This window comes from Balaenoptera musculus, chromosome 8 (genome assembly GCF_009873245.2).
Source record: "Balaenoptera musculus isolate JJ_BM4_2016_0621 chromosome 8, mBalMus1.pri.v3, whole genome shotgun sequence".
NCBI lineage: Eukaryota > Metazoa > Chordata > Mammalia > Artiodactyla > Balaenopteridae > Balaenoptera > Balaenoptera musculus.
Genome location: NC_045792.1, coordinates 68,066,545 through 68,138,633, shown reverse-complemented (window position 1 = coordinate 68,138,633; position 72,089 = coordinate 68,066,545). Strand labels below are relative to the sequence as shown.

Sequence of the window (72,089 nt, the reverse complement as noted above, 5' to 3'; positions counted from 1 at the left end):
AATGTAAGATCAACACTATAAAACTCTTAGAGGAAAACATAGGCAGAACACTCTATGACATAAATCACAGCAAGATCCTTTTTTGACCCACCTCCTAGAGAAATGGAAATAAGAACAAAAATAAACAAATGGGACCTAATGAAACTTAAAAGCTTTTGCACAGCAAAGGAAACCATAAAGAAGACAAAAAGACAACCCTCAGAATGGGAGAAAATATTTGCAAACGAAGCAACTGACAAAGGATTAATCTCCAAAATATACAAGCAGCTCATGCAGCTTGATATCAAAAAAACAAACAACCCAATCCAAAAATGGGCAGAAGACCTAAATAGACAGTTCTCCAAAGAAGATATACAGATTGCTAACAAACACATGAAAGGATGCTCAACATCATCTAATCATTAGAGAAATGTAAACCAAAACTACAATGAGGTGTCACCTCACACCAGTCAGAATGGCCATCATCAAAAAATCTACAAACAATAAATGCTGGAGAGGGTGTGGAGCAAAGGGAACCCTATTGCACTGTTGGTGGGAATGTAAATTGATACAGGCACTATGGAGAACAGTATGGAGGTTCCTTAAAAAACAAAAAATAGCACTACCATATGACTCAGAACTGCCACTACTGGGCATATACCCTGAATAAACCATAATTCTATAAGAGTCATGTACCACAGTGTTCATTGCAGCACTATTTACAATTGCCAGGATACAGAAGCAACCTAAGTATCCATCAACAGATGAATGGATAAAGAAGATGTGGCACATATATACAATGGAATATTACTCAGCCATAAAAAGAAACGAATGTGAGTTATTTGTAGTGAGGTGGATGGACCTAGAGTCTGTCAAACAAAGTGAAGTAAGTCAGAAATAGAAAAACAAATACTGTATGCTAACACATATATATGGAATCAAAAAAAAAAAAAAACGTTCTGAAGAACCTAGGGGCAGGACAGGAATAAAGACGCAGACATAGAGAATGGACTTGAAGACACGGGGAAGGAGAATGGTAAACTGGGACGAAGTGAGAGTAGCATTGAGATATATACACTACCAAATGTAAAATAGATAGCTAGTGGGAAGCAGCTGCGTCGCATGGGGAGATCACCTCAGTGCTTTTTGACCACCTAGAGGAGTGGGATAGGGAGGGTGGGAGGGAGACGCAAGAGAGAGGGCATATGGGGATATATGTATACATATAGTTGATTCACTTTGTTGTACAGCAGAAACTAACACAACATTGTAAAGCAATTATACTCCAATAAAGATGTTAAAAAATAAGTAAATAAAAAATTTTAAAAACATAAAGAACTGTCTTCTACTTCAAGTGTGAAAGCAACAATGCAAAAACACAAGGAACATGAAAAATCAAGGAAGTATGTTATCCTCAAAAGATATCAATAATTCTCCAACAACTGAGCTCAAAGGTGTGAAACAGCGTGATCTAGCTGATAAAGAATTCAAAATAGCTATTTTGAAGAAACTCAGTGAGCTAAAAGAAAACTCAGTAAGACAATTCAATGAAATCTTAAAAAAAAAATATGATCAAACAGAGGTTTTTTTCAAAGAGATAGAAACCCATAAAAAAGAAACAAATAGAAATTCTCGGGCTGAATAATTCAAGAAATGAGATGAAGAATGCAATTGAGAGCATCTGTAGTAAAGTAGAGCAGATGGAAGACAGAAAAAGTAGCTTAGAGTTTGAAATAACACAGAGGAAAACAGAGAAAAAAAGAATTTTAAGGGTGAAGAAAGATTGCACCATCAGTGGGAATCCATCCAAAGGATAATTGTCAAAATAACCAGGGTCCCAGAAGAAAAGAGAGATAAGGGGAAGAAGGTTTATTTAAAGAAATAATAGCTGAGAACTTCCCAAACCTGGGGAAAGACTTGTACATCCAAGTTCACGAAGCTAATAGATCACCCTGTATTCTCAGTGCCAGAAGACCTTCTCCAAGACATATTATAATAAAACTGTGAAAAATCAAAGATAAAGAAAGAATCCTAAATGTAGCCAGGGGTAAAAAAAGAGTGTAACCTACAAAGGAACCCCCAATAGGCTATCCGCAGATTTCTCAGCAGAAACTCTATAGGCCAGGAGAGAGTGGAATGATATATTCAAAGAGCTTAAAGATAAAAATTGCCAACCAGAATACTCTATCCCCAAAGTTATCCTTCAGGTATAAAGAAGAAATACTTTCCCAGACAAACAAAAGCTGGGGAAGTTCATCATCACTAGACCTGCCTTGCAAGAAATGCTAAAAGGAGTTCTCAAAGCTGAAATGAAAAGACAAAAATCAGTGACATGAAAACATGAAAGTATACAGCACACTGGTATAGGTGAAAAAAATATGCAGTCAGACTTAGAAAACACTAATTCTATAATAGGATGGCGGGTTAACCACTTAATATAGCATAAAGTATAAAGAGTATTAAAATAACTGTAGTTACTATAATTTGTTAATGAGCGTACAATGTAAAGGAGGTAAATTGTGACATCAAAAATATAAAAGGGAGAAGTAAAAGGGTAGAGACTTTGAAGGAGGTCGAAGATAAGTTGCTATCAGCATAAAATGGACTGTTTTATCTATGAGATGTTTCACGTAAGCCTCACGGTAATGACAAAGCAAAAATCTAGAGTGGATTCACAAAAGGGGAAACAGAGCATCCCACTATGGAAAATCAACAATTTACAAAGGTAAGTAGAAACAGAGGGAAAAAAGAACAGTGCAAATATAAAACAACCAGAAAGCAATCAATAAGATGGCATTACTAAGTCCTTTCATAGCAATAATTGCCTAAATATAAAATGACTGAATTCACCAATCAAAAGGCAAAGAGTGGCTAAATGGATAAAAAAGAAGACCCAACAATATGCTGTCTACAAGAGACTCACTTAGGCATTAAGGACATACATAGGCTCAACGTGAAGAGATGGAAAAAGATATTTCATGCAAGTGGAAACCAAAAGAGTATCAGACAAAATAGACTTTAAGTGACTATGTAACAAGAGACAAAGAAGGTCATTATATAATGATAAAGGGGTCAATTCATCAAGAAGATATAACAATTGTAAATATATACTCACCCAATATCAGAGCACCTAAATATATTAAGCAAATACTAACAGATCTGAAGGCAGAAATAAATAATACAATAATAGTAGGGGACTTCAATAACTCACTTTCAGCAATAGATAGATTATCTAGACAAAATTAACAAGGTGACAATGGATTTGAACCATATGTTAGACCAAATGCGCCTAACAGATATCTTTAGAACATTCCATCCAACAGCAGCAGAATACACATTCTTCTCAAATGCACACAGAACTTTCTCCAGGATGTATCATATTATAGGACAGAAAACAAGTCTCAGTAAATTTAAGAAGATGAAAATCATACTAAGTATCTTTTCTGACCACAATGGTAAGAAACTAGAAATCAATACAAGAGGTAGCTGGAGAATCTGCAAATGCGTGGATACTAAAGAACACTCTCCTGAACAACCAGTGGGTCAAAGAAGACATCAAAAGGGAAATAAAAAAATATCTCGAAACAAATGAAAATGGAAACACAATGTACCAAAACCTATGAGATGCAGCAAAAGAAGTTCTGAAAAGCTTTATAGCAATAAATACATATATTAAAAAATGAGAAAGATCTCTAATAACAACCTAACTTTACATCTCAAGGAACTAGAAAAAGACTATATTAAGCCCAAATTTAGCAGAAAGAAGAAAATAGCACAGATCAGAGTGGAAATAAATGAAATAGAGAGCAGAAAAACTATTTAAAAAGATGAAAGAAACTAAGAGCTAATTTTTCAGAAAGATAAACAAAATTGACATACTTTTAGTGAGTCTATGAAAAAAGAGAGAAGACTCAAATAAAATCAGAAATGAAAAAGGAGATGTTACAACTAATACGACAGAAATGTATAGGATCACAAGAGACTACTATGAATAATTATATGGCAAAAAGTTATATAACCTAGAAGAAATGAATAAATTCCTAGAAACATATGGCCTACCAAGAATGAATCATGAAGAAATAGAAAATCTGAACAGATGAGTAAAAAGATTGAATCAGTAATCAGAAACCTCCCCAACACAGAAAACACCAGGACTAGATGTCATCACTGGCAAATTCTACCAAACATTTGAAGAAGAATTAATGCCAGTCCTTTGCAAACTTTTCCAATAAATTGAAGAGGAAGGAACATTCCCAAAATTATTGTACAAAACCAGCATTACCCTGATACCACAGCCAGATCAGGACACTACAAGAAAGAAAACTATAGACCAATATTCCTGATGAATATAGATGCAAAAATTCTCAAAAAATATTGGGTTGGCCAAAAGTTTCCTTCGGTTTTTAAAGTAAAAATAAAAGACACATTTTTCATTTTCACCAAGAACTTTATTGAACAACATATTCACCGTGTTGTCCCCCTACCTTCTGCCATTTTTCAGGCAGCTTCATAAGTCCATCTTTCCAAAACTTTTTATCTTTTTGATAAAATGTCTGGTGAATACGGCGGATGAATCAGAACTTTCCAGCCAAGCTGTAACGGTTTTTAACTGGTCGTCAAACAAACATGCGGTCTTGCGTTATCCTGATGGAAAATTGTGCATTTTCTGTTGACAAATTCTGGATGCTTTTCATCGAGTGCTGCTTTCAGTTGGTCTAATTGGAAGCAGTACTTGTTGGAATTAATCATTTGGTTTTCTGGAAAAAGCTCTTAATAGAGGATTCCCTTCCAATCCCACCATGTACACAACATCACCTTCCTTGGATGAAGACTGGCCTTTGGTGTGGTTGGTGGTGGTTCATTTTGCTTGCCCCACAATCTCTTCCATTCCACATTATTGTACAGTATCCACTGTTCATCTCACGTCACAATTTGTTTTTTAAATGGAACATTTTTGTTACGTTTAAGTAGAGAATTGCATGCAGAAATACTGTCGAGGTTTTTTTCGCTTAACTTATGTGGAACCCAAGCACCAAAGCGATTAACATAACCAAGCTGGTGCAAATGATTTTCGACGCTTGCTTTGGATATTTTGAGTATGTTGGCTATCTCCCGCATGGTATAACTTTGATTGTTCTCAATTAATATCTCGATTTGATCGCTATCAACTTCGACTGGTCTACCTGACTGTGGATCATCGTCCAGCGAGAAATCTCTAGCACAAAACTTCACAAACCACTTTTGACACGTTTGATCAGTCACAGCACCTTCTCCATACACTGCACAAATCTTTTTTTGCATTTCAGTTGCATTTTTACCTTTCTTGAAATAATAAAGCATAATATGCTGAAAATGTTGCTTTTTTCTTCCATCTTCAATATTAAAATGACTACACAAAAATTCACCAATTTTGATAAGTTTTTTTTTAAATGCACACTGATATGACAGCTGTCACAATACAATCTAACAAAATTGTTTCAAATGGAGTTAAAGACAACTAACTGCTACTGGAGCCATCTTATGGAAAAAAACAAATGAACTTTTTGGCCAACCCCATATTAGCAACACAAATTCAAGACCACATTAAAAGGATTATACACCATGACCAAGTGGGATTTATCCCTGGGATGCAAGGATGTTTCAATGTACACAAATCAATAAAGGCGATACAACACAGTAATAGAATGAAAGATAAAAATTACACAGTTATCTCAATAGATGCAGAAAAAGCATGTAACAAAATACAGCATCCTTTCACGATAAAAATCTACAACAGATTGGGTGTAGAAGGAACATGCCTCAACATAATAAAGGCCATATATGACAGACCCACAGCTAACATTATACTCAGTGGTGAAAAATTGAAATGTTTTCTTCTAAATCAAGAATAAGACAAGGGTGGCTACTCTCACCACTCAGATTCAATGTAGCACTAGAGTTCCTAGCCAGAGCAATTAGGGAATACAAAGAAGCAAAAAGCATCCAATTCAGAAAGAAGAATTGTCATTATCCACAAATGATATGAGCTCATATGTAGAAAATCCCAAAGACTCAACCAAAAAACCCTTGTCACTAATCAACGAATTCAGTAAAGTTGCAGGATATAAAATCAATATACAGAAATCAGTTGCATTTCTATACACTAACAGTGAAACATCTGAAATTTTACAAAACCTATCCCATTCACAATAACATTTAAAAAAATAAAATACCTAGGAATAAAATTTAACTAAGGAGGGGAAAGATCTATATAACAAAAACTACAAGATTTTGTTGAATGAAACCAAAGATGACAAACAAATAGAAAGACATCCTGTGCTCATGGATCAAAAGAATTAATATTATTAAAATGTCCATACTACCCAAAGCCATCTATATATTCAGTGCAATCCTTTTCAAAGTCCCAATGGCATTTTTCACAGAAATGTTTTTTAAAAACTTAAAATTTGTATGGAACCACAAAAGACTCCAAATAGCCAAAGCAATCATGAGAAAGAACAAAGCCAGAGGCATCATGCTTCCTGATATCAAACTACACTACAAAGCTCTAGTAATACTGGCATAAAAATAGAATGGAATGGAATACAGAGACCAGAATGCAACCCTCACATAAACAGAAAACTAATATTTGACAAGAGTGCTAAGAACACCCAATGTGGAAAGTCTCTTTAACAAATGGTGTTGGGAAAACTGGATAACCACATGCAGAAGAATGAAATTGGACCCCTATCTTATACCAATCACAAAAACTAACTTGAAATGGATAGAAGACTTAAACATAAGACCTGATACTGTAAAACAACTAGATGAAAACCTAGAGAAGAAGCTCCTCAACATTGGTCTTAGCAGTGATTTTTTGGATATGATGCCTAAAGCACAAACAACAAAAGCAAAAATTAACAAGTGGAACTACACCAATCTTAAAAGCTTCTGCACAGCAAAAGAAACAATCAGCAAAATCAAGAGACAACCTACAGAGTAGGAGAGAATACTTGCAAACCATCAATTGGAAGAGTTAATATTAATGATGTATAAAGAACTCATAAAATTCAATCACAAAACTCAAACAATCCGACTTAAAAAATGGGCAGAGTAACTAAATAGACATTTTTCCAAAGAAGGCATACAGATGGACATCAGGTACATGAAATGATGCTCAGCATCACTAATCATCAGGGAAATGCAAATCAAAATCATGAGATATCACCTCACACCATTCAGAAGACAAGAGATAACAAGTATTGGCAAGGATGTGGAGAAAAGGGAACCCTTGTGCAGTAGTTGATGGGAATGCAAATTAGTGAAACCACTATGGGAAACAGTACAAAGATTCCTCAAAAAATTAAATATATAACTATCATATGATCCCACTTCTGGATATTAATTCAAAGGAAAAGAACTCACTGTCTTGGAAAGGTATGTCGTCCCTATGTTCACTGCAGCATTATTTGCAATAGCCAAGACATAGAAACAACCTGAGTGTCCATCGATCAATGAATGGATACAGATAATATGAGATAGATAGATCTCACATTACTAAAATGTAAATATTATTGTCTTGAAAAAGAAGGAAATCCTGTGATCTTTGATAATAAAGCTGGACCTTGAGGACATTATGCAAAGTGAGGTAAGTCAGTCAAAGAAGAACAAATACTGTTGATATAACTTATATGTTGGAATCTTAAAAAGCCATACTCTTAAAAACAGAGAGTAAAATGGTGATTACCAGGGGCTGGGTTATGGAGGAATAGATGTTGTTTAAGGGTACAAACTTGCAACTAGTAGATAAATAAAACCTTGAGAGCTGATGCACAGTGTAGTGATTATAGACAACAATACTGTATTATAGACATCAACTTAACTAAGAGAGTAGATCTTAATTATTCCCACCACAAAAAAGAAATGATAATTATGTGATGTGGTAGAGATGTTAGCTAACACTACAATGCCAATCATGTTGCAATATATAAATGTATCAAATCAACATGTGTACACCTTAAACTTACACATGTTGCATGTCAGTTATATCTAAATAATAAAACAAGAAAGTTCTCAAATCAACAAACTAATTCTACAACTCCAAGAACTAAAAATAAAAACAAACTAGGGAATTCCCTGGTTGCCTAGTGCTTAGGATTCCAGGCTTTCAGTGCTGTGGCCTGGGTTCAATCCTTGGTCAGAGAACTGAGATCCCACAAGCCACACAGCACAGCAAAAAAAAAAAAAGAACAAACCAAATGCAAAGCTAGCAGAAAGAAAGAAATAATAAAGATTAAAGAAGAGGAAATGGAATTAAGAACACAAAACAATAGAGAAAACTAATAAAACCAAAAGGTGATTCTTTGAAAAGAGCAACATAATTGACAAACCACTAGCCAGATAGGCTAAGAAAAACAAGAGAAGACTCAAATTATTAAAATCAGAAATGAAAGTGGAGACACTACTACCAATTTTACAGAAATGAAAAAGATTGTAAGAGGGTACTATGAAGAGTTGTATGCCAACAGATTGGATAACATAGATGAAATGGACAAATTCCTAGAAACACAAAACCTACAAAGACTAAATCACAAAGAAATAGGAAATCTTCACATTCCTATAACTACTAAGGTGACTGAATCTTTTTTTAAATCTCTAAGAGATATTTGTACACCCATGTTCACAGCAGTATTACCCCCAATAGCTAAAATAACTCGTGTCCATTGACAGATGAATGGATAAACAAAATATGGTAAGAATTTCTTCACATGCAAAGAAATATTATTCAGCCTTAAAAAGGAAGGCAATTCTGACATACGCAACAAGGGATGAACCTTGAGGACATTATGCTAAGTGAATAAGCCAGTCACAAAAAGATGAATACTGTATGATTCCACATATATAAGGTAATTAGAATAGTCAAATTCATAGAGACAAAAAGCAGAATGATGTATTGTCAGGAGCTAGGCATAAGGGGGAAGGGGAATTTAGTGTTTAATGGGTATAGAATTTGAGCTTTGCAAGATGAAAATAGTTATGGAGATGGATGGAGGTTAGGGTAGCACAAAATTATGAATGTATATAATACCACTGAATGGTACAACTAAAAATAGTTGATAGTAAATTTTATGTGTATTTGACCACAATTTTTTTTAAGTTTTTTAAATGGAAGGAATCACCAGTGTTAGGTATTAAAGATAAGTTAGCACTGACCTGAGACTTTCTTTGGTATAAAAAGAAGGATCAAAACCTTTAGAATGCAGAACAAACAAATACAAAAAAGTAATTCTTGATCTGGGCTCTTTTCTAGATCTTCATCTTAAGAGACTGGTTTAAGGCTTCTTTTCCTGTTCCTTACCCCTTTTTGATTCCAAACCTTCTCTCTGCTCAATCTCAGTGTACAATTTCCAAACTTCTTCTCACTGTGCAGTCTCAAACAGGCACACTTACCTCTAACAGCTTGTATAAGGAATCTGTGCATCATTCTCTTTTTTTGTAAAATACAGGTATTAAGTTAATTAGCATCCTCTAAGTACTGAGTGCTATGTGAGGCACTCTGAAGGCTATAAAGGAAAAATAAACAACCCCTGCCCTTAAGATTCTTAGAATATATGAGAGGAGACATAAATGTCCACCAACTATACTATCATTAAATCAGAGCTATAATCATAATGTGGTTAAACCTTGCTGCTCTAAGTGTGGTCTTCAGTCTAGCAGCATTGGCATCATTAGAGTTTCCAGAATTGCAGAATCTCTGGCCCCAGCCTGCTCCAGGTTTGAGAATTCATGAGAATGATAACTTGGGCTCAAGTCCTTGGTTCCAGCTTCCTCTAACTTTGTGTTACTCCTGAGGCTGTGAATAAGAAATGCCAGAGGTATACAAGAGATAAGGATGTAAGTTGGGGGACTTAGCAGCCTATTACCTCTCTTGTTTTTGCACAAGGCTAGCTTGGTAGAGTGAAATGTCCAATAAGAGAAAGGAGCACTGAACTGTGGGCTCACAACATTTTTACCCTCAGCCACAACAGCAGATAGAAATCATTTATCTACTGTGTATGTCTATAATTTTACTATTTGGCAAGTCACATCACTCATGCCTAATGTCCAGACTTTGGGGCTTGCAACTCATGTCCTGGGATAATAGCCCCTTGTGATGTTTAGTTTTATGTGTCATCTGGGAAAGGATATAATGCACAGTTATTCAATCAAACATTAATTTAGGTTTTAGCTGGGAAGGTATATTTTGTAGTTCTATAATAGGATGACTTTAAGCAAAGATTATTCTCAATAATGTGGGTGAGCCTTACCCAGTCACTTGAAGGCCTTAAAAGTAAACACTGATATTTCCCTGAGGAAGAAGAAAGTCTTTCTCCAGACTTCAGCGCTGATGAGAGTAACATCACCAGGATGGTGACATAGGTCATTCCTGACTTCGTTACCCCCACAAGAAGAACAACTAACAACTATTTGTGAACAAAGACACCACTGAGAGAATCCTAGAACACGGGGGTGAGGCTGATGCACCCACACTGTGCCGCAGAGACCAGGACACATGGCATCAGAAGGGTAAGAGGAATGGCTACGTGCCAACTGCATTACCCCTCCCCCAGGCTGGGGCAGTACCATGCTGAGAGGTCTCCCCTGAGCCTGCAGTTCCTCCAGTGGAAAAGAGAGCCCACGGTGGCCATCCAGATCTCCCGGCATTAGGGGTCCCTTCCTGGGAGCCCCCACTCTGGTCTTGCCCACAGGGATTATGGGGGAATCTGTGGGGCTTGACTACTGGGAATCTGATTGTGATGAAGAAGGAAGAAGTCCAGATAGGGACTTAATAGTAAAGAAAATATGATTTCTTTAAAACCCCAACAATCAATACCTAGTCTTGGCTGCAGAAATGTGGTCTCACTCATAGCCAGTTCTCCCTGGAGAGTCAGCCCAAGTATGAATCTCTTGATCTCTTCTCTTCACCAGATGAATCAAGAGAGAAGAGAATGTGAATTCTACTCACACGTGGAAAAATTTTCTAAGAGTCAAAGTGATCCAAAGATAGACTGAGCTACGTCAGGAGATAGTGATATCCAATTTTCAAAAATAAGCTAGTAGACCACTCAAGGTGTTATAGAATAATTCAAGCATGAGGGTTGGTCTACATGATCTTAATGGTTTCTTCCCACCATAAGAATCTTAGAGGCAGAAAGAATGATGTGAAAGAGTAGCTATAGGATGGAGAGCATTGAGAACTCAGAGAGAGAAATAGGCTGCTGGTAAAAAGCATTCAATAATGAGGAGAAACAGAAGGACTTAATTTTGTTCGGAGTGGAAGCAGCTTATGCCGTTGCACCTAATATGATCTGGGCTTGGGAACCAGGGGAAAGAAGTCTGACAATGCATCCTTTCTGGGAACTGTGACTTCCAACTTGACTCAGGTCTGCTCATCTTGAAAGTGCTTTCCAGATTTTGCGACTGAACCAAAGTTATCAGGGTTTGGATGGATATTAGTTATCTATTGCTGTGGGGCAAATCACCTAAAAACTTAGCAGCTCAGGAGAACAAATATCTGTTATCTCACATAGTTTCTGAGGGCAGGTTATCTGGGAGAGGCTCAGCTGGGTGGGTCTAGCTCAGGGTCTCTCTTGAGGTTGCTGTCCAGCTGTCAGCTAGGTCTGCAGTCATCTCCAGCCTCAAATGGGGCTGAAGAATCCACTTACTTTATTTTTTCAATTTTTATTTTATACTGGAGTATAGTTTATTTACAGTGTTGTATTAGTTTCAGGATTATAGCAAAGTGATTCAGTTATACCTATACATATATCTATTCTTTTTCAGATTCTTTTCCCATATAGGCTATTATAGAATCTTGAGTAGAGTTCCCTGTGCTAAGCAGTAGGTCCTTGTTGGTTATCTATTTTATATATAGTAGTGTGTATATGTTAATCCCAAACTCCTAATTTATCCCTCTCCCTCACCATTTTCCTTTGGTAACCATAAGTTTATTTTCTATGTGTGTGGGTCCATTTCTGTTTGTAAGTAAGGTCCTTTGTAACTTTTTTTTTTTAGAGTCCATATATAAGCAATGTCATATGGTATTTGTCTTTCTCTGTCTGACTTCACTTAGTATGATAATCTCTAGGTCCATCCATGTTGCTGCAAATGGCATCATTTTATTATTTTTTATGGCTGAGTAATATTCCATTATATATGTACCACATCTTCTTTACCCATTCATCTGTTGATGGACATTTAGGTTGCTTCCATGTCTTGGCTATTGTAAATAGTGCTACAGTGAACATTGTAGCATGTATCTTTTCAAATTATGGTTTTAGAGAGTCCACTTCTAAATTCACTCATTTGATTGTTGACAGGACTCCATTCCTCGCTGGCTATTGGCCAGAGACCTTCATTCCTAGACACATAGACCCCTCCATAGCCTGCTTGAATGGCCTCATGACATGGCATCTGGCAGCCCACAGAGGAAGTAATCCAAGAGAGGGAAACGTGAGCAGGTGAGTGAAACGGCACCCGTAAAGGAAGCAGGACTATTACCTAGAATATAAAAGATTTCCTACAACTGAGTAAAACGAACAAAAGCTGCCCAATAAAATATGGGCAAAGTATTTGAACGAAAATTACACAAAAGAAGATAAACAAATGACCAATAAACAAATGAGAAGATATTTAATTTTCACTAGTCATTAAGGAAATAAAAAGTAAAACCTACAATGAGATGCTATTCCAGAGTCATAAGAATGGCTAAAATTAAAAGACTAAAAATACCAAGCATTGTCAAGGATGTGCAGAGCAAGCTGAATGATCATACATTATGATCAAGTAACTTATACCTTATGTAAGTTGATTTTAAAAATAAGAAAAAAGTTCAAAATATGTAAACTAACAATTTTTAGAATTGCAAGGGATAGGTCACAGAGATAGAATAATACTTGGAAACTTTATTGCCCTCAACCCAGACAAAAAAAATATATATGAATAACATAATCACTTTAATTACATATAAACAAAGATATATGTGTAGATAGTTACAGCTACCAAATTTTATACGTGAGGGAAAATACTTCATTTTCTGATATCTTTTAATCATTTATGGGAAAGGATCATATAATAAACCTCATAGAAAATCTCAATTAATTTCCCAAGTCAAAAATTAATAGATATTACTTTCTCAAACCTCAGTGCAAAACCTGGAACTGAATAAGTGAAGTATAGTTTTAAAAGTTATTTTAAATTTTAAAATACTCTTCCATATAACTTTTGAGTCAAAGTGAAAATCAAAACAAAAACTATAGACTATTTTAAATATGAGATATCATATCATATTTTACATGTATGACTGTGAGGACAGGAAGGCCCTTGAGCTGGAGAAGAAGCAGAAGACAGAGGGCTCCCCTCTGTCTGGATGAGCTGGATGAGGCAGGGAGCCTCACCTGGAGCCCTCTGTCTTCTTTACATATCATAACATGTCAATGGTTAAAGGTGAACTCAGAGAACTAAATTAGAGCATTACATAGTTTCATAATTTACTTATGAACTCAACAAATATTTATTGAGGGCCTATCATGTTCTATGGAATTTTCTAAGTTCCAGGGATATAGCCAAGGATACATGTAACTTCCCTCATAGAGTTACATGCTGGTGGAAGGACACAGACAAAAAAAGAAAAAATAATAAATATTAATATTTTAGATAGTGGTAAGTTCTATGAATAAAAAGTTAAGCTGAATAATCAGGTGATAGAGAGTAATCTGAGAAGGAATGTAATTTTGTATATGGTGGTCGGGAAAGTCTTCTCTGAGATGATTCATCAGATTTCTAAAGGAAGGGAGGGAATCAGGCATGCAGACTTTTGGGGAACAGCATTTTAAGCAAAAAAATAAATAAAAATAAGTAAATGCAAAGACCCTGAGGAAGCTGGGAGTGAAACAAGCAAATGGGTTATTTTGCAAGAGAGCAGAGACATGATATGGCTCAGATCATGTAATACCTCAGACACAGAAGGAACCAGAGAGTTGACTACAAACACAAAAGAGAAGAAGACTTAACTCCATTCATTCAAAAAATATTTATTGAGTACTGCCTTGTGCCAGGCATACTCTTCAGTGTGTAGGGGATTCAGCAATTAACAAAAGAGCCATATTCCTGCCCATATAGAACTTAACACTGTTTACAGGATGGGATACACATAACAAATTAAATAAAATATATATTATGATAGTAGCTAATAAGTGATAAAGAGGTGAAAAGAAAAAAACACAAAGAGGGACTTCCCTGGTGGTCCAGTGGTTAACACTCCGTGTTTCCACTGCAGGGGGCGAGGGTGACTCAATCCCTGGTCAGGGAACTAAGATCCTGCTTGCCATGGGGTGTGGCCAAAAGAAAAAAAAAAAGGAAAGAAAAGGTTAGATTGGGTTGGCAGGGTGAGGTACAATTTTAGAAAGGATAGCCAGGGTAGGTGACATTTGAATAAAGATCTGGAGGGGGAATTCCCTGGTGGTCCAGCAGTTAGGGCTCCACGCCTCCATTGCAGGGGGCACGGGTTCAATCCCTGGTCTGGAAACTAAGATCCCACATGCCACGTGGTACATGCCGCTTGGCAGGGCCAAAAAAAAAAAAAAAAAGATCTGGAGAACACGGGGCCATAGGATAACAATTCTTCAGAGAGGTACCAATACCCCTGAGCTGGATGAGGCAGGGAGCCTCACCTGGAGCCCTCTGTCTTCTGCTTCTTCTCCAGCTCAAGGGCCTTCCTGTCCTCACAGTCATACACCATTGCAGCCAGTAGGAGGCGGAACTCCTCCCCAGTAAATGTAGCAGGATCAAAACAACTATCAAAGGCTGACCTAGGGAGGGGAAGCAAGCCCAACACCAGTTCTGAGCCCCTACCTAACCCCTTCCCAGGATAAGCAGCCAGGTTTCCTGGTTTCTGCAACTTCCCCTGAGAATGTGGCTGCCCCAGCTCTCAATGGACAGGGCATGAGGCCAGTGTCCATCCAAAAATGCTGCTTCACCAGGTTTTAGGCTCTGGTGTGACCTAAAAGAAGTGGTTGGCTCCAAGTGGATCATATAGGCTTGTGAAAGCTGATGGTTAGATTTTCAGGAATTTTATGAGCTTAGTGTTAAATATAGCCATTATTAAAAACTAAGTGGTAATGATAGTTTGAATCTGAAAATCATTTCACTTTAATGTAATTTGAATGAGGGTGAGAAATTAGATGTATAGGTAACATATCAGATTTAATAACAAATTTATTGGCAAAGTAGTTAGCAGATAGGATGCAATCTATTTCTCAAATTGTGGTTAAATTAGTAAATAGGTTTGCTGAAGATACAAATATTTGGTAAAAAGCAATGTTATATGAAATTTACAATAACGAGTACTGTATATCTTATGTGTGTTTGTACACTGTGTGCTACACATCTTTGTCTCATAAACAGTTTATGATTAACTTATATACACGTTTACATTCATACATTACCACCACCCCCACCCACAACCCCACCAAGAGCCAGATTCAGCACAGCACAACTGAGAACATAGAATTTTATGATCCAGGGACAGATGGAGGTGGGAGCGCTCCTGGCAGGGCTGTCTCACCTGAATGGTGCTGAGTGGAGCATGCCTGCCTGGTACAAGACCAGGATGCTGAGGACCACGAAGCGGGGGAACTTCCAGAAACCCATGATGACTCTCTGCAAGGGAAGAATAACAGCACCTGGAGCAATAAATAACAAATTCCATGAGCCCACAGACCCAGGCTCTGCTCCTGCCTCTGCCCCTAATGCCCTGGCATCCTGGCTTCAGGCTGGACATGTCACTCTGCTTCACCATCGTTTCCTTCTCAGCCAAGTGGACTGTTGGAAGATCCAGTAAGGCTGCAGCATGCTTGGTTTAGCAAAGAAACCTAGTGGGACAACTGGGTGAGGAGGTCTTGGTCCATAGCCCCCACCCCATCACTCCACTCACTCTCACATACAACCTGTTGGCCAGGACTCCTGGAGGACAGAGTCCGAGTAGCTGTCACCACAGCTTTTCCCACTGTGCAACCCAGAGCTGTCCTCCTGGTGCCGGGCTTTTGCACATACATGGAGGGGGGAGGGGATTACCGAGGACAAATTTCTGCGGTTGGAATCCCTGAGAAACTGAAGAACCACATTCTACTGCTCAGCTGCTCCACACTTTGGTAAAGAGTACCCTGTAAGAATCAAGCTGGAAGGGTCTCAAATTGGGACCCAGGACTTAAACTGGGAAAAAAGTTCCCAGAACCCGCAACGGGGGCTTGCGTTTAATGGCTGCCTGCCCCTCAGTCACTGCACCTATTTGCCACCCGCTTGCGCTGGCCCAGGTTCCGAAGCATTTCCTGCGCTCTGCTGGGCCCAAGACGTGATCCGTGAGAGCACCATCTGCACAAAACTATTCCTGCGTCCAGATCTGCTTGCAGTGCCAGGGGAGCTCCAGCATCCCAAACTGACCTAAGCACGTGTGCTGCGGGAAAGGAAACTGGAGCCCGCCTCAGCGCTGGGAGAGTGAAGCAGGGAGTCCGTGAACTGAGACCATCAGTTCAGGAACTGAATCAGTGGAAGGAGTCTGGGATGCATTGCAGAGTAATGCAGGTTGTGTGAAATGACCTAGACAGAAGTGGACAGAGCCTTTGAGACTGGAAGAGATCAGCTAAGAAAAAGTAATGGAGAGAGAGAAGGAAGAGAGGGGAGAGAGAGAAAAACAGAATCCCAGCTAAGCAGGAATCTCCGGGCTTACCTGGCAGCAGGAACCAGGTGGCTTGGAGCAGAGGAGGGAGCACTGGCGGTAGCTTTGGCTTCAGGCGATGGCACTGTGGCAGAAGTGGCAGTGACACTCGAGCTGGGCAGTGCGTCTGATGCCTCCCAACACCAGCAGCTGGTCTTATTCCTGCTGCTCTGGGTCTGGGGTGGTCCAGGAGTTCTGGGCAACCAATGAGGGGAAGGATCTGAGCCCCAGAAGGATTGTATCATCACTTGCGTCCAGAACCTGGAGCATCCAGAAGGACCACCCCACTTGTATTTGCATTGAGGTCATTGATGGCGGGGGCGGGAGGGGGACGTGGGGGGGGTTGGTGAGGATCAACGAAAAACACACAAAAGGTGAGTAGGAATTTGAGGACAGGTTGACGTCATGGTTAACTTCAGCTGTTCGGTTTCGCGGGTTTTGAACACGCACGTGTCCCACTCCATCCCCACCTGTGCGATCTTGTCGGGCAGAGTCCAGCATTACAAGGAACCCTGTCTCCCCTAGGTCTGACCGCAGACCTCCGTGCAAGTGCAGCTTCGAGGGTTAATGCACAGTAGAGTTGATGATTCTGTGCCCAAGGAGGGGTCTGATTCAGGCAGCTGGAATCACGCACAGGAGGGCAGGGCTTGTGGGTATCAGACACAGGGGATCAAGAACTTTGTCACACTGGAACTCTGTTGCAGCTGTGCCTTTTCCAGGTGGAAACATCGTGGGCTAGTAACTTCTAGTGCCTCAGTATACTTATCTTTGAAATGGGGATCATATTCTCATCTTGAAGGAGTGTTATCAGTAGTAAGTATGTACCTGTTCTCTGCCCAGGTGGGGATCCAGAAGTGCTTACCAGGGAAGTTCATAGGGGATTCCGTGGGATCGCAACCCATCTTCCCAATCAGCACCCTGTGCAGCTACCTGGAGTCATGCTGGTTGGTCCATCATGTGGGTTAAGGAGGGGCTGGATGCCCTACTGGGCCTGAGCAGGGAAGTGCAAGGCTAAAAGCTTCCAAGCGGACCTCTAGCCCCACGCCTCCTCTCCCGCCATTCATCAGCTAACGTTCAGCCTCCTTCTCCAACCATTTGCCCAGCTGCCCCTTGCTTCCGGCTGCTGTTTGCCAAGATGTTCCAGTGACCTGTGATTCCAGCCCTGCACCCACGTCTACTGCAATTCAGTCCTCTGCTAGAAAGCCCGCCAAGCTTGATGGTGCTAAAGAGTCCAGCGGAGTGCAATCCTCGCTCTCACTTCAGTCATACTCTTACACACACACAAACTCAGTACGTTCTCCAGACATGTGCGCACTCCCAAAGCAGAGGCACTCACAAAATGACACTGGCGCTCAGGGGCCTCCAGGTGATGCTCACAGTACCGCCCTAAGTATGCTCAGAGCGGCATGATTAGGACCTGCGTCCACGAAACCTGCACCGACTCTCAGTAAGTGTGCTCTGTAAAGCCCGATTACCCAGCACCTCGACCCGCCTACACCCTGCCCAGCACGTTTCTGGATCTCTCTGTCGGAGCTCCTGCTCTAAGCCTTCCAGGAAGGTCTGAGGTGCTGACTTGCTGTCCTCAGCAGATAGAATGCAGAAAACGAAGCTTCTCACTGTCCGCAGTATCGCTGGGTCTGAGCACATAGCGCAAGATCCAAGCAGCCTGTACAGACCCTCCAGCGCGGCAAGCACTGCGGCGGCATCGCGGGGCGGTGGAATAAAACACGAATCCCAGGTAGCTGGTTTTCTCAGGCGGAACCGAAACTAGCCGAAACGAGCCGCGAGTGACCCGAGCCACAGGTCCACGCCCCAGACGTCAGTGTCAAGAAGCTTCAGTGTTTTGTTCGACACGGCGGCTGCCTCGCGGCACATCTCTTCCCCTTGCAGGTTGGTGGTCTTCGGGCTCAGGACACCTAACTTCCAAGAGGCCCTTATTCCAATTTTCTGCTTCTTAACCGCAGCGGTGGCACTGTTGCAAGGGAATAAAACCTTGGGGCAGGGGAACTGGATATCTGAAACTGGCTCTCCTCAGGCAGGGCGGTGGGGGATCCGGGGAATGGAATAACCGGTTGGAAGCGCGCAAGTGCGCTTGGGCGCAGAGCCGGGAAAGGCAAGATGTGCAAGGGAAAGATTCAGGATGGCGGATCGCGGGTTCAGTGGCAGAAATCGGGGGCTGAGACCCAGACCGGGGTTAGGAACTCAGCAGCAAGACTAAATTGGCGAACGCGGCAAGGCAGATACTGTGCGGCATGTAAATTGGGCTCTGCCACTTAAGACTGTAGGCGAGGCTTTAAAACTCAGGTGCAAAACACTTTTGCCGACATGACTTCCAAGACCTGAGGTTTCTGATGTATCAATCTTCTGAAATCATTTGTAAGTACGTGTGCCGGGGAATTGCCTTTTCCTATTGAGAGAACCATTGCTCTCACCAGTGCAATGGTGATGACAAAATGGTTAAGAAAGGACTACTTTAGAAGCCGAATTTGTAACCGTGTCACTTTGTGGGCTCAGAACTCTACCCCTGGCTGCCACGTGTGCCTTCAACCTTCAAAGCCTACATTCATTCCCCCCTCTGAAATCTTTGGTGGCTATGAAGGGCTAGCGGTGTGAGGCAGGATACAGGGTCTGTACGCAGAGGGTGCTAACGTAGCCTCCAGCAATTTCAGCTTTTCTTGAAAAAGTCGCCCCAGATAGCGAGGGACTGACATGAACTCATCCATCAAGTCCTCTGAATTTCTAATGAGTCCTGGTGCTGAGCTGGGGGCAAGGTAAAAAAAAAATCTTTGGCACTTAGCAGCATGTGTTGCATACCAGGTGGCACTCACCCGATGTTTGTTAAATAATGGAAAATAATTTACTGTGGCAGATTTACCAGCCATTCCTACCGCTGTTACAAGACTCTAATCTAATCCCAGCCAGCAGAGAATCCGGACCTAGCAAGGTAGCGCAGCTTTTCAATAGGATTTCAAAATTGTGAGCTCAAACATTTGAGACACTCCTCTCAATTTATTTGACATGCAGAATTGGTTTCCCCATGGCAGTTTCCAGGAACAAGACAGAGAAAGGAAGGTTAACCCTAGGGTTCTTTCGAAAGTCTAAAGTCTCCTAGTATGAGACACAAAATCATTCTCCTCTGAACCCATCCCTGAGTTACCAAGCTTCCCTGGTGGTGCAGTGGTTGAGAATCTGCCTGCCAATGCAGGGGACACGGGTTCGAGCCCTGGTCTGGGAAGATCCCGCATGCCGCGGAGCAACTGGGCCCGTGAGCCACAACTACTGAGCCTGCACGTCTGGAGCCTGTGCTCCACAAAGAGAGAGGCCGGGACGGTGAGAGGCCCGCGCACCACGATGAAGAGTGGCCCCCGCTCGCCACAACTAGAGCAAGCCCTTGCACAGAAACGAAGACCCAACACAGCCAAAAATAAATTAATTAATTAATTAATTTTTTAAAAAGATGTTTTGACCTTACCATGTGCACATTGCTTATGTTGCATCCAGCCCTACCTGAGGCTTCTTTTAGCTGAAGCACTAAATAGAAATCAATCTTGAGAAAGTTGGCAAGGAAAATACTGATTTAAAAATAGTTACCTAATTATTTGGCATTTCATTTTTCAGTCTTATTTCATAACTTTTAAACCTGGAAATCAGATTTAAAAGTTTAAAAGGTTTAAAGGGTGGAAATAATCTAGTTTGGAAAAAACATTTTTTACAACATTCTGATAAACTAATTGCAGTGTTTATCTCCATACTTTTAAATTAGATTCCTTGGGAGATTGGGATTGACATATATACACTAATAAGTATAAAATAGATAACTAATAAGAACCTGCTGTATAAAAAAATAAAATTTAAAAAAAGAAAAGAACTAAATAAATAAATTAGATTCCTGTGCTATTTTTCAAAACTTTTTTCAATTGAATTATACTTGATTTACAATGTTGTGTTCGTTTCTGCAGGCAGCAGTGTGATTCAGTTATCTATATAAATACATATAAATATATATGTATATGTATACATTCTTTTTTATTTTCTTTTCATTATAGTTTATCTCAGGATATTGAATATAGTTCTCTCTGCTATACAGTAAGACCTTGTTGTTTATCCATTCTATATATAATCCTTGCATCTGCTAACCCCAAATTCCTAGTCCATCCCTCCCCACCACCTTGGCAACCACAAGTCTGTTCCCTGTGTCTGTGAGTCTGTTTCTGTTTCATAGATAGGTTCACTTGTGTCATATTTTAGATTCCATGTATAAATGATATAATACGGTATTTCTCTTTCTCTTCTTGACTTCACTTAGTATGATAAACTCTAGGTCCATTCATGTTGCTATAAATGGCATTATTTCAGTTTTGTTTTTTTTTTTTTTTTGGCTGAGTATCCTGTGCTTTTTTATGAAAAAATTTTTAGATAGATGATTTAGCAGAGTGTGCCAGAGACCCATATCTGGTTGAAATTCTGTTTTTTTTCCCAAACTTTTTCCAGTTTTATTGAAATATAATTAACACATACAGCACTGTATAAGTGTATGTGTCCAGCATAATGATTGGACTTACATATCATGAAATGATTATCACAATAAGTCTAGTGAACGTCTATCACCTCGTATAGATGGTTGAGAATTCTGTGAGTTTCCATGCATTTAAAAGACTTATACCTTTAATTCTATACAATTTGTGTATGAAATACACTGAACAACAACAAAATCACAACAGTAACAACTTCAGCAGCAGTAACAAAAACAGCTACAATAATTCATTCTCCTCAGACTACGGGAAGTTCAGAGCCGTCCAATTAACAGGAGAATTTCAAATGAAAATTCATTGGACTGGGTTCTGCGTGTAAGGAACTTGGAAGTCACCACTTTTTCATAACAAGTAAAAAGCTGAAGAGACTGGAAAAGAAACAACTTGTCTAGGATCCTTAAGAGAGGGAACAGAAAGCAAACCTTTGCCCCCAAGACTGGGGAGACAGGCAGTGGGTGATGGCTTACTGGAGCAGAGATCACAAGGGGAAACCTCAGTGGGAACAAGTGCTGGAGCCAATGCTATGGTAGGAAAACCTGAACTGTAACTGAAGAACTGCTGGAGACACAGCGTGGACAACTCTGAGAGTTAAAAACTCCGGGGGCACGCAGTCATAAGGGGTCCCCTACAACTGTGTGAATTTTAAGTCCTGATGCTCAACAGGTTCTCACAGTACATAGGAGAGAAATATACCCTGGTGGGATTTGCCTCTACAAGCTGCACTTGGTTCTCACAGTAGGTAACAGAAAAATCCCCTTGTGCATCCAGAGAAGGAGGGGAAAAGAACTGTTTTGAAATACACCAAAACAGTTTGTTCCTACAAAGGCCTGCCCTCAGGAGACACCACTTAACCAGAGCCTAACCTGAAGGCATATTATCATGGCCAACCGACCAGGGGAAGGGAAATCCCCAACTACAGGCAGCTCTAGCCTTCCAACTGCCATTAAGAGCCTAGAACCAGGGAGACAACTTCAGCAGATTTTAAGTTAGACAAGGAAGCAGAAAGACATTCATGGCAGAATGAAGGAAGGGATATCGTGTCTGTGGAGTTTTCCTGGCTTGTCATTCTTGGAAAATGAGAGGGCCTAACTTTCCTACAGAGCTGAGTTGACTTGCCCTTGGGGTGCTCCTCCCAACCACACAGGGACCTTCTTTGCGGCAGGTACCAGGAGAGTTTCCTTCCCAAATCCAGAGGCCATTTCTAGGGTGACTTCAGCTGCCAGGGAAAATGCTGAGTGTGGTAAACCAGGGCCAGGCTGGTCACTCTGAGGGGTGGACAGGCTCAGCAGGTAACACCAAGGAATTACTCTGGGTGGGTTCCTCTGAGATGACTAAAATTCTCCCTTGGTTCAGAGGCATCCAGAATGGCTCTCCTCTCCCTGAGTAAGAACAGTGTTCCATGGAGAAGAGGGCTAGAAACAGGAACCTTCCCTCTGTACGAGAAGTTCCTTACACAGACAGCTCCTTTATGGGCTCTGTTGGCGAAACATACCGTGCACATGAGGGGACTTCCTCTATAACTGGAGTCTCCTGGGATTGAGAAGAGTAAGGCTTTGGGGTATTAAACAACTGAATTTGGGTCATGCCTTTGTGACTCACTTACGTCCTTGAGCAGATAACAATCTCTCTGAGCCACAGTTTCTCAACATGTAAAATGGGGAATAACAATATTTTATGTTAAAATATTTTATGTTAAACACCAGACACATTGCTTGGCATGAAGGAGGTACTTAAGAGTGGTGGCTATTATTATATAACAAAAGCTTATCTGACTGTATCAGCTCAATTAGATAAATTAAGTAAAATCAATACACATTCCTCTGCCTTCTTAAGAGGAAGGCAATCTGTAAGTGTTTCATTCTCAAAATAAGTCCAAATTGCCAAAGCCACAGCACAATGAATCTGCCTTCCCCAAACCTCTTACATACCTGCCTGGCCATGATGCAGGCTCATTGCCTAGCAGGGCTAATGACAATTTATAATGAATATTTGCCACACTGCCTGGCATGGAGCAGGCACTCAAGAGTGGTGGCTACTATCATCATTATAACAAAACTTTATCCCTGCTCCTGCAAGTGCAAAATCATATCAACTTGTATGGAAAACTAGTAAAATGCAGTGCATACTCCTCTACTTTCTTAGAACGAATAAACTGAATACAATTTAAATCCTTTTTGTGACCACCTAGAGGGGTGGGATAGGGAGGGTGGAGGGAGACGCAAGAGGGAGGAGATATGGAGATGTATGTATATGTATAGCTGATTCACTTTGTTATATAGCAGAAACTAACACACCATTGTAAAGCAATTATACTCCAATAAAGATGTTAAATAAATAAATAAATCCTTTCTTGAGGATCTATTGACACTATCATAAAATTATTATTTAGTGCGCTAGCATGAAGACAGTGCCACTGACAGGGCTATAAGATATGTAGGGCCAATATCCCCAAACTAGACATAATCAAACTGTCAGTTCTTTTTGATGTCTAATATCTATATAATTTTATGGTTATTCTCTTTCATTACTTCCCATCAGGTTGTCAACTATCCCTTCTTGCTGGTGTCATTGTGACTGCATTTAGCAACAACCTACCCACTTGCATTTTCATTTGCTGTGTGGTAAAACTAACAACAAAGTAAAAGCAACAAAAGAAAAACTTAATATACTAGTATGGAAACAAAGAGCCTATAGGGATTAAGTGAGACCTGGTAAATACTGGTCAAGCAATATAAAAAGGGTCTCTGTGGTCATCTGCTCAGTTAATCTGTACTCAAGAGAACAGAAATAAAGCTTGTCAGAATCATGTGTAAACACAGAGCAAACAGATCTTGAGTAAGCATTTAGGAGTGCTTTTCATCCTGTATTAAGTCTTTTCACTTTGTATAACTGTAACTCTATACCCATTAAACTATAATTCCCCATTCCTAGCAACCACCATCCTACTTTCTGTCTCAAAAGGCAGAAAAGGAGTGGAAGATAAAAATAGCAACCAAGAACAATGCAACAAATAAGAAACAGTCACAAATGTAGTAAATATTTATCCAGCTATATCAATAAACACTTTGAATGTCAGTGGTCTGAATGCACCAATTAGCAGACAGAAACTGTCAGAGTGTATCAAAAATCGGGACCCAGCTATATGTTGTCTGCAAGAAACTGACTTTAAATATAAATACAGACACAGATTGAAAGTAAGTGGGTAGAGAAAATATACCATGCTAACATAAGAAACAGGAGTAGCTGTTAATTTCAGACAGAGCAGACTTCAAGGAAAGGTATCAGGGATAAAGAAGGGGATTACATAATAAAAAGGGGGTCACTCTCCAAGAAGACATAATACTCCTTAACATGTTTGTGCCTAAAAAAAAGCAACAAAATATGCGAGGGAAAAACTGATAGAACTGCAAGGAGAAATTGATGAACCCACTACACAGCTGGAGACTTCAACACCCTTCTATCAGAAATGGACAGATACAGCAGGCAGAAAAATCAGTAAGACCATTTATGATAAAAACCCTCTAGAAAGTAGGCAAGGAGGGAACTTACCTCAACATAATAAAGGCCATATATGACAAACCCACAGCCAACATCGTCCTCAATGGTGAAAAACTGAAACCATTTCCACTAAGATCAGGAAGAAGACAAGGTTGCCCACTCTCACCACTATTATTCAACACAGTTTTGGAAGTCTTAGCCACAGCAATCAGAAGAAAAAGAAACAAAAGGAATCCAAATTGGAAAAGAAGAAGTAAAGCTGTCACTGTTTGCAGATGACATGATACTATACATAGAGAATCCTAAAGATGCTACCAGAAAACTAATAGAGCTAATCAATGAACTTCGTAAAGTAGCAGTGTACAAAATTAATGCACAGAAATCCCTTGCATTCCTATACACTAATGATGAAAAACCTGAAAGTGAAATTAAGAAAACACTCCCATTTACCACTGCAACAAAAAGAATAAAACACCTAGGAATAAACCTACCTAAGGAGACAAAAGACCTGTATGCAGAAAATTATAAGAGACTGATGAAAGAAATTAAAGATGCTACAAATAGATGGAGAGATATACCATGTTCTTGGATTGGAAGAATCACCATTGTGAAAATGACTGTACTACCCAAAGCAATCTACAGATTCAATGCAATCCCTATCAAATTACCAATGGCATTTTTCACAGAACTAGAACAAAAAATTTCACAATTTGTATGGAAACACAAAAGACCCCCAAATAGCCAAAGCAATCTTGAGAAAGAAAAACGGAGCTGGAGGAATCAGGCTCCCAGACTTCAGACTATACTACAATGCTACAGTAATCAAGACAGTATGGTACTGGCACAAGAACAGAAATATAGATCAATGGACCAGGATAGAAAGCCCAGAGGTAAGCCCACACACATATGGTCACCTTATCTTTGATAAAAGAGGCAAGAATATACAATGGAGAAAAGACAGCCTCTTCAACAAGTGGTGCTGGGAAAACTGGACAGCTACATGTGAAAGAATGAAATTAGAACACTCTCTAACACCCTACACAAAAATAAACTCAAAATGGATTAAAGTCCTAAATGTAAGGCCAGACACTATAAAACTCTTAGAGGAAAACATAAGCAGAACTCTTGCAGAACACAGCAAGATCCTTTTTGACCCACCTCCTAGACAAATGGAAATAACAACAAAAATTTTAAAATGGAACCTAATGAAACATAAAAGCTTTTGCACAGCAAAGGAAACCATAAACAAGATGAAAAGACAACCCTCAGAATGGGAGAAAATATTTGCAAATGAAGCAACTGACAAAGGATTAATCTCCAAAATTTACAAACAGCTCACGCAGCTCAAGATCAAAAAAGCAAACAACCTAATCCAAAAATGGGCCGAAGACCTGAATAGACAGTTCTCCAAGGAAGATATACAGATTGCCAACAAATACATGAAAGAATACTCAACATCATTAATCATTAGAGAAATTCAAATCAAAACTACAGTGAGATATCATCTCACACTGGTCAGAATGGCCATCATCAAAAAATCTACAAACAATAAATGCTGGAGAGGGTGTGGAGAAAAGGGAACCCTCTTGCACTGTTGGTGGGAATGTAAATTGATACAGCCACTATGGAGAACAGTATGGAGGTTCCTTAAAAATCTAAAAATAGAACTACCATACGACCCAGCAATCCCACTACTGGGCATATACCCTGAGAAAACCATAATTCAAAAAGAGTCATGTACCACAATGTTCATTGCAGCTCTATTTACAATAGCCAGGATATGGAAGCAACCTAAGTGTCCATCGACAGATGAACGGATAAAGAAGATGTGGCACATATATACAATGGAATATTACTCAGCCATAAAAAGAAACGAAATTGAGTTATTTGTAGTGAGGTGGATGGACCTAGAGTCTGTCATACAGCATGAAGTAAGTCAGAAAGAGAAAAACAAATACTGTATACTAACACATATATATGGAATCTAAAAAAAAAAAAAAAAAAAGGTCATGAAGAACCTAGTGGCAAGATGGGAATAAAGACACAGACCTACTAGAGAAAGGACTTGAGGACACAGGGAGGGGGAAGGGTAAGCTGGGACAAAGTGAGAGAGTGGCATGGACATATATACACTACCAAATGTAAAATAGATAGCTTGTGGGAAGCAGCCGCATAGCACAGGGAGATCAGCTCGGTGCTTTGTGACCACCTAGAGGGGTGGGATAGGGAGGGTGGGAGGGAGGGAGACACAAGAGGGAAGAGATATGGGGATATATGTATATGTATAACTGATTCACTTTGTTATAAAGCAGAAACTAACACACCATTGTAAAGCAATTATACTCCAATAAAGGTGTTAAAAAAATTAAATTAATTAATTTTTTTAAAGATGTTAAAAAATAATCTAATTAAAAAAACAAGAAAAATCAGTAAGGACATAGTTGAACTAGGCAACAACATCATCAACTGTATATAATCAACCTCTATAGACTACTTTCACAATAGCAGAACACACAGTTTTCTCCAGCTCACATGGAATGTTCACCAAGATAGATCACACTCTGGGCCACACAACAAACCTTAACAAATTTAAGAGAAAAGAAATCATACAATCTTTGCTCTCAGACCACAGTGGATTTAAACTAAAAATCATTCACAGAAAGCTACTGGTAACAAATGTACCACTCAGGTGGGGGATGTTAATAATGGGGGAGGCTGTGCATGTGTGGGCACAGGAGCTATGTGGGAAATCTCTGTACCTTCCTCCCAATTTTGCTGTGAATCTAAGACTGCACTAAAAACATAAAGTGATTTTTTTTAATTGTTTGTACTGTGTAAAGAAGGGGAGAAGCCCAAGCTTTCCATCAGTGATTTATGCAGGTGGATCTATGCAAGATTGGAGGAGGGGAACATCAATGTTTAATTATGCTAGAGATAAAATTGTCTGAAAAATGTTGCATGTACTGTGAGTATGAAAATTATATAAAAATCATATTGAAATAGAACAAAGCAAAAAGTTATTAATATTAAAACTATGAACAATTGAGGTCCAGCTGTGTGTCAAGCACTACGTATATGTTCTCTCTTATACTCTCAACACTTTAATAAGATGGATATCATTATCTTTGTTTTATAGGTGAGGAAATAACAAGAGAATTTGGCTTGACTTGATTGTATTTTCAAGGTGCCATTGAGGCTCTGAGATGCTGGAACATGGTTAATCTGCTGCAACATCAGGTAAGAGGTCTGGTCCTCTGGCCATGATGTTGAGTCAGAGGAGGACATAGGCATGTCTTCCTGCTTCAGGGCTAATGTGATTTGTAGTACTAGGCATGAATTATTTACAGTTCCTGTACCAACATTTGGGAGATTGACAACTTTGCAGCAGGAAAATGTCAGTGCTGCCACTTAAGTAAATTGCTAAAAAATAAAACCAAATCAGACCCATAACAAAATTCATAAAATAACAATTTTAAATGCCTCAAAGTTCAAAGAAACAAGATTCTAATAACTTCTTAGAATTAATTATAATAACTTCTTAAGTTGGTATTTTGCATTGTTTCACCTTGTCTGAAATTGTGGTTGTTTCAGTAGAGTGTTTTGTTTTGCCAGTGGATGCAGTGGAGGAAAGGGGAAGAGGAAGAGTGCTGGGATTCAGGAGATAAGGTTCTAATTCCTACCTGTAACCCTAAATGATGTGACTTTGAGAAAATCGTTTGGACCTCGATTTCCACATTTGTCAAACAAATCTCTTGGATTGAGAGGTTTTGAAGTTTCTTTCTAATTCTGACATTCTACAAATTTGCTGTAAACTTCATGCTATCTTTAACAGTATCTTTATTTAACACCAAGATACTCACTATTTGGCTTCCTCCATTTGCCCTGGAAGGTACCATGTCTACTGAAAGAACAGCTGAAGGGGTCAACATGAAGGAGTAAGGAAAGTCATTCTATTTAAGTGATGCAGTTAGAAAAGGCTCCTCCCACCACCAGCTGCTCAATATGAGGAGGGGAGGATTTTAAAAACAGATAGGAGGAAGAGGGGGACAGATACCTTGTCCTTGTATCCCTGACACTAAAGGATGTAATAGTGCCCTCTGAGAGGGGAGAGAAAGCTTGCTGCCTGGACTGGCAGCACGATATTTTTCTCTTTGTCATGAAAATGGATCTACAACTGACTCCTAGTCCTTGCATGGATGCCATGCTTTCTCCAAGTTGTCAGCAGATGCTTTGTAATGGGTCTGCTTGGTGAGTTCACCTATAGCCTAAAGCATGTATCTAATCGAGCCTGAAAAAGAAAGAAGAAATGAATAAGACCAATTTCCTAAGAGTGATTATGGTCTCTTAGGGAGGTAAGACTCACACAAATGAAATAATTAACCAACAAGGACCCACTGTATAGCACAGGGAACTATCCTCAATATTTTATAATAACCTATAAGGGAAAAATCTGAAAAAAAAAGAAAAAAAATATATATATATGTATAATTGAATCACTTTGCTGTACACCTGAAACTAACACAACATTGTAAATCAACTATACTTCAATTTAAAAATAAATAAATAAAAATAAAGAACAATAAAAGAGAATAAGCATTGTTTTCCTATTGCTGCCATAGCAAATTATCACTACTTTAGTGGCGTAAAACAATACAAATTTATTAACTTACACTTCTGTGGCTAGAAGTCCCATGTCCAACATGGCTCTCACTGTTCTAAAATCTTGGCAGGCTTGTGTCCATTCTGGAAGTTCTAGAGGAGAATCCATTTCCTTCCCGTTTCCTGTTTCTAGTGGCCACCCGTGTTCCTTGGCTCATGGCCCCTTCCTCCATTTTCAGAACCAGTAATAACGACTTGAGTCCTTCTCACATCACCTCACTCCAACCTCTGCTTCCCTCTTCTACTTGGAAGGAGCCTTGTGATTTTACTGGGCTCACCTGGATAATCCAGGCTAGTCTCCCCATCTGCAAGTCCTCAATTTAATCGCATCTTTAAAGTCTCTTTTGCCGTGTAAAGTAGCAAATTTGCATTTCCAAGGATTAGGACGTGGATGTCTGGGGGCGGGGGTCCTTATTGTACCTACCATAATAAGTAAATGTTGGGCTGACTGGCAAGGACAGTGAATGCTGGGGCTTGGAGGAAGAGGCTGCCGTGGGCTGGAGCACTGAGGAAGTCGCCCAGAGCAAGTGGGCCAGAGCCAGAAAGTGGCTAAATAGAGGGGAAGTAACAGAGTGCCTGAAAAGAGAGTGCATCTAGTGGGGTGTGGGGCAGGGGGTGAGGAGACCACTCTTTATTTCAGGTGCCATCCTCTGTCCCTCTTCTTGAGAATGGTGCCTCCCTGAATCTACGACCTGTATGGCTGGCTGCATTGAAATCTCAAGTATCAGATGTTCCTCCTCTAGCAACTTCCAGTTTGTGTTCTTCAATATTCCTGTTCATATGTGCTACAGAGCAAGGGGGGCTATTGAGTGAACTGTTGTCACATTTGGTGAAACTCCAGTAGAGGTGGGAAACGGACTGCTTTGCATCACATAGCTCCAGGCCTTGACAGGTTATTGGTTAGGATGCAGTTAAATCCTGAAATTGGTGCTTGGACTTTGAGCCCCATCCCTTAGATACTTCTACTAGATCCCTTTGACAATAACCAAACAACAAGGCTTTTAATTAAGTGAGGATTGTATTAAAGCCCACCTGAAAAAACCCACTTTATTTTTTTAACCTGTATCCACTATTTAATGATGCATGCAGGTTGGGCAGGCAATAGGGAATTGTTAACACATGGAAGGTGCATGTGAGCCCCGGGACTTGTCACTGCTCGAACTTGGAGAAACTTTCTAATGTGTCTGTGCTCCCAAGAGACATGTGATCATTATTTAGGCGTCAGGCTTCTGGAGCTTTGATGTATGATTCCCTGATCCCTTGGTGGGACTGCCAACTGCCATTAGAGCCTAGAACCAGGGACACAACATCAGTGGATTTTTAGGTTAGGCAAGGAATGAGAAAGGCATTTATGGCAGAAAGAAGGAATGGGATATCATGTCCGTGGGGTTTTCCTGGCCTCTCATTCTTGGAAAATAAAGGGCCTAGCTTATTTTCCTGTAGCATGGAGGTGACTTGACCTGGAAGGCTGCTTTTAATCTTTTTTAATCTCTTAATCATTTATGGGAAAGTATCATATAATAAACCTCATAGAAAAATCTCAATTAATTTCCCAAGTCAAAAGTTAATAGATACTACTTTCTCAAACCTCAGTGCAAAACCTGGAACTGAATAAGTGAAGCATAGTTTTAAAAGTTATTCTAAATTTTAAAATACTCTTTTATATAACTTTTGAGTCACAGTGAAAATCAAAACAAAAACTATATACTATTTTAAATATGCAATCTTTATATCTTGTAAACATGTCAGTGGTTACAGATGAACTCAGAGAACAAATTCCGAGCATTACATAGTTTCATTATTTACTTATTAACTCAACAAATATTTATTGAGCACCTATCATGTTCTATGGAATTTTCTAAGTTCCAGGGATACAGCCAAGGATACATGTAACTTCCCTCATAGAGTTACATGCTGGTGGAATGACATAGACAAAAAAAGAAAAAATAATAAATATATAATATTTTAGATAGTGGTAAGCTCTATGAATAAAAAATTAAGCTGAATAATCAGGTGATAGAGAGTAATCTGAGAAGGAATGTACTTTTGTATATGGTGGTCAGGAAAGTCTTCTCTGAGGTGGTTCATCAGAGTTCTAAAGGAAGGGAGGGAATCAGGCATGCAGACTTTTGGGGAATAGCATTTTAAGCAAAAAAATAATTAAAAATAAATAAGTGCAAAGACCCTGAGGAAGCTGGGAGTGAAACAAGCGATGGGTTATTTTGCAAGAGAGCAGAGACATGATATGGCTCAGAACATGTAGTATCTCAGACCCAGAGGGAACCAGAGAGTTGACTACAAACACAAAAGAGAAGAAGACTTAACTCCTCATTTAGTAAATATTTACTGAATGCTGCCTTGTGCCAGGCATACTGTTCAGTGTGTAGGGGATTCAGCAATGAACTAAATAGCCATATTCCTATCTATGTGGAACTTAACATTGTTTACATAGGATGGGATACACATGATAAATTAACTAAAATATGTGCTATGATAGTAGGTAGTAAGTAGCAAAGAGGTAAAAAGAAAAAAGCAAAGAAGGGTTAGGGTGGGTTGGCAGGTGAGGGACAGTATCAGAAAGGTCAGCCAGGGTAGGTGATATTTGAATAAATATCTGGAGGAGACGGGGCCATGGGATAAGAGCATTCTGCAGAGAGGTACCAGCAGGTGCAAACACTTGAGGGGGTGGGTGCTGGTGGATACAGAATGAGGGGTAGTAAGAAGGCCAGTGTGAGGTGGTGAGAGGAGAGGAAGGGAAGATGAACTTGGACCTTGTAAGCTATTGCAATGCCCCAGGTGTTTACTCTGTGAGATGGGGGCTCAGTGGAGTATTCTGTACCTAAGGGAGATATGGTCTGATCTACCTTTGCAACTAAGGTTGGGCTACTGTGTTGAGTACAGACTGAATGGAAGCAAGGGTCATAATTCTGTGTGCTTCTGAGGAAATAATAAAGTCAGTGAGTAGAAGGGGATGACTTTTCCAATTAAAGAATCCCACTTAACTGACTGTCCACCAGTAAAACTGGCTGCCCAGTAACCTTGGAAGTTATAGTCAGCAGTTGGTCACCGGCATTTCCAACAGATGCCAAGGATGTTGATGCTGTGAAATTCCTATATCGAATAAGCCTTTACATCCTATGATATCCCAGATTCCTTCTAAAACTAAGCATCTCCGATTCTACAGCATGTATCACCTCAATCTCCCCCAGTTAGAATATAAGCTCCATGAATGCAGGGGGTTTTGTCTGTCCTGTTCATTGCTCTGGTCCTGGAGCTCAAATAGGGTCAAGCATATAGCAGACACTCAATGATTATTTGTTAAATATAGGAATGTCTCTGTTAAACTTATTGCAGGACCTGAGCAACGCACTTTTCTTCTCTGCACAACAGAGAATAAAAAGTTGGATTAGATGGCATCTGATTATCTTTCCAGGTCTGCCAGTGTGTGATCCCCTTTCAAACTGTGAGCCGTTGTTCTAAAGGGCTTTGCAGGCTATGGGGTGTATGAAGGGGTGCTGTTGGGAGGAAAGGCAGGGATGGGTAAGGGCAAACCTGAGTCAAGGAGAAGAGAACAGATAACTTCTGGGGCTGGGGACCAGGGCACTCTCTGAAAATAAATGTGAATGTCTCTTTGAGATGCACAGGGTTCTAATTCCAGTAAAGGTGTTTCACTAGACACTGAGGATACAGGATAATGAGGGCCCACCCCAAACATGGTATCATTGCCTCATTTGAGCCAGCCTGGTCAACAAAGTGTCACAGATCCCTGACGTTCTCATGGGAAAAACAGCATAAATAGCAGCAACACTCCTTTTAAGTGTATTGAAAATACATTTTTTATCTTGGTGAAGTGCACAAATGAGAACATTTCTTTAAAGAGAGAGTTCCATTGAGGCTCAGCATTACTAGGCATCTCCAGACACCCACAAGGCAGCGATTTCATGTACCCCTGAGGTTTAGCAGAGCAGCCAACAGGTTGGCTGACAGGGTCCAGATTTGCTACCAGATAAGCCAGTGAGATATGTGTCATATTTATTGAATACAGAATCAAATATATTGATAAAAAAAGATGCACAGTAGGTAGCTGCATTGATTTTATTCTGCATTTAGTTTATTTCAAACAAAAAAAAAGAGTGGTTTCAATGTCAAGAAGCATGCATACATGGGTGTCTTCCAGGCTACTTTTTTTGTTAAGTTGCTTGCATTGCAAATTAAAAGAAGTAGAGTTCAGCTTCATAGGGACCTAGGAGAAAAAAAAGTAACAGCTATTACTTACTAGTTAAGAGGCTCTTGTCATGTATTATCCCAATTACTTTTTATATTGATGATACTATTGTTGCCTTCAAGTTAGATGTGGAAGCTGAGGCTCAGAGAGGGTCTAGCCCATGTCGTATAATTAGTAGAGGACAGGCACAGGATTTGAACCCAAGTCTATACTCTGAATTCAGATGTATATGACACTGTAGGGTATGCTCCAAAAGGATAGGGTAATTACCTTTCAAACTCAAATGCTAGGATAATCACAGTTATAACCCAGGGAACTGTGTTTTAAATAAATAGGATCTATATTTCCTGGAGGATCTCAGTGGCACAGGGAGAAACTGGAAAAACAGAGAGAAATGAATCCAAGTTCTAGGGGTTTCAGCTGTTGGGACTCTATGTTCTTTCTCCAGACACTGGTGTAGGTGCCTTCCCCTGTGGATTTTTCACCCATATGAACCCACGGAGGGTTAGAGTGTGGACTGCACCCCTGCAATACCCAGTCATTTATCCTCCCACCTGACAGAACAAAGGGCGGTCACCTTCTTCCTAGAATCATTTCGCTGCTCAGATCCAAAAGTTCCTGCGACGCCCACCAAAGATTTTGAAGCCCATCTTGGTGGGCAACAAGTTGCTCTTCACCATGCTCCCAGATCTGCTCAGCAAGCCTGCCAGCCGATGGGTCATGCAGGTTGCAGTGTTGCAGGCTCTCTTCTGGGCAGTGATGCTGATTTGCAGGATGGAGAAAAAGAAAAGGCCTGTTAGTGAGAGCTTGAGTGCAGGTGCTGCCCCACAGGATCATCATGGAAAATTACTGCTCTCAGAGGCACCAATAAACCTTAAGTATTTCTGCTAGAAACGGTCATCAGAGCAGAAAATCATAGGCCATTAGGGAAAATGCCACAATCACTCCCCATACACATTTCCAGGGGTGTCAGAAAACCCAAAGGTGGCTCTGGGATATGCCTTCCTGGGCATGAAGGAGGGAGCGGATGCCCTGTGCTGGGTGGGGCAGGGAGCCTCACCTGGAGCCCTCTGTCTTCTGCTCCTTCTCCAGCTCACGGGCCCTCATCTGCTCATAGTCGTTCACCATTGCAGCCAGTAGGAGGCGCAATTCCTCCTCATTGAGTGTAGCAGGATCAAAACGACTATCAAAAGCCGACCTGGGGAGGGGAAGCAAGCCCAATACAGGCTTTGAACCCCTGACTACCCCTTCCCCAGGATAAGCAGCCAGGTTTCCTGGTTTCTGCAACTTCCCCTGAGGATGTGGCTGCCCCAGCTCTCAATGGACAGGGCATGAGGCCAGTGTCCATCCAAAAATGCTGCTTCACCAGGATTTAGGCTCTGGTGTGACCTAAAAGAAATGGTTTGCTCCAAGTGGATCATATAGGCTTGTGAAAGCTGATGGTTAGATTTTCAGGAATTTTATGAGCTTAGTATTAAATACAGCCATTATTAAAAATTAAATGATAATGATAGTTTGAATCTGAAAATCATTTCACTTTAATGTAATTTGAGTGAGGGTGAGAAATTAGATGTATAGGTAACATCAGATTTAATAACAAATTTATTGGCAAAGTAGTTAGCAGATAGGATGCAATCTATTTCTCAAATTGTGGTTAAATTAGTAAATAGGTTTGCTAAAGATACAAATATTTGGTAAAAAGCAATGTTATATGAAATTTACAATAACGAGTACTGTATATCTTATGTATGTTTGTACACTGTGTGCTACACATCTTTGTCTCATAAACAGTTTATGATAAGCTTATATACACGTTTACATTCATACATTACCACCCCCCCACACACAACCCCACCAAGAGCCAGATTCAGCACAGCACAACTGAGAACATAGAATTTTATGATCCAGGGACAGATGGAGGTGGGAGCGCTCCTGGCAGGGCTGTCTCACCTGAATGGTGCTGAGTGGAGCATGCCTGCCTGGTACAAGACCAGGATGCTGAGGACCAGGAACGGGGGGAACTTCCAGAAGCCCATGACGACTCTCTGCAAGGGAAGAATAACAGCACCTGGAGCAATAAATAACAAATTCCATGAGCCCACAGACCCAGGCTCTGCTCCTGCCTCTGCCTCTAACTCCCTGGCGTCCTGGTTTCATGCTAGTCATGTCACTCTGATTCACCATCGTTTCCTGCTCAGCCGAGTGGACTGCTGGAAGATTCAGTAAGGCTGCAGCATGCTTGGCTTAGCAAAGAAACCTAGTGGGACAACTGGGTGAGGAGGTCTTGGTCCATAGCCCCCGCCCCATCACTCCACTCACTCTCACATACAACCTGTTGGCCAGGACTCCTGGAGGACAGAGTCCGAGTACCTGTCACCACAGCTTTTCCCACTGTGCAACCCAGAGCTGTCCTCCTGGTGCCGGGCTTTTGCACATACATGGAGGGGGGAGGGGATTACCGAGGACAAATTTCTGCGGTTGGAATCCCTGAGAAACTGAAGAACCACATTCTACTGCTCAGCTGCTCCACACTTTGGTAAAGAGTACCCTGTAAGAATCAAGCTGGAAGGGTCTCAAATTGGGACCCAGGACTTAAACTGGGAAAAAAGTTCCCAGAACCCGCAACGGGGGCTTGCGTTTAATGGCTGCCTGCCCCTCAGTCACTGCACCTATTTGCCACCCGCTTGCGCTGGCCCAGGTTCCGAAGCATTTCCCGCGGTCCACTAGGCACAAGACGTGATCCGTGAGAGCACCATCTGCACAAAAATCTTTCTGCGTCCAGATCTGCTTGCAGTGCCAGGGGAGCTCCAGCATCCCAAACTGACCTAAGCACGTGTGCTTCGGGAAAGGAAACTGGAGCCCGCCTCAGCGCTGGGAGAGTGAAGCAGGGAGTGCGTGAACTGAGACCATCCAGTGTTACCTGTGGAAGGAGCCTGGGATGCATTGCAGAGTAATGCAGGTTGTATGAAATGACCTAGACAGAAGTGGACAGAGCATTTTGAGACTGGAAGAGATCAGCTAAGAAAAAGTAATGGAGAGAGAGAAGGAAGAGAGGGGAGAGAGAGAAAAACAGAATCCCAGCTAAGCAGGAATCTCCGGGCTTACCTGGCAGCAGGAACCAGGTGGCTTGGAGCAGAGGAGGGAGCAGTGGCAGTAGCTTTGGCTTCAGGCGATGGCACTGTGGCAGAAGTGGCAGTGACACTCGAGCTGGGCAGTGCATCTGATGCCTCCCAACACCAGCAGCTGCTCTTATTCCTGCTGCTCTGGGTCTGGGGTGGTCCAGGAGCTCTGGGCAACCAATGAGGGGAAGGATCTGAGCCCCAGAAGGATTGTGTCATCACTTGCGTCCAGAACCTGGAGCATCCAGAAGGACCACCCCACTTGTATTTGCATTGAGGTCATTGATGGCGGGGGCGGGAGGGGGACGTGGGGGGGGTTGGTGAGGACCAACGAAAAACACACAAAAAGTGAGTAGGAATTTGAGGACAGTTTGACGTCATGGTTAACTTCAGCTGTTCGGTTTCGCGGGTTTTGAACACGCACGTGTCCCACTCCATCCCCACCTGTGCGATCTTGTCGGGCAGAGTCCAGCATTACAAGGAACCCTGTCTCCCCTAGGTCTGACCGCAGACCTCCGTGCAAGTGCAGCTTCGAGGGTTAATGCACAGTAGAGTTGATGATTCTGTGCCCAAGGAGGGGGTCTGATTCAGGCAGCTGGAATCACGCACAGGAGGGCAGGGCTTGTGGGTATCAGACACAGGGGATCAAGAACTTTGTCACACTGGAACTCTGTTGCAGCTGTGCCTTTTCCAGGTGGAAACATCGTGGGCTAGTAACTTCTAGTGCCTCAGTATACTTATCTTTGAAATGGGGATCATATTCTCATCTTGAAGGAATGTTATCAGTAGTAAGTATGTACCTGTTATCTGCCCAGGTGGGGATCTAGAAGTGCTTACCAGGGAAGTTCATAGGGGATTCCGTGGGATCGCAACCCATCTTCCCAATCAGCACCCTGTGCAGCTGCCTGGAGTCATGCTGGTTGGTCCATCATGTGGGTTAAGGAGGGGCTGGATGCCCTACTGGGCCTGAGCAGGGAAGTGCAAGGCTAAAAGCTTCCAAGCGGACCTCTAGCCCCACGCCTCCTCTCCCGCCATTCATCAGCTAACGTTCAGCCTCCTTCTCCAACCATTTGCCCAGCTGCCCCTTGCTTCCGGCTGCTGTTTGCCAAGATGTTCCAGTGACCTGTGATTCCAGCCCTGCACCCACGTCTACTGCAATTCAGTCCTCTGCTAGAAAGCCCGCCAAGCTTGATGGTGCTAAAGAGTCCAGCGGAGTGCAATCCTCGCTCTCACTTCAGTCATACTCTTACACACACACAAACTCAGTACGTTCTCCAGACATGTGCGCACTCCCAAAGCAGAGGCACTCACAAAATGACACTGGCGCTCAGGGGCCTCCAGGTGATGCTCACAGTACCGCCCTAAGTATGCTCAGAGCGGCATGATTAGGACCTGCGTCCACGAAACCTGCACCGACTCTCAGTAAGTGTGCTCTGTAAAGCCCGATTACCCAGCACCTCGACCCGCCTACACCCTGCCCAGCACGTTTCTGGATCTCTCTGTCGGAGCTCCTGCTCTAAGCCTTCCAGGAAGGTCTGAGGTGCTGACTTGCTGTCCTCAGCAGATAGAATGCAGAAAACGAAGCTTCTCACTGTCCGCAGTATCGCTGGGTCTGAGCACATAGCGCAAGATCCAAGCAGCCTGTACAGACCCTCCAGCGCGGCAAGCACTGCGGCGGCATCGCGGGGCGGTGGAATAAAACACGAATCCCAGGTAGCTGGTTTTCTCAGGCGGAACCGAAACTAGCCGAAACGAGCCACGAGTGACCCGAGCCACAGGTCCACGCCCCAGACGTCAGTGTCAAGAAGCTTCAGTGTTTTGTTCGACACGGCGGCTGCCTCGCGGCACATCTCTTCCCCTTGCAGGTTGGTGGTCTTCGGGCTCAGGACACCTAACTTCCAAGAGGCCCTTATTCCAATTTTCTGCTTCTTAACCGCAGCGGTGGCACCGTTGCAAGGGAATAAAACCTTGGGGCAGGGGAACTGGATATCTGAAACTGGCTCTTCTCAGGCAGGGTGGTGGGGGATCCGGGGAATGGAATAACCGGTTGGAAGCGCGCAAGTGCGCTTGGGCGCAGAGCCGGGAAAGGCAAGATGTGCAAGGGAAGGATTCAGGATGGCGGATCGCGGGTTCAGTACATCTTGGAGTCTGGAGGCAGAAATCGGGGGCTGAGACCCAGACCGGGGTTAGGAACTCAGCAGCAAGACTAAATTGGCGAACGCGGCAAGGCAGATACTGTGCGGCATGTAAATTGGGCTCTGCCACTTAAGACTGTAGGCGAGGCTTTAAAACTCAGGTGCAAAACACTTTTGCCGACATGACTTCCAAGACCTGAGGTTTCTGACGTATCAATCTTCTGAAATCATTTGTAAGTACGTGTGCCGGGGAATTGCCTTTTCCTATTGAGAGAACCATTGCTCTCACCAGTGCAATGGTGATGACAAAATGGTTAAGAAAGGACTACTTTAGAAGCCGAATTTGTAACCGTGTCACTTTGTGGGCTCAGAACTCTACCCCTGGCTGCCACGTGTGCCTTCAACCTTCAAAGCCTACATTCATTCCCCCTTCTGAAATCTTTGGTGGCTACAAAGGGCTAGCGGTGTGAGGCAGGATACAGGGTCTGTACCCAGAGGGTGCTAACGTAGCCTCCAGCAATTTCCGCTTTTCTTGAAAAGTCAATCTCTCAAGATAGGGAGGGACTGACATTAACTCATCCATCAAGTACTCTGAATTTCTAATGAGTCCTGGTGCTGAGCTGGGGGCAAGGTAAAAAAAAAAATCTTTGGCACTTAGCAGCATGTGTTGCACACCAGGTGGCACTCACCCAATGTTTGTTAAATAATGGAAAATAATTTACTGTGGCAGATTTACCAGCCAGTCTCACCGCTGTTATAGGACTCTAATCTAATCCCAGCCAGCAGAGAATCCGGACCTAGCTAGGTAGCGCAGCTTTTCAATAGGATTTCGAAATTGTGAGCTCAAACATTTGAAACACTCCTCTCATGTTATTTGACACGCAGAGTTGGTTACCCCATGGAAGTTTCCAGGAACAAGACAGGGAAAGAAAGGTTAACCCTAGGGTTCTTTCAGAAGTCTAGAGTCTCCTAGTGTGAGATACAAAACCATTCTCCTCTGAGCCCGTCCCTGATTTACCAAGTGAATTCAAAGTTTAGACCTTACCATGTGCACCTTGCTTATGTTGCATCCAGCCCTACCTGAGACTTCTTTTAACTGAAGCACTTAACAGAAATTGAACTTGAGAAATTCGCCAAGGAAAATACTGATTTAAAAATAGTTACCTGATTATTTGGCACTTGATCGTACAGTCTTATTTCATTACCTTTTTTTTAAATAAATTTATTTATTTATTTTTGGTTGCATTGGGTCTTCGTTGCTGCGCGTGGGCTTTCTCTAGTTGTGGCGAGTGGGGCTACTCTTCCTTGCCGTGCACGGGCTTCTAATTGCAGTGGCTTCTGTTGTTGCGGAGCACGGGCTCTAGGCACACAGACTTCAGTAGTTGTTGTACGCGGGCTCAGTAGTTGTGGCTCGTGGGCTCTAGAGTGCAGGCTCAGTAGTGTGGCGCATGGTCTTAGTTGCTCCACGGCGTGTGGGATCTTCCCGGACCAGGGCTTGAACCTGTGTCCCCTGCATTGGCAGGCGTATTCTTAACCACTGCGCCACCAGGGAAGTCCCTCATAACTTTTCAACCTGGAAATCAGGTTTTAAAGTTTAAAATGTTTAAAAGGTGGAAACAATCTAGTTTGGAAAAAACATTTTTTACAACATTCTGACAAACTCTAACTGCAGTGTTTATTTCCATACTTTTAGCTTAGATTCCTGTGCTTTGTTTCAAAATTTTTTTCAGTTGAGGTATAGTTGATTTACAATGCTGTGTTCATTTATTCTGTGCAGCAGTGATTCAGTTTTATATATATATATATATGTGTGTGTGTGTGTGTATATATATATATATATATATATGTACATATTCTTTTAAATTTTCTTTTCCATTACGGTTTATCTCAGGTAATTGAATAATCTATAGGTCCATCCATGTGACTGCAAATGGCATTATTTCATTCTTTTTTATAGGTGAGTAGTTTTCCACTATATATACATCTTTTTAAAAAATTTATTTTAATTGAAGTATAGTTGATTTACAATGTTGTGTTAATTTCTACTGTATAGCACAGTTATTCAGTTATACATATTAATACATTCTTTGTCATATTCTTTTCTGTTATTGGTTTATCACAGGATATTGAATATAGTTCCATGTGCTATACAGTAGGACCTTGTTGTTTATCCATTCTGTATATAATAGTTTGTATCTACTAATCCCAAACTCCCAATCCATCCCATCCCCACTCCACCTCCCCCTTGGCAACCACAAGTCTGTTCTCTTTGTCTGTGAGTCTGTTTCTGTTTCATAGATAGGTTCACTTGTGTCATATTTTAGATTCCACGTATAAGTGATATCATATGGTATTTGTCTTTCTCTTTTTAACTTACTTCACTTAGTATGATAACCTCTAGGTCCATCCATGTTGCTATGAGTAGCATTATTTCGTTGTTTTTTCAGCTGAGTATCTTGTGCTTTTTTATTGAAAAGTTTTTAGAAGATGATTTATCAGAGTGTGCCAGAGACCCGTATCTGGTTGAAATTCTGGGGTTTTTTTCAAATTTTTTCCAGTTTTATTGAAATATAATTAACATAGAGCTCTGTTGAAGTTTATGGTGTCCAGCATAATGATTTGACTTACATGTCATGAAATGATTATCACAACAATTTTAGTGAACATCTGTCACCTCATATACATTGGTTGAGAATTCTGTGAGTTTCCATGCATTTAAAAGTGTTACACCTAAAGCCTTACTCCTTTAATTCTGTACAATTTGTGTATGAAATAGACTCAACAACAGCAAAATCACAACAGTAACAACCTCAGCAGCAGTAGCAACAGCAGCTACAATAATTCATTCTTCTCAGACTAGGGGAAGTTCAGAGCCGTCCAATTAACAGAATTTCAAATGAAAATTCATTGGACTGGGTTCTGCGTGTAAAGAACTTGGAAGTCACCACTTTGTCATAACAAGTAAAAAGCTGAAGAGACTGGAAAAGAAACAACTTGTCTAGGATCCTTAAGAGAGGGAACAGAAAGCAAACCTTTGCCCCCAAGACTGGGGAGACAGGCAGTGGGTGATGGCTTACTGGAGCAGAGATCACAAGGGGAAACCTCAGTGGGAACAAGTGCTGGAGCCAATGCTATGGTAGAAAAACCTGAACTGTAACTGAAGAACTGCTGGAGACACAGCGTGGACAACTCTGAGAGTTAAAAACTCCGGGGGCACCCAGTCATAAGGGGTCCCCTACAACTGTGTGAATTTTAAGTCCTGATGCTCAACAGGTTCTCACAGTACATAGGAGAGAAATATACCCTGGTGGGATTTGCCTCTACAAGCTGCACTTGGTTCTCACAGTAGGTAACAGAAAAATCCCCTGTGCATCCAGAGAAGGAGGGGAAAAGAACTGTTTTGAAATACACCAAAACAGTTTGTTCCTACAAAGGCCTGCCCTCAGGAGACACCACTTAACCAGAGCCTAACCTGAAGGCATATTATCATGGCCAACCGACCAGGGGAAGGGAAATCCCCAACTACAGGCAGCTCTAGCCTTCCAACTGCCATTAAGAGCCTAGAACCAGGGAGACAACTTCAGTAGATTTTAAGTTAGACAAGGAAGCAGAAAGACATTCATGGCAGAATGAAGGAAGGGATATCGTGTCTGTGGAGTTTTCCTGGCTTGTCATTCTTGGAAAATGAGAGGGCCTAACTTTCCTACAGAGCTGAGTTGACTTGCCCTTGGGGTGCTCCTCCCAACCACACAGGGACCTTCTTTGCGGCAGGTACCAGGAGAGTTTCCTTCCCAAATCCAGAGGCCATTTCTAGGGTGACTTCAGCTGCCAGGGAAAATGCTTAGTGTGGTAAACCAGGGCCAGGCTGGTCACTCTGAGGGGTGGACAGGTTCAGCAGGTAACACCAAGGAATTACTCTGGGTGGGTTCCTCTGAGATGACTAAAATTCTCCCTTGGTTCAGAGCCATCCAGAATGGCTCTCCTCTCCCTGAGTAAGAATAGTGTTCCATGGAGAAGAGGGCTAGAAACAGGAACCTTCCCACTGTACGAGAAGTTCCTTACAGAGACAGCTCCTTTATGGGCTCTGTTGGCGAAACATACCGTGCACATGAGGGGACTTCCTCTATAACTGGAGTCTCCTGGGATTGGGAAGAGTAAGGCTTTGGGGTATTAAACAACTGAATTTGAGTCCTGCCTTTGTGACTCACTTATGTCCTTGAGCAGATAACAATCTCTCTGAGCCACAGTTTCTCAACATGTAAAATGGGGAGTAACAATATTTTATGTTAAAATATTTTATGTTAAACACCAAACACATTGCTTGGCATGAAGGAGGTACTTAAGAGTGGCGTCTATTATTATATAACAAAAGCTTATCTGACTGTATCAGCTCAATTAGATAAATTAAGTAAAATCAATACACACTCCTCTACCTTCTTAAGAGGAAAGCAATCTGTAAGTGTTTCATTCTCAAAATAAAACCAATTGCCTAAGCCACAGCAGAATGAATCTGCCTTCCCCAAACCTGGAAGATACCTGCCTGGTCATGTTGCAGGCTCATTGCCCAGCAGGACTAATGACAATTTATATCAAACATCTGGCACGTTGCCTGGCAGGGAGCAGGCACTTAGGAATCATCATTATAACAAAAGCTTACCCCTACCCCTCAAGTGCCAAATCACATCAGCTTGTTTGAAAAGCTAGTAAAATGCTTTGTATACTCCTCTACTTTCTTAGAAAGAATAAACTGAATATAATTTAAATCCTTTCTTGAGGATCTATTGACACTATCATAAAATTATTACTTAATGTGCTAGCATAAAGACAGTGCTGCTCTCGGGGTTATAAGATGTGTAGGGCCAATAGCCCCAGACTAGATATAATCAAGATGTCAGTTCTTTTTGATGTCTAATATCTATATAATTTTATGGTTATTCTCTTTCATTTCTTCCCATCAGGTTGTCAACTATCCCTTCTTGCTGGTGTCATTGTGACTGTATTTAGCAACAATCTACCCACGTGCATTTTCATTTGGTGTGCAGTAAAACTAACAACACAGCAAAAAAACCCAAAAACTGAACTAAGTATACTGGTATAGGACAAAGAGCCTATAGGGATTAAGTGAGACCTGGTAAATACTGGTCAAGCAACATAATAAGAGTCTCTGTGGTCATCTGCTCAGTTAATCTGTACTCAAGAGAACAGAAATAAAGCTTGTCAGAATTATATGTAAACACAGAGCAAACAAGTGCTGAGTAAGCATTTAGGAGTGCTTTTCATCCTGTATAGGTCTTTTCACTTTGTATAACTGTAACTCTATACCCATTAAACTATAACTCTCCATTCCTGGCAACCACCATTCTACTTTCTGTCCCTATGACTATGAGTACTTTAAGTACCTCATATAAGTAGAATCATACAGTATTTGCCTTGTTTTATTGACCTCTTTCACCTAACATGAGGTCCTCAAGGTTCATCCCTCTTGTAGCATATGACAGAATTTCTTTCCTTTTTAAGGCTGAATAATATTCCACTGTATGTATATACATTTTGCTTATCCATTCATCAATTGATGGACACGGGTAGCTTCCATGTTTTAGCTATTGTGAATAGTACTGCTATATATATGAGTGTACAAATATCTCTTTGAGACCTTGTTTTCAATTCTTTTGGGTATATACCCAGAAGTAGAAAAGCTGGACCAAATGATAATTCTATTTTTAATTTTTTTTATGAACTGGCCTACTGTTTTCCACAATGACTGTACCTTTTTACATTCAAGCTATACATATACAGTGGCTGTACATTCATTAACATTTACATTGTGCACCAAAAGTGTACAAGGGTTACAATTTCTCCATATTCTTGCCAAAGTTTGTTATAGTCTGTTTTTGTTTTTGTTTTTGGCCACACCGCACGGCTTGTAGGATCTCAATTCCCTGACCAGGGATTGAAACTGGGCCACAGCAGTGAAAACGCTGAATCATAACCATTAGACCACCAGGGAACTCCCAGTTATTGTCTGATTTTTTAATAGTAGCCATCCTAATAGGTGTTAAGTGGTATCTCCTTATACTTCTGTTTGCATTTCCTTAATGATTAGTGACACTGTACATTTTTTCATGTGCTTATTTGCCACTTCTGTATCTACTTTGGAGAAATGTCTACTCACGTCCTTTGGCCATTATTTTATTATTTATTTATTTATTTATTTGGCTGCACCGGGTCTTAGTTGCGGCACACAGGATCTTTAGTTGTGGCTTGTGGGCTCTAGTTCCCTGACCAGGGATCGAACCCGGGCCTCCTGCATTGGGAGCACAGAGTCTTAAATGCTGGACCACCAGGGAAGTCCCTCCTTTGGCCATTATTAATGTTTGGTTTTTGGTTGTGGATGTTTAGGAATTCTCCATATATTGTGAATAATATTCCCTTATCAGATACATGATTTACAAATATTTTTTCCATTCTGTGGATTGCCAGTTCACCCTGATGATTGTTTCTGTTGATGAAAAAAATTTCTAAATTTTCATGAATTCAAATTTGTCCTTTTTTTCTTTTAGTACCTGTGCCTTTTGTATCATATCCAAGAAATAACTGCCAATCTTGCAAAACTTTTGTATTATGTTTTCTTCTAAGAGATAGATCACTTTAGGTCTTACATTTAGGTCTTTGATCCATTTGAATTAATTTTTTGCACAGGGTTAATTAAAGGCTCCAACTTCATTCTTTTGCCTGTGGACATCCAGTTTTCTCAGCACCGTTTGTTGAAAACACTGTCCTTTTCCCATTGAATGGTCTTCACGTCTTTGTCAAAAATCATTTGGCCATTCATGTACAAAGGTTTATTTCTGGGCTCTACTATTCTAAATGATTGCTCTATATGACTGGCCTTATGCCACTACCACACTGTTTTGATAACTGTAAATTTGTAGGAGGTTTTTTTTTTAAGTGATGTTTTAAGGATTTTTTTTTTTCATTCAGGTATAGTTGACATACAACATTAGCTTAGTTTCTTTCTTTTTTTTTTTTGCGCCATGCCACGTGGCATGCAGGATCTTAGTTCCCCGACCAGGGATTGAACGTGTGCCCCCTGCATTGGAAGCACAGAGTCTTAACCACTAGACCTCCAGGGAAGTCCCAACTTTAGCTTAGTTTCTGGTGTACAAGATAATGATTTTGATATTTGTATATATTGCAAAATGATCACAACAATAAATCTAATTAACTTTCATCACAATACAACGTTACAAAAAACTGGGGTGTGGGGGATGACAACTTTTAAAATCCACTCCCTTAGCTACTATCAAATATACAATACAATATTATTAACTATAGTCGCCATGCTGTATATTACATTCCCATAACTTGTTTATTTCATAAATGGAAGTTTGGACCTTTGACCTCCTTTATCCACTTTGCCCACCCTTCACCTCCCACCTCTGGCAACCACCAATATGTTCTCTGTATCTGTGAGCTGTCTGATTTATTGCACTTAATATTTTCCTTAACATAATACCCTCGAGGTTCATCCATATAGTCACAAATGGCAAGATTTCATTCCTTTTTATGGCTGAATAATATTTCATTATATATGTGTGTGTGTGTGATAAATATATAAATATTTTTATATATGGTAAATATGTATATATTTATTTATATGTTTATAAATACAAAAATATATATCTTATATATATATCACATTTTCTTTATCCATTCATCTATCAATAGACACTTAGGTTTTTTCCACATCTTGGCTATTGTAAATAATGCTGCAATGAACAAAGGGATGCATATATGTTTTCAAGTTAGTGTTTTTGTTTTCTTTGGATAAATACCCAGAAGTGGTATTGCTGGTAGTTCTATTATCGATTTTTTGAGGAATCTTCATACTGTATTCCATAGCGGCTGCAACAATTTACATCCCCACCAACAGTGTACAAGGGTTCCCTTTTCTCCACATCCTGCCCAACACTTGTTACCTCTTGTCTTCTTGTAATAGGCATTCTAACAAGTGTGAGGTGATATCCCATTGTGGTTTTGATTTGCATCTCCCTGATTAGAGATATTGAGCACCTTTTCATGTACTTATTAGCCATCTATATGTCTTCTTTGGAAAAATATATTCAGATCTTCTGTCCATTTTTTAATTGAATTGTTTTTTTGTTTGTTTTTGTTGTTGTTTTTTGCTATTGAGGTGCATGAGCCTTTATAGATTTTGGATATTAACCCCTATCAGATATATGATTTGCAAATATTTTCTTTCTTTCAGTAGGTTGTCCCTTCATTTTATTCATGATTTACCTTGCTGTGCAGAAGCTTTTTAGTTTAATGTAGTCCAATTTGTTTATTTTTGCTTTTGTTTCCCTAACCTGGTAATATCTAGAAAGATACTGCTAAGACCAATATCAAAGAGTTTACCGAGTATGTTTCCTTCTAGGAGTTTCATAGTTTCAGGTGGGAAGTCTCATCTTATTCCAAATCTTGGAGGAAAAGCTTTCAGTTTTTTGTCCTTGAGTATGGTGTTACTGTTGGTTTTTCATATATAGCTTTTATTATATTGAGTCAGTTTCCTTCTATTCCTATGAGAGTTTTTATCATGAAAGGGTGTTCAAATTTCCCAGATACATTTTCTGTATCGTTGGAGATAATCATGTGTGGTTTTTTTTCCCCTTTATTCTGTTATTGTGGAGTAACACATTGATATATTTTCATATTTTGAATCATTCATTCCAGGAATTAATCTCATTTGGTTATGTTATAGAATCCTTTTAATATGCTGCTGAATTCAATTTCATGGTATTTTGTTGAGGGTTTCTATATCCATGTTCATAAGGGATATTGGATGGGAGGGTTTTTGTTTTACTTTGTTTTGTTTTCCTTTCAAAATCTTTCTCTGACTTTGGTACCAGAACTTGTAGGATAGGTTAGGATGTGGTGCTTTCTCTTCAAGTTTTTGGAAAAAAAAAATTTTTTTAACATCTTTATTGGAGTATAATTGCTTTACAATGATGTGTTAGTTTCTGCTTTATAACAAAGTGAATCAGTTATACATATGTTCCCATATCTCTTCCCTCTTGCGTCTCCCTCCCTCACACCGTCCCTATCCCACCCTTCTAGCTGGTCACAAAGCACCGAGCTGATCTCCCTGTGCTATGTGGCTGCTTCCCACTAGCTATCTATTTTGTTTGGTAGTGTATATATGTCCATGCCACTCTCTCACTTTGTCACAGCTTACCCTTCCCCCTCCCCATATCCTCAAGTCCATTCTCTAGTAGGAAAATTTTGAGTAGGATTGGTGTAAGTTTTCTTTAAATGTTTTGTAATATTCACCAGTTGAAGCCATCAGATTCCGAGTTTTTCTTTATTAGAAGATTTTTGTTTACTGATTCAATCTCCTTGCTAGTTATAGGTCTATTTGGATTTTCTGTTCCTTCATGATTTAGTCTTGGTAGGTTTCATGTTTCTAGGAATTTGTCCATTTCATCTAGGTTATCCAATTTGTTGGTGTACAATTTTTCACAGTACCCGCTTATTATTCCTTTTATTTCTATAGAATTGGTAGTAGTGTCCCCACTATCATTTCTGATTTAGTAATTTAGTTTCTCTTTTTTTCTTAGTCCATCTAGCTAAAACATTGTTAATTTTTTTAATGTTTTTGAAGAACCTGTTTTGGATTCATTGATTTTCTCTACTGTTTCTCTAAGCTCCCTTTTCTTTATCTCTGCTCTAATCTTTATTATTTCATTTCTTATGATAGTTTTGGATTCAGTTTGTTCTTCATTTTCTAGTTTCTTAAGTTGTAAAGGTAGGTTGTTGATTTGAGATTTATTTTGATTTTTAACATAAGCGTTTGAGACTGTAAATTTCCCCTCAGCACTGCTTTCACAGCATCTCATAAGTTTTGGTATGTTGAGTTTTCATTTTCATTCATCTGCAAGCATTTTCTAATTTCCCTTATTTCTTTGATCCATTGCTTGTTTCAAAGTATGGTTTCATTTCTACAAGTTTGTGATTCTTTTTTCTGCTACTGATTTCTAACTTTATCCTATTGTGATTGGGGAAGATACTTTTTATGATATCTATCTTTTTAATCGATTGAGACTTAATTGGTGGCCTAACATATGGTTTATCCTAGAAAATGTACATGTGCACTTGGGAAGAACGTGTATGCTATTGTTCTTGGGTAGAGTGTTCTGTAGGTGTCTGTTATATCTAGTTGGTTTATTGTCTTAAGTATTCTGTTTCCTTACTTATCGTCTGTCTGGTTGTTCTATCCATTACTGGAAGTGGGGTACTGAAGTCTTCAGCTATTATTGTAGAACTGTCTATTTCTACCATCAATTCTGTCAGCTTTTGCTTCATATAGTTTGCTGCTCTGTTAGTACATGTGAAAATGTTTATAATTATTATATCTTCTTGCTGTATAGAGCCTTTTATTACTATAGAATGTCTTTTTTTTCTCTTGTAACTTTTTTTGATTTAAAGTCTATTTTGTCTGAAAATCCAATATCCATTCATGATAAAAACTCTTACCAAAGTGGATATAGAGGGAACATACCTCAACATAATAAAAGCTGTTTTTGACAATCCCACAGCCAATATAATACTCAATGGTGAAAAGCTGAAAGCCTTCCTGCTAAAATCTGGAACAAGACAATGATGACCACTCTAACCTTTTCTATTCAACATAGTATTGGAAGTCCTAGCCATAGCAATCAGACAAGAAAAAAATAAATAAAAGGTATCCAGATTGGAAAAGAAGAGGTAAAATTGTCATTATATGCAGATGACATGATACTATATATAGAAAACCCTAAAGACTCCACACAAAAACTAGTAGAATTGATAAAGAATTCAGCAAAGTAGCAGGATACAAGACTAACATACAGAAATTGGTTGCATTTCTTTACACTAACAATGAAATATCAAAAAGGGAATGTAAAAAAACAATACCTTTTAAAATTGCACCCCCAAAAATAAAATACCTAGGAGTAAACCTGTTCAAGGAGGTGAAAGACTTATATGCTGAGAACTATAAAACATTAATAAAGGAAGTTGAAGATGATTCAAATAAATGGAAAGATATCCCATGCTCTTGGATTGGGAGAAGTAATATGGTTAACATGAACATACTACCCAAAGCAATCTATAGATTTAATGCAATCCCTATCAAATTACCCATGATGTTTTTCACAGAACTAGAACAAATAATCCAAAATTTATATGGAACCATAAAAGACCCAGAATTACCAAAGCAATCCTGAAGAAAAAGAACAAAACAGGAGGCATAACCCTCCCAGACTTCGGACAATACTACAAAGCTAAAGTAATCAAGACAGCATGGTACTGGCACAAAAACAGATATATGGATCAATGGAACAGAGTAGAGAGCCCAGAAATAAACCCACACTCCCATGGTCAATTAATCTTTGACAAAGGAAGCAGGAATATACAATGGGAAAAAGACAGTCTCTTCAGCAAGTGGTGCTGGGAAAGCTGGACACCTGCATGTCAATCAATGTAGTTAGAACACACTCTCTCACCATACACAAAAATAAACTCAAAATGGCTTAAAGACTTAAACATAAGACATGACACCATAAAACTCCTAGAAGAGATCAATAGCAAAACATTCTGTGACATAAATTGTACCAGTGTTTTCTTAGGTCAGTCTCCCAAGGCAATAGAGAAAAAAATAAAAAATAAAAACAAAAATAAACAAATGGGACCTAATCAAACTTACAAGCTTTTGCACAGCAAAGGAAACCATAAACAAAACGAAAAGACAACCTATGGAATGGGAGAAAATATTTGCCACCTATGTGACCCACAAGAGCTTAATTTCCAAAATATACAAACAACTCATACAACTCAACAACAACAACAACAAAAAACAATCGAAAAAATGGGTAGAAGACCTAAGTAGACATTTCTCCAAAGAAGAAATACAGATGGACAATAGGCACATGAAAAGATGCTCAACATCGCTAATTATTAGAGAAACACAAATCAAAACTACAATGAAGTACCACCTCACAGCAGTCAGAATGGCCATCATTAAAAACTCTACAGGGAATTCCCTGGCAGTCCAGTGGTCAAGACTCCACGCTCTCACTGTCAGGGGCCCGGGTTTGATCCCCAGTCAGGGAACTAAGATCCCGCAAGCCATGTGGCACAGCCAAAAAAAAAATTTTTTTTTTAAATAAAAACTCTACAAACAACAAATGCTAGAGAGGATGTGGAGAAAAGGGAACACTTCTACACTGTTGGTGGGAATGTAAGTTGGTACAGCCACTGTGGAAAACAGTATGGAGGTTCCTCAGAAAACTAAAAATAGAATTACCATATGATCCAGCAATCTGACTCCTGGGCATATGCCTGGACAAAACTATAATTCAAAAAGATACATGCACCCCTATGTTCATAGCAGCACTATTCACAAGACATGGAAACACCTAAATTTCCATCAATAGATGAATAGATAAAGAAGATGTGGTACATATATACAATGAAATACTACTCAGCCATAACAAAGAATGAAATAATGCCATTTGCAGCAACATGGATGCAACTAGAGATTATCATACTAAGTGAAGTAAGTCAGAAAGAGAAAGACAAATACCATATAATATCACTTATATGTGGACTCTAAAATATGACACAAATGAACCTATCTACGAAACAGAAACAGACTTAGAGGGGGTTGGGGAAGGGATTGACATATATACACTGATGTGTATAAAATTGATGACTAATAAGAACCTGCAGTATAAAAAAACAAACAAACAAAACAACTAATACTAAACTTTCATTGGGTTATTTGTATGGAAATATGTTAATATAAATGTTTCAGACATTACATGAAATTCCTAAAAATCTTATATGTTCTGGTATAATGTTATAAGTCATAATCCTAGTTATTACTTTAAAATGTATATCTCAGAAATAACTAATTTTCTTGTCAACTGCATTATTATGAACTTTCATCAAATCTTTAACTGTGGTCATTTTTAAGTCTTTTGTCATTTACAGACAGTTCTGGGTGTACTCTGATGCTTTTGCAAATATGTTCCTATAAAAGGGTTTCATCTTCAAGAAATTCATGGAAAAGACTCTGACAAGTACAGGTTTCTGGTAACTGACTGTACTGCTGAACTGAATGAATAAGCATTTTCAGAACTCTAATGAAAAACTGATGAACTCATAAAAGTGCTAACAAAAGATCAAGATGAAAAAAAATTAATTACATGGGACTGAGTGAACTGATGAGGATGAGTATAATTTTTGTGACTTTCTGTTTGAATTAAAAAAAAAAATCCCACAAGGACTCAGAGGCAAAGAATATACAAATCAATTTTCACTGCAAAGTAAAGGAGCTGTTAGAGTGGAGGATTACTGGACTGAATGTCAGTATTATGACATAGTATGAGTGTGTTTCATGTTTGGTAATTGCAATCATTGTTGCCTTTGTTGTGGTCATCCATGTACAATGCTTGGTGTCAGTCTATTTATCTCTTGTAAAAATAAAATACAGTGTGTGTGTGTGTGAAAAAAATAAAATAAAATAAAATAAAATAGATAACCAAAAAAAAAAATTACCATTTAAACTTTCTACTACAATTAAAATTGACTACTGTGCTTGGCACAGTAAACAAATGTGAATAAGACCTGGGCCTTTCCTTAATACATGTACAGTGAGCTGCAACCTGATATGAACTATAGTGATGACATGAGCCAAAGGTCAGAGGGCAAGGACAGCATCCTTTACCTCTCTGTCCTTAGCATCAGGCAAAATAAGTGGCATAGTGGACATCAACACAGATGTCCTAACCAAATGAATGCATGTTCTGGGAGTTCAGAGGACAGAGTAGGAAGACTGTATGAACTGAAAGTTTAATCTCTGAGGATTTCATACAAGCTCATTGAGGTTGTGGCTTTCTTTATATTTTGTTGATTAATATTTGGGATTATTACTAATGAGATTTCTTTTTTGTTTTTATTTTTCATGATAATTTCTTCAGAGTGATTGTTTAGTCAAGTTTTCAAATTAGAACTTTTCTATCGTGAAACACGGTACAATAACAGGAAAACGTCAAATCTATACTGAGACGCATGGTTTGACAATATTAAATGCCTAATTATCTGTGATATTTCCATCTGACTCACAGAAAATATGAGGCTAATTTCAATCCTTATGCTGACTTTTTGCACCACCTACCTTCAACCTGGCCACCTAACACTTAATGGGAATATGACAAGGTTTAAAAAAAAAAAAAATGTGGGATGGGAAATATTATCTCAGCCAATACTGGAAAATACAGTCTGCCACAGTCAAAAGACACCTTCTTCAACTACAGATAGATACTTCATACTAAAATGGTATTGCTGACTTTTAAAACAAGGATATCTGATTTGTTGTTTTTCCTTTGATCATATTCTTAAAAATATTTTACTATAACCAGCAGTTTGTATCCTTTCTGGAGATGTAATACTCAATCTACTCCCCATTATGGCTAGAAACTGTGGCAATTGCATGATCACCAATGTTTATTTATGGTTTTTTAAATTAATTAATTTATTTATTTATTTTTGGCTGCGTTGGGTCTTCGTTGCTGCCTGCGGGCTTTCTCTAGTTGCCATGAGCGGGGGCTACTCTTCATTGTGGTGCGTGGGCTTCTCATTGCTGTGGCTTCTCTTGTTGCAGAGCATGGGCTCTAGGTGCACAGGCTTCAGTAGTTGTGGCTGACAGGCTCCAGAGCACAGTCTCAGTAGTTGTGGCGCACGGGCTTAGTTGCTCTGAGGCATGCGGGATCTTCTGGGACCAGGGATCGAACCCATGTCCCCTGCATTGGCCGGCGGATTCCCAACCACTGCGCCACCAGGGAAGTCCTGAAAAATGTTTTCATGTCACTTTCCTCATCAGATTTTTTTCCCTGGCTTTCTTTTTTGGGGGGTGGAATACCTACTAGGTAATGTCTGTTCTTTAGTGGAAGCCAAGATTCTGATACATTCTTTTGCAATTATCGTATTAGGTTATTGTAATGTCCTTTGAGCTGAATCAGATGAAGGTCCATTTTCATGTTTTCACTCAAATTAAAAAACGAATGGGAATTCCCTGGTGGTCCAGGGGTTAGGACTCTGCGCTCTCACTGCCAAGGGCCTGGGTTCAGGGAACTAAGGTCCCACAAGCCGTGGGGTACAGCCAAAAAAAGAAAAAGGGGGGGAATAAGACTCCTAGAGTATATGCTTATGAGGTACTTGATATTTTAATATTTGTATTTCCTTTAAATGTCAACATGAATTGCCACTGAACAGGACCAGCAGTATTTGGTTGATCTTTTCTTTTTAGTGCAGAAATGATTGCCTCCTAAATCAGCTTTCTTTCTTTCAATGTTTGCTACAACTTTGAAAACTGGATGGATACTACAATGACTTACCGAAAAGATGATTTCTCCAAAGACTGATTTGTTACTATTTGGCATTTTTCAGAACCTCCTAGAAATACCTAGAAAGCTTTTAGCTCATGTCTTCCCCAAACCTATAGTGTGCTAAGCAGTTTTCCCAAAAATCCTATGAATGAGAATTTTCATATTGGCCTTCTTATATTCTTTAAACTTAATAGAAATTCATTCATTGGGACTTCCCTGAAGGTCCAGTGGTTAAGACTCTGCACTTCTAATGCAGGGGGTGTGGGTTTGTTCTCTGGTTGGGAAACTAAGATCCCACACTCTGTGAAACGCACCGGGAAAAAAAAAATTAATTCAAAAGGTTTCTGAGCATATACTATGCTCTAAGCACTAGATACAAGGGTGAACAGGGGGCTTCCCTGGTGGCGCAGTGGTTAAGAATCCTCCTGCCAATCAATGCAGGAGACACGGGTTCGAGCCCTAGTCTGGGAAGATCCCAGACATGCCGCAGAGCAACTAAGCCCAGGCGCCGCAACTACTGAGCCTGCGCTCTAGAGCCTGTGAGCCACAACTACTGAGTCCACGTGCCACAACTACTGAAGCCCTCACTCCTAGAGCCCATGCTCCACAACAAGAGAAGCCACCGCAATGAGAAGCCCACGCACTGCAATGAAGAGTAGCCCCCACTCGCTGCAACTAGAGAAAGCCCGCGCGCAGCAACGAGGACCCAATGCAGCCAAAACTAAATTAATTAATTAATTATTTTTTTAAAAGGGTGAACAAATCAGATATTCCGGTTTTAATGGGGCTTACAGTCTGATGTGAAACAGATAATTATATGATATGGGTTGTAATTATATCAAGCAGAAGTAGGAATATGCTTTCTCAACAACATCCCACTTATTCTACCTCATCACCTGTAGGAACTGGTTCTCTATCTTGCTAGAGAGAGAACAAAACGGATTTCTTAGTAGTATTTTGGCCAGTGAAAATTCCTGAGCTCCTGAGACAAAGGTAAAAGGTACGAGTCATCACAGATTGACCACAAGGCAAAGTAGGAAAAGGAGAAACCAACCTTTCTCTAACCCATGTTCTCTCTTCAGCCTTTGGGCTCCTCAGGGAACTTATTCTTCACATTCTCATTTTAACTGGAAGTTTGCTGTGATGGCACTTACTGGTGCTAAAGAGAAGTTAGGCATTGATTGCTTAAGCCTGTTTGACTACTGGTGAAGGTGTGCTAAGGACAACTGGCCCGGGGCTGAGGAGCTTTCAAAGGGCCTTTAAGATCCTCTGGGTTTTTTATGCCAAAGGGTGACTTTGATCTGGACATTTGAAAGCTGACTGATCTCACATCAGCTCCAAGAACCAATTACATATTTGCCAAAAACAAAACACAGTTTCTACTGATGTCCTCAGAATCCTGTTATCCAGGGACACACTCCTCCCAGGAGTGCAGCCTGGATGGCCGAGCCCTTCCCACATCACAGACTTTGTCTTGTCTTCACGATGACTATGCCCCTTGGAAGAAACTAAAAAACACCCACTCATCAGGTGTCCCTTGACTGCAGACTTCCCTTAAACCAGACAAAGCTGAGAAGAAGAAACCAAGAAAATAGCCTCTGGATAACTGAAATAGGCGTCACAGCAGTTCATTACCGCCATCCTGATCATTACTAAGTTCTCACTCAGTGAATGTAGGCTCTTCATTCACACACAGCTCTCACTTGTTTGGCTGTTTTCTGTTTTTCCCCTGAGCACAAGTTAGTTGAAGCTGTTGTTACAAAAGACCATGAAATTCCTGATCATTACTCATAAATACTCACTTGGTATCTATTTACTCTGTGCTTACCCATAAATTGGACAAGGATTGTTTCTGTTCACTAGTACAGATTAATGCAGTAAATGTCCAAAAAGAGGCTTTTTATAGTTCTTGATAAATATATAAGAAATATATAACAATAAATTTATAAAATATACATTATATAAAATAAATATATATAATTAATTTACAAATGTATATTTACACTCAATAAACATTTTGCACTCAATGTCTGTAGATAGGCTTGTCGGTCCCATACCATTCTACAAAACCATTAAGCATGGTTTATGTTGTTTTGTTTTTGTTTTGTTGTTTATTTCACTGCACACCAAATGAAAATGGGAGTGGGTAGACAGTTGCAAAAGACAGTTACAGTGACACCAGCAAGAAGTGATAGTTAACAACCTGATGACAAGAAATGAAATAAAATAACTATAATATTATATTAAATTTAAACCTCAAAAAGAAAGATAATGTGAGATCAACTAGTTCAAGGCTATTGGCCCTACATGTCTTATAGCCCCTGAGAGTGGATAGTATAAGTGTCCAGCACCTTAAGCGATGTTCTTATCATGGTGTCGATGAAATCAAGAAAGGATTAAAATTATATTCATTATATCCTTTTAAAAATGAAGAGGAGTATACAATGCATTTTATCTAATTTCACACAGAAGTTGATATAATTTGGAACTTGATGGGGTAGGGGTAAGCTTTTGTTTTAATGACAATAATAGCCACCACTCTTGAGTGCCTGCTCCATGCCAGACAATGTGCCAGGTGTTTAATATAAATTGTCATTAACCTGCTGGGTAGTGATGCTGCAACATGACCAGGCAGGTATCTGAGAGGTTTAGGGAAGGCAGATTTATTCTGTTGTGGCCTTGGTGATTAGTTTCATTTTGAGAACTAAAAACACAATTGTCTTTTTCTTAAGAAAGCAGAGGAGTGTGTAATAATTTCAATTAATGCACAATATTAACCTGATGTAATTTGGCACTTGAAGGCATAAGCCTAGCCACCACTCTTACGTATCTGCTTCTTGCCAAGTAATGTGTCTGGTCTTTAACATAAATATCTTTACTACTTCCAGGTAGTTATTATTATCCCCATTTTACATGTTGATGAACTGGCTGAGGGAGATTACTGTGTGGAGGACAAAAAGTGATTGGTAGAAACAACTCAAATCCAGTTTCCTGACACCAAAGTCTTACTCTTCCCAATCCCAGGTGACTCTGGTTACAGAGTAAATCCCCTTATATGCACCTTATGTCTCCCTGACAGTGTCCATAAAGGAGTCATCCCTGTTAGGACCTTTGTAGTACAGTGGGAAGGTTCCTATTTCTATCCCTCTTCTCCACGGAACACTGTTCTCAGCCTGGGAGAAGAGAGACCTTGTGTATCTGGTAAGTCTAAGCTAAGGCAGAATTTTAATCATCTAAGAGGAGCCCATCCAGGGTAACTCCTTAACATGACCAGTTGAGTCTTTCCACCACTCTGAGTGACCAGCCTGGCCCTCCTCAACCACACACAGTTCTTTCCCTGGAAGTTGAAGTCACTCTAAAAATAACATTTTGATCTTGGAAGGAACCTCTCCTGGTGCCTACAGAAAGAAGGAGCCTTCGGGGTTGGAAGAAGGGAGCCTGTGGGGTTGGGAAAGCAGCCCCCAGGGCAAGTCACCTCCACACTACAGGAAAATAAGTTGGCCCTCTAATTTTCCAAGAATAAGAGGCCAGGAAAACCCCACAGACACAATATCCCATTCCTTCTTTCTGATGAACCACCTCAGAGAAGACTTTCCTGACCACCATATACAAAATTACATTCCTTCTCAGATTACTCTCTATCACCTGATTATTCAGCTTAATTTTTTATTCATAGAACTTACCACTATCTAAAATATTATATAGTTATTATTTTTTCTTTTTTTGTCTATGTCCTTCCACCAGCATGTAACTCTATGAGGGAAGTTACATGTATCCTTGGCTGTATCCCTGGCTGTATCCCTGGAACTTAGAAAATTCCATAGAACATGATAGGCCCTCAATAAACATTTGTTGAGTTAATAAGTAAATTATGAAACTATGTAATGCTCGGATTTTGTTCTCTGAGTTCATCTGTAACCACTGACATGTTTACAAGATATAAAGATTGCATATTTAAAATAGTCTATAGTTTTTGTTTTGATTTTCACTTTGACTCAAAAGTTATATAGAAGAGTACTTTAAAATTTAGAATAGCTTTTAAAACTATGCTTCACTTATTCAGTTCCAGGTTTTGCACTGAGGTTTGAGAAAGTAGTATCTACTAATTTTTGACCTGGGAAATTGAGATTTTTCTATGAGGTTTATTATATGATACTTTCCCATAAATGATTAAGAGATGAAAAAAGATTAAAAGTAGCCTGCCAGGGCAAGTCACCTCCATGCTACAGGAAAATAAGCTAGGACCTCTCGTTTTCCAAGAATGAGAGGCCAGGAAAACCCCATGGACACGATATCCCATTCCTTCTTTCTGCCATAAATGCCTTTCTCATTCCTTGCCTAACCTAAAAATCCACTGATGTTGTATTCTTGGTTCTAGGCTCTAATGGCAGTTGGTATGTCCCATCGAGGGATCAGGGAATCATACATCAAAGCTCCAGAAGCCTGATGCCTAAATAATGATCACAATGTCTCTTGGGAGCACAGACACATTAGAAAGTTTCTCCAAGTTCGAGCAGTGACAAGTCCCGGGGCTCACATGCACCTTCCATGTGTTAACAATTCCCTATTGCCTGCCCAACCTGCATGCATCATTAAATAGTGGATACAGGTTAAACAAATAAAGTGGGTTTTTTCAGGTGGGCTTTAATACAATCCTCACTTAATTAAAAGCCTTGTTGTTTGGTTATTGTCAAAGGGATCTAGTAGAAGTATCTAAGGGATGGGGCTCAAAGTCCAAGCACCAACTTCAGGATTTAACTGCATCCTAACCAATAACCTGTCAAGGCCTGGAGTTATGTGATGCAAAGCAGTCCGTTTCCCACCTCTACTGAAGTTTCACCAAATGTGACAACAGTTCACTCAATAGCCCCCCTTGCTCTGTAACACATATGAACAGGAATATTGAAGAACACAAACTGGAAGTTGCTAGAGGAGGAACATCTGATACTTGAGATTTCAATGCAGCCAGCCATACAGGTCGTAGATTCAGGGAGGCACCATTCTCAAGAAGAGGGACAGAGGATGGCACCTGATATAAAGAGTGGTCTCCTCACCCCCTGCCCCACACCCCACTAGATGCACTCTCTTTTCAGGCACTCTGTTACTTCCCCTCTATTTAGCCACTTTCTGGCTCTGGCCCACCTGCTCTGGGTGACTTCCTCAGTGCTCCAGCCCACGGCAGCCTCTTCCTCCAAGCCCAAGCATTCACTGTCCTTGCCAGTCAGCCCAACATTTACTTATTATGGTAGGTACAATAAGGACCCCCGCCCCCAGACATCCACATCCTAATCCTTGGAAACGCAAATTTGCTACTTTACACGGCAAAAGAGACTTTAAAGATGCGATTAAATTGAGGACTTGCAGATGGGGAGACTAGCCTGGATTATCCAGGTGAGCCCAGTAAAATCAAAAGGCTCCTTCCAAGTAGAAGAGGGAAGCAGAAGAGGAGGTTGAAGTGAGGCGATGTGAGAAGGACTCAAGTCGCCATTACTGGTTCTGAAAAAGGAGGAAGGGGCCATGAGCCAAGGAACACGGGTGGCCACTAGAAACAGGAAATGGATTCTCCTCTAGAACTTCCAGAAAGCCTGCCAAGATTTTTGCACATTGAGACCTGTGATGGACGTCAGACTTCTAGTCACAGAAGTGTAAGTTTATAAACTTGCGTTATGTCACTAAAGTACTGATAATTTGCTACAGCAGCAATAGGGAACAAGTACTAACTCCCTATCTTTTATTGTTCTTTAATTGTTTCATTTGTTGAGTCTCACATCCCTAAGAGACCATAATCATTCTTAGGAGACTGGTCTTATTCCTCTTTCTTTTTCAGGCTCAATTATATATGTGCTTTAGGCTCTAGGTGAACTCACTAAGCAGCCATATTACAAAGCTTCTGCTGACAACTTGCAGAAAGCATGGCATCCAGGCAGGGACTTGGAGTCAGTTGTAGATCCATTTTTATGACAGAAGAATATGGTGCTGCCATCCAGGTGGCAAGTTCTCTCTCCCCTCTCAGAGAGCACTATTACGTATTTTAGTGTCAGGGATACAAGGGAAAGGTATCTGTCCCCCTCTTCCTCCTATCTATTTTGAAAATTCTCCGCTCCTCACGTTTAGCAACATTCTCCAGACATATATCATTCCTAATTATGTGGATATAGATATATGATATATATAACTGTATGTTATTGAATACACCATTGCTATTATTATTTTGAACAAATTGTTATCTGTTAGATCAACTAAGTATAAGAAAAGTAGATTGATCTGATACTTGATGCCTATTCATATTGTTTTGTTGCCTTTTAGTACACATTTAGTATACCAGGTGAAAGGAAACGCTAGAAATAGGCCTTTAGTAATGTGGTGGTGAGGTCTGGGGACAGGGAAAGATTTCCATAGCCCTATAATTAGGTCTCAGTCTTTTAGTGAGAGTATTCTACTGGACTGTGAACTTCACAGGTGTTTCTTAGTTTTTTTTACTCCCCACTTAGGTGACAGAGGGGACTAGTGGGTCCTAGAGTTGGGTGTTTCCCTACTCCCACCTGAAAGCCTAGGAATGAAGTTAGTTGGGAATTTCCCTTCCCCCAAGTCACTTAGTCTCTGATAATATCACAGTAAAGCTAGGGTCTGGTTAACTAGAGTTAATAAGGGCAGGCCTTATTAAGAAATACAGATTGCTCTGGTGTTTTTTTTTCATATATAAATTTATTTATTTGTTTATTTTTGGCTGTGTTGGGTCTTCGTTTCTGTGCGAGGGCTTTCTCTAGTTGTGGCAAGTGGGGGCCACTCTTCATCGCGGTGCGCGGGCCTCTCACTATCGCGGCCTCTCTCGTTGCGGAGCACAAGCTCCAGACGCGCAGGCTCAGTAGTTGTGGCTCACGGGCCTAGTTGCTCCGCAGCATGTGGGATCCTCCCAGACGGGGGCTCGAACCCGTGTCCCCTGCATTGGCAGGCAGATTCTCAACCACTGCGCCACCAGGGAAGGGAAGGAAAGCCCTCTAGTGTATTTCAAAATGATTCCTTTTCTCATTACCCGGCTGAAAGCACAAGGGGATTTTTCTCCCTATTTACTGTGAGAGCCTGGTTGAGCTACTGGAGGTAAATCTCAGACAGGTGCAGGGCAGGAAGATGGGTTTTTAAGTTTCAGAAGTTGTCCACACTGAGACTCTAGCAATTCGTCGGTTATAGTTCAGGCTTTCTAACTCTGTCCGGTGCTGGTTCCAGGTGAGTTTGCCCTTGTGAGTGCCTGCTCTGGGAAGCCATTACTCTCTGTATTCACCTTTCTGTCTCCCCAGTCTTAGGGGCAGAAATTTGCCCATTCAGTCCTTATCTCTCATAAGGCTCCTAGAAGAGTTGTTGATTTTTTCAGTATGTTCAGCTTTTTATTTGTTATTGTGATTTCTAAATTCCTTGTAAGTGGAACCCTGTACAGTCAATTTTCAGTTAAAATTCTCCAGTTAATTTAACAGCTCCAAATTTCGCCCAGACTTAAGAGAATGAATTTGTGTTGTTGCTACTGCTGCTGAGGTTGTTACCATTGTGGTTTTGTTGTTGTTGTTGACTTTGTATCATACACAAATTATATAGAATTAAAGGAGTAACCTAGAGGAGAACTTTGGCAAAACGTTCTTTGGCATAAATCGTAGCAATATTTTCTTAGATCACTCTCCCAAGGCAAAAGAAATAAAAGCAAAAATAAAGAATTGGGACCTAATCAAACTTAAAAGCTTTTGCACAGCAAAGGAGACCATCAACAAAATGAAAAGGCAGCCTATGGAAAGGGGGAAAATATTTACAACAATGCCACTGACAAGGTCTTAATATCCAAGATATACAAACAGCACATACAGCTCAATATCAAAAAAACAAACGACCCAATCAAAAAATGGGCAGAAGATCTAAATAGACATTTTTCCAAAGAAGACATACAGATGGCCAGCAGGCATATAAAAAGATGCTCAACATCACTAATTATTAGAGAAAGGCAAATCAAAACCACAATGAGGAATCACCTCACACTGGTCAGAATGGCTTCATCAAAAAGTCTACAAATAATCATTGCTGGAAAGAGTGTGGAGAAAAGGGAACCCTCCTACAATGTTGGTGAGAATATAAATTGGTGGAGCCACCATGGAGAACAGTATGGAGGTTCCTTAAAAAACTAAAATAGAGGGCTTCCCTGGTGGCGCAGTGGTTGAGAGTCTGCCTGCTAATGCAGGGGACACGGGTTCGAGCCCTGGTCTGGGAAGATCCCACATGCCGCGGAGCAACTAGGCCCGTGAGCCACAATTACTGAGCCTGCGCACCTGGAGCCTGTGCTTCGCAACAAGAGAGGCCGCGATAGTGAGAGGCCCGCGCACCGCGATGAAGAGTGGCCCCCGCTTGCCGCAACTAGAGAAAGCCCTCGCACAGAAATGAAGACCCAACACAGCCGAAAATAAATAAATTAATTTAAAAAAAAAAAAAAAAAATTTAAAAAAAAAAAAACAAAATAGAGTTACCATATGATCCAGTGATCATACTCCTCGATATATATCCAGAGAAAACTGTAATTCAAAACGTTACATGCACCCCAGTGTTCACAGCAGCACAATTTACAATAGCCAACATGGAAGAAACCTAAATGTCCCTCAACAGATGAATGGATAAAGAAGATGTGGTACATACATAACATGGAATATTATTCAGCCATTGAAAAGAATGAAATAATGCCATTTGAAGCGACACAGGTGGCCCTAGAGATTATCACACTAAGTAAAGTAAGTCAGAAAGAGAAAGACAAATACCATGTGGTATCACTTGCATGTGCAATCTAAAATATGAGACAAATGAACTTATCTACGAAACAGAAAGAGATTCACAGACATAGAGAACAGATTCGTGGTTGCCAAGGGAGAGGCGGGGTGGGGGAGGGATAGATTGGGAGTTTGGGATTAGTAGATACAAACTATTATATATAGAATGGATAAACAAAAAGGTCCAACTGCATAGCACATGGAACTATATTCAATATCCTGTGTAAACCAATAATGGAAAAGAATATGACAAAGAATGTATATATATGTATAACTGAATAACTGCTGTACAGTGGAAATTAACACAACATTGTAAATCAACTATACTTAAAACCTATAAAAAAGAATGAAATAATGCCATTTGCAGCAGTATGGATGGTCCTATAGATTATTCAATATCCTGAGATAAACCATAATGGAAAAGAAAATTTTAAAGAATATATATATGTATAAAACTGAATCACTGCTGCACAGAAGAAATGAACACAACATTGTAAATCAACTATACTTCAATTGAAAAAAGTTTTGAAATAAAGCACAGGAATCTAAGCTAAAAGTATGGAAATAAATACTGCAGTTAGAGTTTGTCAGAATGTTGTAAAACATGTTTTTTCCAAACTAGATTATTTCCCCCTTTTAAACCTTTTAAACTTTTAAACCTGGTTTTCAGGTTTAAAAGTTATGAAATAAGACTGTACAATCAAGTGCAAAATAATCAGGTAACTATTTTTAAATCAGTATTTTCCTTGACTTTCTCAAGATCAATTTCTGTTTAGTGCTTCAGTTAAAAGAAGTCTTAGGTAGGGCTGGATGCAACATAAGCAATGTGCACATGGTAAGGTCTAAACTTTGAGTTCACTTGGTAAATCAGGGACGGGCTCAGAGGAGAATGGTTTTGTATCTCATACTAGGAAACTCTAGACTTTCGAAAGAACCCTAGGGTTAACCTTCCTTTCCCTGTCTTGTTCCTGGAAACTTCCATGGGGAAACCAACTCTGCGTGTCAAATAAAATGAGAGGAGTGTCTCAAATGTTTGAGCTCACAATTTCGAAATCCAATTGAAAAGCTGCGCTACCTAGCTACGTCCGGATTCTCTGCTGGCTGGGATTAGATTAGAGTCCTATAATACCGGTGAAACTGGCTGGTAAATCTGCCAGAGTAAATTAATTTCCTTTATTTAATAAACATTGGGTGAGTGCCACCTGGTGTGCAACACATGCTGCTAAGTGCCAAAGATTTTTTTTTTTAACCTTGCCCCCAGCTCAGCACCAGGACTCATTAGAAATTCAGAGTACTTGATGGATGAGTTAATGTTAGTCCCTCCCTATCTTGAGAGATTGACTTTTCAAGAAAAGCTGAAGTTGCAGGAGGCTACGTTAGCACCCTCTGGGTACAGACCCTATGTCCTGCTTCACACCGCTAGCCCTTCGTAGCCACCAAAGATTTCAGAGGGGGGAATGAATGTAGGGTTTGAAGGTAGATGGCACACGTGACAGCCAGGGGTAGAGTTCTGAGCTCACAAAATGATATGGTAACAAATTCGGCTTCTAAAATAGTCGTTTCTTAACCATTTTATCATCACCATTGCACTGGTGAGAGCCATGGTTCTCTCAATAGGAAAAGGCGGGACTTCCGCAGGAAAAGGCGGGACTTCCCTGGTGGTCCAGTGCTCGACTCCGAGCTACCAATGCAGGGGACCAGGGTTCGATCCCTGGTCAGGGAACTAGATCCCGCATGCCTCCCGCATGCCACAACTAAAGATTCCGCAGACGGCAGCGACGGTCCCGCTCACGGCAACGAAGATCTCCCCTGCCACAGCTAAGACCCGGCGCCGCCAAATGAATGAATAAGTATTTTTCTTAAAAATATGAAAAGGCAATCCATGTACACGCGTACTTACAAATGATTTCAGAAGATTGATACGTCAGAAACCTCAGGTCTTGGAAGTCATGTCGGCAAAAGTGTTTTGCACCTGAGTTTTAAAGCCTCGCCTACAGTCTTAAGTGGCAGAGCCCAGTTTACATGCCACACAGTATCTGCTTTGCCGCGTTCGCCAATTTAGTCTTGCTGCTGAGTTCCCTAACCGCGGTCTGGGTCTCAGCCCCGATTTCTGCCTCGAGACTCCAAGGTGCACTGAACCCGCGATCCGCCATCCTGAATCCTTCCCTTGCACATCTTGCCTTTCCCGGCTCTGCGCCCAAGCGCACTTGCGCGCTTCCAACCGGTTATTCCATTCCCCGGATCCCCCACCGCCCTGCCTGAGGAGAGCCAGTTTCAGATATCCAGTTCCCCTGCCCCAAGGTTTTATTCCCTTGCATCAGTGCCACCGCTGCGGTTAAGAAGCAGAAAATTGGAATAAGGGCCTCTTGGAAGTTAGGTGTCCTGAGCCCGAAGACCACCAACCTGCAAGGGAAAGAGATGTGCCGCGAGGCAGCCGCCGTGTCGAACAAAACACTGAAGCTTCTTGACACTGAGGTCTGGGACGTGGACCTGTGGCTCGGCTCACTCGTGGCTCGTTTCGGCTAGTTTCGGTTCCGCCTGAGAAAACCAGCTACCTGGGATTCGTGTTTTATTCCACCGCCCCGCGATGCCGCCGCAGTGCTTGCCGCGCTGGAGGGTCTGTACAGGCTGCTTGGATCTTGCGCTATGTGCTCAGACCCAGCGATACTGCGGACAGTGAGAAGCTTCGTTTTCTGCATTCTATCTGCTGAGGACAGCAAGTCAGCACCTCAGACCTTCCTGGAAGGCTTAGAGCAGGAGCTCCGACAGAGAGATCCAGAAACGTGCTGGGCAGGGTGTAGGCGGGTCGAGGTGCTGGGTAATCGGGCTTTACAGAGCACACTTACTGAGAGTCGGTGCAGGTTTCGTGGACGCAGGTCCTAACCATGCCGCTCTGAGCATACTTAGGGTGGGACTGTGAGCATCGCCTGGAGGCCCCCGAGTGCCAGTGTCATTTTGTGAGTGCCTGTGCTTTGGGAGTGGGCACATGTCTGGAGAACGTACTGAGTTTGTGTGTGTGTAAGAGTATGACTGAAGTGAGAGCGAGGATTGCACTCCGCTGGACTCTTTAGCACCATCAAGCTTGGCGGGCTTTCTAGCAGAGGACTGAATTGCAGTAGACGTGGGTGCAGGGCTGGAATCACAGGTCACTGGAACATCTTGGCAAACAGCAGCCGGAAGCAAGGGGCAGCTGGGCAAATGGTTGGAGAAGGAGGCTGAACTTTAGCTGATGAATGGCGGGAGAGGAGGCGTGGGGCTAGAGGTCCGCTTGGAAGCTTTTAGCCTTGCACTTCCCTGCTCAGGCCCAGTAGGGCATCCAGCCCCTCCTTAACCCACATGATGGACCAACCAGCATGACTCCAGGCAGCTGCACAGGGTGCTGATTGGGAAGATGGGTTGCGATCCCACGGAATCCCCTATGAACTTCCCTGGTAAGCACTTCTGGATCCCCACCTGGGCAGAGAACAGGTACATACTTACTACTGATAACACTCCTTCAAGATGAGAATATGATCCCCATTTCAAAGATAAGTATACTGAGGCACTAGAAGTTACTAGCCCACGATGTTTCCACCTGGAAAAGGCACAGCTGCAACAGAGTTCCAGTGTGACAAAGTTCTTGATCCCCTGTGTCTGATACCCACAAGCCCTGCCCTCCTGTGCGTGATTCCAGCTGCCTGAATCAGACCCCCTCCTTGGGCACAGAATCATCAACTCTACTGTGCATTAACCCTCGAAGCTGCACTTGCACGGAGGTCTGCAGTCAGACCTAGGGGAGACAGGGTTCCTTGTAATGCTGGACTCTGCCCAACAAGATCGCACAGGTGGGGATGGAGTGGGACACGTGCGTGTTCAAAACCCGCGAAACCGAACAGCTGAAGTTAACCATGACGTCAAACTGTCCTCAAATTCCTACTCACTTTTTGTGTGTTTTTCTTTGGTCTTCACCAACCCCCCCCCACGTCCCCCTCCCGCCCCCGCCATCAATGACCTCAATGCAGATACAAGTGGGGTGGTCCTTCTGGATGCTCCAGGTTCTGGACGCAAGTGATGACACAATCCTTCTGGGGCTCAGATCCTTCCCCTCATTGGTTGCCCAGAGCTCCTGGACCACCCCAGACCCAGAGCAGCAGGAATAAGAGCAGCTGCTGGTGTTGGGAGGCATCAGACGCACTGCCCAGCTCGAGTGTCACTGCCACTTCTGCCACAGTGCCATCGCCTGAAGCCAAAGCTACTGCCACTGCTCCCTCCTCTGCTCCAAGCCACCTGGTTCCTGCTGCCAGGTAAGCCCGGAGATTCCTGCTTAGCTGGGATTCTGTTTTTCTCTCTCTCCCCTCTCTTCCTTCTCTCTCTCCATTACTTTTTCTTAGCTGATCTCTTCCAGTCTCAAAGGCTCTGTCCACTTCTGTCTAGGTCATTTCACACAACCTGCATTACTCTGCAATGCATCCCAGGCTCCTTCCACAGGTAACACTGGATGGTCTCAGTTCACGCACTCCCTGCTTCACTCTCCCAGCGCTGAGGCGGGCTCCAGTTTCCTTTCCCGCAGCACACGTGCTTAGGTCAGTTTGGGATGCTGGAGCTCCCCTGGCACTGCAAGCAGATCTGGACGCAGAAAGAGTTTTGTACAGATGGTGCTCTTACGGATCACGTCTTGTGCCTAGCGGAGCGCAGGAAATGCTTCGGAACCTGGGCCAGCGCAAGCGGGTGGCAAATAGGTGCAGTGACTGAGGGGCAGGCAGCCATTAAACGCAAGCCCCCGTTGCGGGTTCTGGGAACTTTTTTCCCAGTTTAAGTCCTGGGTCCCAATTTGAGACCCTTCCAGCTTGATTCTTACAGGGTACTCTTTACCAAAGTGTGGAGCAGCTGAGCAGTAGAATGTGGTTCTTCAGTTTCTCAGGGATTCCAACCGCAGAAATTTGTCCTCGGTAATCCCCTCCCCCCTCCATGTATGTGCAAAAGCCCGGCACCAGGAGGACAGCTCTGGGTTGCACAGTGGGAAAAGCTGTGGTGACAGCTACTCGGACTCTGTCCTCCAGGAGTCCTGGCCAACAGGTTGTATGTGAGAGTGAGTGGAGTGATGGGGCGGGGGCTATGGACCAAGACCTCCTCACCCAGTTGTCCCACTAGGTTTCTTTGCTAAGCCAAGCATGCTGCAGCCTTACTGAATCTTCCAGCAGTCCACTCGGCTGAGCAGGAAACGATGGTGAATCAGGGTGACATGACTAGCATGAAACCAGGACGCCAGGGAGTTAGAGGCAGAGGCAGGAGCAGAGCCTGGGTCTGTGGGCTCATTGGATTTGTTATTTATTGCTCCAGGTGCTGATGTTATTCTTCCCTTGCAGAGAGTCGTCATGGGCTTCTGGAAGTTCCCCCCGTTCCTGGTCCTCAGCATCCTGGTCTTGTACCAGGCAGGCATGCTCCACTCAGCACCATTCAGGTGAGACAGCCCTGCCAGGAGCGCTCCCGCCTCCCAATCATATAATTCTGTGTTCTAAGTTGTGCTGTGCTGAATCTGGCTCTTATGGGGCGGGGGGGGGGGGTAATGTATGAATGTAAACATGTATATAAGTTTACCATAAACTTCTTATGATACAAAGATGTGTATCACACAGTTTACAAACACACATAAGATACAGGATACTCCTTGTAAATTTCATATACTGTAACTCATTGAACCTCACAGCATGCTTTTTTTGATTGTTACCAAACATTTCTGTCTTTAGCAAACCTGTTTACTAATTTAACCATAATTTGATCAATGAATTGCATCCTAATCTGCTAATTACTTTGCCAATAAATTTGTTATTAAATCTATGTGATGTTTTCATCTAATTTCTCACCTTTATTCAAATTACATTAAATTGAAACCATTTTCAGATTCAAATCATTATCATTTAGTTTTTAATAATGGCTGTATTTACACTAAGCTCATAAAATTCCTGAAAATCTAACCATCACCTTTCACAAGTCTATATAATCCACTTGGAGCAAACCACTTCTTTTAGGTCACACCAGAGCCTAAATCCTGGTGAGTGGCATTTTTGGATGGATACATGCCTCATGCCCTGTCCATTGAGAACTGGGCTGGGTTGATAGAGATGAAAAGGGGAAGGGTTCTAGGCCAGAGTTTTCCTGTTTAGAAGACACTTTGAGATTAAAGCCTTTGTGTGCAGTTTATTCATTGCTACTATGTGTATAGATAGTGGACAAACTTAAATCCTTATTTGAATCATCTAGTTTTTCTAGATGTGTAAAAGTGCACAACATATGTTGAAAACAGAGAGTTAAAGTAATACCTTTTAAGAATTTTTTTCTGTTAATTCATAGGAATGGTTATATTTGGGGAGTGGAATTGTTAAGGAGTCTTGGAGAGTAAGCTGACTGTTCACTGGGTGGTCGTGGAGGGAAGAGGGGACAGGGAAGGAAGTGCAGAGAGAAGGGTTCTGTGCCCATGAGTCTTTAGACAAGTTCAGATTGTCTAACCCTTGTTCTATTTGTGTGTTTTAGTTAATATTGCTGTGTATTAAAGAATAAGCAAGTCCTAATGCCCAAAGTATATTAAAAATAGAGTAGTAAGATAATCCCTTAATAAATGCCCTTTTGTTCGTTTTTAGGAAGGGCTGTATCTTCTGGGGGTGTCTATGTTAATCCACCTCTTGGAGCTAGATGTAGTCTTGTACTTAGTCATTGAAATGCTGGAGGAGGGGTAAGAGGAAGGGTGAAGGGAAAGGGCTCTTGGCTAATATCTCCATATAGAAAACAATTTTAGGTTATAACCATAGGTCTATATGTGCATTTTTGTAAAGTACCAATGTTTATTATAGACAAGGTTCGTTCATTATTTTGCAACATCTAGGCTTTTTTAGATGTCCTGAAGTGACAATGTATGGTAAAAAGTAGAGCTAGTGAATTAACCTATTTGTAAATATCTTTGTTATAATTGATGTAAAAGCAGCACCTTGGACATGGAATTGTTAAACTGTCTCTGAGAAATGCATGTCAGGACGTGTTCATTAGGTTGGCAGAAGAGGGGCAGAAGGAAGTATAAAGGGAGGGATGTATGTGGATATGTTCCTATTTATATTTTGATGATAACCATTGATGTGTGTGCATCTCTTGGCTGTACTATAGGAATACATTGTTAAGTAATTCAGTGGAAACATACCTCCTCGCTAACACTTTAATAGTTTAGATTGGGTAATGAATCCTCTTAGAAGCATTATACTTCGTGTACTCTGTTGCTTTATGTCTCATTTTTAATTGAACATTAAGGGAATGTAGGATTTTAATCATAACTCTGCCAATATCTTTGTCTAGAGGCCTGTTGCCATTTTTGTCTTTTCTGAAATTTTTGTCACCAAGAAAGGCAGGATTACATTTTTCTCCTTCCAGATTGAGTTGGTGTAGTGTATTCTTGGTTATTAAAATACTCATAGCTTTGGGACTTTGAAATGATAAATATTCATGATGTGTGAAAAAGCATGATACATAACTGTATGGTCTTAATTACATAAAAATGGATGCTTAGTTGTATAAATACACAAATGAGATCTAGAAGGACACATCAAACAGTAAACTGCTTGTGATGATGGATGACTTTGTTTTTTGTTTGTTGTGTTTTTTGGTTTCCTATTATGCACATGTTAACTTTTAAGAAATAAATGTTATTTTAAAAACCTTAAAAAAAGAAATTAAAAAGAGAGAGAGAATTTGGTTGGCCACATCCTCAGTGGAAGTCCCAGAAACCAAGAAAGCTGGCTGCTTATCCTGGGGTGGGGGTAGGCAGGGGCTCAGAGCATGAGTTTGGCTTGCTTCCCTTCCCTAGGTCGGCCTTGGAAAGTGGCTTTGTACCTGCTACACTCACTGAGGAGGAATCGCGCCTCCTACTGGCTGCAACGGTGAAGTATTATGTGCAGATGAAGGCCAGTGAGCTGGAGCATGAGACAGAGGGCTTCAGGTAAATCTCTGCACCCCTCCCAGAACATGGCTTACCCTTCCCCCAGCTTACCAGGAAGGTGTATACTTAAGAATGAGATTGGGTATAGTGCCACAAATCTCTCTCTCATCTCATAAGCCTTGGTTGGTATTTAATTTACACTGGAAAGATTGGCTGTTTACAGTTCTGTGTGTTCCAAGACCATTAACCCAGAGACATCTTTGGTCTTCTGACACCCCTGGAAATGTCTACAGGGAGTGATTGTGGCATTTTCCCTAAAACCCTATGATTTTCTGCTGTGTAGAAAACTGTATTTAGCAGAAATATTTAAGGTTCACTGGTGCCTCTCAGAGTAGTAATTTTCCACTGATGGTCCCATGGGGCAGCATCTGCCCTCAACCTCTCATTGACAGGCCTTCTCATTTTCTCCATCCTACAAATCAGCATCACTGCCCAGAAGAGATCATGCAACACTGCCACTTGCGTGACCCATAAGATGGCGGGCTGGCTGAGCAGATCTGGGAGCGTGATTAAGAGGAACTTCATGCCCACCAACGTGGGCTCCAAAGCCTTTGGCCGCCACCACAGGGACCTGCAGGCCTGAAGAGTGAAATGACTCCAGGAAGAAGGTGACCACCCTAGTACTTTGAATGGCATGGCTGGTGGCTGGGTATTATTGCAGGGGTGCGGGTCACACTCTAACCCTCCCTGGGCATGTATCATAAAAAAATCTATAGCGGCTGCATATAGAACAGAGAGTCTCAATATCTGAAACCCCTCTAACTTGGGTTTATTTTTATTTTTCCAGTGTCTCCTGGTGACACTAAGATCATCTGCCAGGAAATATAGAACCTCTTCACTTAAAACACTGTTCCCTGAAGTTACCATGGTGATTATTCTAGGTTTTGAGTTTGAAAGGCAAAGACTCTACCCTTTGGGAGTATTCCCTACAATGTCATGAACATCTGGACTCAGAGCATAGACTTGGGTTCAAATATTGTGTTTGTCCTCTGCTAACTATGTCACCATGGGCCAGACCCTCTCTGAG

General features: G+C 41.0%; 2 protein-coding genes across 2 annotated transcripts; one reads left to right on the top strand and one right to left on the bottom strand.

Moving 5' to 3' along the window:
- Nucleotides 1-33,591: 33,591 nt before the first annotated feature.
- LOC118899720 (calcitonin receptor-stimulating peptide 1) lies at nucleotides 33,592-36,831 on the bottom strand. The gene is made up of 5 exons (XM_036861610.1): nucleotides 36,731-36,831; nucleotides 35,576-35,670; nucleotides 34,686-34,823; nucleotides 34,203-34,387; nucleotides 33,592-33,643 (listed from the first exon to the last, which is right to left on the bottom strand). The coding sequence occupies exons 2-4, from the start codon at nucleotides 35,659-35,661 to the stop codon at nucleotides 34,228-34,230; spliced, it is 384 nt and encodes a 127-aa protein (XP_036717505.1). The 5' UTR covers nucleotides 35,662-35,670; nucleotides 36,731-36,831; the 3' UTR covers nucleotides 33,592-33,643; nucleotides 34,203-34,227.
- A 30,482-nt stretch (nucleotides 36,832-67,313) lies between these two features.
- LOC118899759 (calcitonin receptor-stimulating peptide 3-like) lies at nucleotides 67,314-71,645 on the top strand. Its single transcript, XM_036861683.1, has 4 exons — nucleotides 67,314-67,385; nucleotides 68,448-68,542; nucleotides 70,931-71,062; nucleotides 71,486-71,645. The coding sequence occupies exons 2-4, from the start codon at nucleotides 68,457-68,459 to the stop codon at nucleotides 71,643-71,645; spliced, it is 378 nt and encodes a 125-aa protein (XP_036717578.1). The 5' UTR covers nucleotides 67,314-67,385; nucleotides 68,448-68,456.
- Nucleotides 71,646-72,089: the final 444 nt, after the last annotated feature.

What these genes read in the sequence shown, in the direction of transcription:
- LOC118899720 (XM_036861610.1), bottom strand. Translation starts at nt 35,661, where the DNA reads ATGGGCTTCTGGAAGTTCCCCCCGTTCCTGGTCCTCAGCATCCTGGTC. An exon ending in CTCCACTCAGCACCATTCAG is followed by an intron (nt 34,824 to 35,575) that starts GTGAGACAGCCC and finishes TCCCCTCCCCAG; the next exon opens with GTCGGCTTTTGATAGTCGTT. An exon ending in CAGAAGACAGAGGGCTCCAG is followed by an intron (nt 34,388 to 34,685) that starts GTGAGGCTCCCT and finishes CCTGCAAATCAG; the next exon opens with CATCACTGCCCAGAAGAGAG.
- LOC118899759 (XM_036861683.1), top strand. Translation starts at nt 68,457, where the DNA reads ATGGGCTTCTGGAAGTTCCCCCCGTTCCTGGTCCTCAGCATCCTGGTC. An exon ending in CTCCACTCAGCACCATTCAG is followed by an intron (nt 68,543 to 70,930) that starts GTGAGACAGCCC and finishes TCCCTTCCCTAG; the next exon opens with GTCGGCCTTGGAAAGTGGCT. An exon ending in CATGAGACAGAGGGCTTCAG is followed by an intron (nt 71,063 to 71,485) that starts GTAAATCTCTGC and finishes CCTACAAATCAG; the next exon opens with CATCACTGCCCAGAAGAGAT.